This window comes from Chelonoidis abingdonii, chromosome 7 (genome assembly GCF_003597395.2).
Source record: "Chelonoidis abingdonii isolate Lonesome George chromosome 7, CheloAbing_2.0, whole genome shotgun sequence".
Lineage (NCBI taxonomy): Eukaryota > Metazoa > Chordata > Testudines > Testudinidae > Chelonoidis > Chelonoidis abingdonii.
Window position 1 is genome coordinate 102,277,914 of NC_133775.1, and position 71,014 is coordinate 102,348,927.

Sequence of the window (71,014 nt, forward strand, 5' to 3'; positions counted from 1 at the left end):
ACAAAAGGCTCTCCCCTGAGCTGAGAGCAGGAGATAATAACACAAGAATTTGGCAGGCATCCTCTCTAGGAGACTATGTATCAGTCATGTTACTGACACACCAAGCCCGCAGTGAATGGATCTCTAGACCTGAGAGCTTTCTGGGCTACCCAAGGCAATGGTGCGCCTTGCTGAAACAGAGAAGTGCAGTAACTTTTAAATCTAATCAACTACCTATTTCCTGCGATGCTCTAGTCCTTACATATCACATTGCTACCTTGGTTTGAGAGCCAAATGCGTTTTATTAAAACGCAACATAGCAAGTAATGGAAAATGGCATAGAAAGGAAAAATCTTTGTGGTTAATTTCCCCCTGCTCTGTATTGTCCTTGTCATTCAAGCCTTCACTTTAATAAGTTAGTAGATGAGATGGAGCTTCTCTTGCCAGCATTGCCACTTACTGTGTAACCTTGGACGTGTCACCTAAAAGTAAACTACAAAGGAAAAAGAAATAAAAAATGTGTTTTGCATTTTGCTTAGGCTTTAGGATGTGCCAAGAGGTTTGTTTTTTCCTTCCCAAAAGAAAACACCCAACATGTTTCTGCTCATGTTTTACAATAGAAAGCTCAGAGGAAGTGGAGATTCAAGGGCTTGGAATTTCCAGAAAACACTCGATTCCTGGGAATGGCCATGGAAAACTGCAGTTTATCCTCCAGAGTGAGATGACTTATCTTAACCTGACTGCTCTGGTTAAGCAAGTTCAATAAAACCTCCTGTGTCTGCCTCTAGATAGGATCAACTGTTCAAATGTAAGACTGAAAAGTAATTTGGTTGCTTACTCTGCTCCTGTCATATCAGTCAGTTTAATCAGTTCATTAACAATGTGATGACTTGCTTAGGCCTCTAGTCCCTAGACGGTGTGCAAGATTAGTAACTACTTTATTGGGGGGATGAAGGTGCTACTAAATGGTCCTAAGAATTATATTTCTCCTTTAGTCTTGGGCGAGAAATATGGATTAGCAAATACTCATCTAAGTCTCTCCTTTCCTCACAGATGCTGAAGTAAAATCATAAGCTTTTGAGTAATGACTCCATCTGTGGAACTTAGTTTACTCAGAAGGCTGTGATCTCTGCCTCCTAAACTGGTCGATATAAAAGCAGGAGGGGAAGGGGTTTTGCTTGAAGTTGCTGCCATCTTAGAGGGTATATTCAAGGCTCACTGCAGTTTATGTAGGCTATTCTTAAAGATAAGAAATCACTTATCAGCCAAGATGGACTGATGAGCAGCCATGCACTCCAATTTTGCTGGATCTGCAGTTCCAAGAATAACCTTCATGACACATGGTAGGAAACAGATTGGATTTCTTGCAGGAGGATGATACAGTTTAATTTTTGTTGAAAAATGGTCTAAATGTAAGATGTTAAACTCCTTGTTTTATAGATCTAGGCTTCATGAGCTGTATTCCTGCATCTGGGTAGAGAAATAAATCTAAACAGGCAGTGTAACTATTTTGAGATAGTAAAGATAGATATAAGTACCACCAGACCTACATGGGGTGTGTGCCAGGATTGGTTCCCCTCTCCAATGTCAGGTCATAGTCATGCCTTAGCTTCTTCTCACCTTTGGGTAGCTGGGCTTCAGTGAGTTGGTGCTTACCCTGCCCACCAAACCAATAAGAATCTGGCGCAAATAAAAATCTAAGTCAAAATCCATATGAAACAGCGCAGTCCTTCAAACCTGTCTCTTGCTCGATCACAGCCCTCCTTTGAAGGTCTGCCCACCTTCTCACCTCTTCAGGGTGTAACAATATCTTACCTCCTAAGACTCCAGCTTTTTGTCCACATCCTGCCCCCTGGTTGTAGAGATTTTTGTATCATTAGGTGGCATGGCGGAGAGCTTGGGCCCTTCCATTACTCCAGGATCCTGCTTTGGAACCTGAAAACCATAGTCAGATGTCTGTCCTCAAAACTCCAAACTGCACTGTTTCCCAGGGCCACATGCTAGGACACCTTGCTTTTAAGTCTTCTAGGCCTTCTCCCAATCTTCGCCCTTGGGCCACCTTAGAGTTTTCCAGGTTCTCCCTATTCTGAGTTTCTCACTATTCTGAGCCAGAGGCAGCTCTTTTATATAGCCTGACATTTTCTCCAAGCAGGCCTCACTTCCAGTCTGCAGTCACATGACCTTCCAAAGACTACAATTTCCACAAAAATCAGTCTAGGAGGCTGGTACTTGGAACTTGCATGTGCTGGACCCACCCCTGCCCTTAAAGGGACAGCACAAAATGTGACAGTGAGCCATCCACGAGAAGAAATTGGTAACTGCTTCTTTGTAGGGTTATTATACATATGGACTTTCCCAGACAAAGCCTCTATTTTAGCCTTTAAATAGCACCATCAGCTGCTTCAAACCTTAAAGAGTAGGACTCCTATACAGAGCTGTGTGAATTACTCATTTTTCAGTTTTGTGGCTACACTAAGAAACCAGGAAAAAAAAAAAAAAAAAAAAAAAAAAAAAATCAACCTATACTGGTATTGTCAACTCTCATGATATTTGGTTTTCTTCTTAAAGTCCCAGATTCTGGGTCATGGGATTATGGGAGAAACTTTTTTTTTTTTTTAAATGAAAGCGGAGTTAATTTCTAGCTTCCCATGGTAGAGAAAAGCTTGAAAATGTGACCTCCTATAGACTCAAAAGACATGTAAAAGCACCCAACATTTATAATTTTTTTTAATTAATTATTTTTTTGGGCCTGACCTGTGGTTTTTGAAAGCTTTTAGTTGGCATTACTGGCTTGTGTTAAAAAGTCACACTATTCTAGTATGTCCACAACATATCAAATTTCAGATATATCTGAAAATTAATCTAGCTACTCCAGTTGATAGAAGAAAATACCTAACAGGAGGGCATCTTATCTTGATACAATATTCTGTGAATGTGGACAACTCATTTCTTATTCAATAAAAGCCCCCTCCTGCCATGGGAGCAGTAAAGCAGCATGTGACATTGCTCATCTGACTGGCATGGATCAAGCATAGCAGAATTGCAAAAAAGTTTCATAACTGTTATGTTCAATGCATCCTAGCCAGGCAAACGATGAACTGACTGAGTGCTTGTATAGAAAGCCTAAAGGAAAAGGCGCTACTACAATATCCTAAATCAGGTTCTTTCCTCGAGAAAAGGCAGTAGAAGTGGAGAATCAGCCTGTCACATTTTGACTAGTGTGGTTCATATCTCATTCTTGGGGAAACTTCCCATCTGTAGAATAAATTAAAATTTTACTGTAAAAATCGAGATATGGAAAAAATCAGTACTCAAGGAATACCTTTAACATAACTAAGATAAAGCAATTCAAGAACTCTCTCACTAAGGGTAAGATTAAATTTAAACACTTCTTCCTACTAGAACATGCTGAAACAAAAACTGGAGATAGAGTAAACTATGGATCTCTATCAGAAATACACCTACCTGTGGCTTTTAATTAGAAATCTTGGGATTTTGATTTGTAACTCTCTGCCATTAGCTGCCAGATACTGAAATCTGCCTTGAACTTCTTTCCTCCAAAAACTATCTTGACTAGAAACTCAGACACAAATGAATCATATTTCTTCAAAGTAATTTTGCCACTTGTCATTGCTGATCAAACCACGGTGCTAGAATTGCAGGCATGCATACATGGTTCTTGGAGTGTATCTAGTCACTTAACATTATGTTGAGGTATAAGCAGATGCTGTAAGCAGGGCCTGATTTCACAAAGTACAGGTCAAAAGTGTCTTTTGGAAACAGCCACTTGAGTCACTCATTAGAAACAACTGAATTATTTTGGATGTACAGTGGTGTAAATAAGAACTTGGGTCTCTATGGGTAGGGTAAAACCAAGGCAGAGAGGGAAAAAGTCACTAAAAAGTATGTAGTCATTTATCACCCAGCACAATAAGTTGCAGCATGTGATTCTATATTTATTAATTTAATGGGAATAGATCCTAACACAAGTAATTACAAGTTCAACTTATCCAATGATTACTAGTCAATTTATAGTTGGTTATAACATTTATTTCACATAACGTCATTACAAATTCAAAGGATACACTTAAAATGATACTAATAAGCATCTTATTTGATAGCATTTGACAAAATCTCCATTGGACTTTCATCCTTAAAGTTCTTCCACGGTCATCCGCTGCTGTAGCCTAGGTTTATTGGGATTATGTTCTATCAACCAATCAGCAAACCAAATCTACAGGATGAAAAGATCTTCAATGTCACTTCTATAACTATATAAAGAAAACATTAAAAACCATTTCACTCCCATAAAAACTGACTCATTTTATTAGGGGCACTATTCTGACAGACACTGCTAAATACACCCTTTGTTTGAGACACTATTAAAGTATGCAGAACTGTACATCTCAGTTTACAGTAAACCATAAACTCTAGTTACCAAATTTGCCTTTTTAATCTGTTCATACTACATATTGCTCTTCAGTCTTGAGCTGCTTAAAATGAATTTTAGACTTTCCATGTCAGGGACTCTCTCTATATAAGTGTTTGTACAGGGGCATTTTAGCCCTATCTCAATACAAATAATAAGTATGAGGATTTTATTTTGAAAACAGAATATGCACTCAAACGCTTACAGAAAAGTATTATTAATTGTGTCAGTTCTATCAACACTGCCAGCTACTTCAACACATTGAGCCCTTCCTACAAAGTCAGCGTCACAACTTTCTACACTGCAGTCATGTTTGAGTATCTTACAGTAACCCTCATAGGCAGGAAATGGAGCCCTAGAGAAGTCAACAAATTTGATGTTCTGGTACTTTTTGAAAATGCAGCACATCATGTAAATTTTCTAGCAAACTGTAATGGTATCTAAGCACAAATGTGAGAGGCAGGAATGCTGAGTTCTAATTCCATTTGCTAATGACTGACTCTGGCCTTAGGCAAATTACTTAACCTCTCTGCCTTGATTTCTCCATTTGTTAAAATGGAGTTTATCACACATACTTGCATACTTTATAGGGCTGTTGAACACTAATTAGTGGATATCAAGTGTTAAGTACTAGTAAACTGCTTACAGTACCGTGAAGGGAGAGGAGAACAGATAGAGTAGTAGAAGGGAAATGCAAGCAGGGATTAATGATTTGTCAAGGGTTACAGACAGGTAGACTAAATAAAATAATCCTAGCAGGTTACAGGGAAGATTGAAACTCAAGACGCTAAGGGATTAAGGCACTGAGCAGATCTGAACACTTAACACAAAACAGTTGAATTCATACACAGTGACAAAAAGTGGTGCAGTTGGGAGGCAGAGGTTATAGGTTACTGCATCTTGGAGACATGACTAAAAACAACAACAAGAATAAGTATTTCAGCAGAGGGAGAGTCAAGACAAAAAGAACAGTAATGACAGATGTACAGACAAGATGATGTAGGAATAAAAAGTTAGCATAGTTACGGGGCAAGGAAGACTCCTACATTTTCAACTTGAGAGAAAATTAAAGATTTTATGTCCTGGACCAAAATTCATGCAGTCAAATGGGAATATTTCCATTCACTTCAATGGGCCTTGGATAAGATGCTTATTTAAGGGGACTAATGATGATAGAAGGTCAAGAGGTTTAGTCAGTGACTTGGGCATTTATACTGAATTCATTGCAGCAGTATAGCTGACTGGAAAGGGGTCATAAGAAAACTGTTGGACACCTGTAGATGCTTTCATTGGAGAACTGCTCAGGGGTCAAAGTTTATGTTAACAAGGGTGAACGTGATCACGTGACCAGGAGAGTCCATACCTAAGATAAGCAGTGAATTGGATATTACTAATTGTAGCATGTATAGCAGAAGTTAATACACAAAAATCTCTTTTGAGGGAGCTTGCATATTTTTATTTCTAAAAAGCTGCCAAAGCTTCACCACATATTCTCAGCATTAGCAAACTGTCACAATGCATTTAACCTCATTCATGCCATCTGGTACCTGGTTTCTCCAAGCTAAAACTAGGTAGAGAGGCAGATGATATTTGACATCCGTGTACCTTAGCTGGCCCTTGATTTCTACCAAACAAAGAGACAAAGCAGCTTTCCTCGAAATATTATAAGGAACTATGAACGTCACCATAAAGCAAACATAACACAAGGTAAGAATTTTGTATGACAGAGTACGTACCAATGGATCTGCTGGTTTCTGCTTACAAAGCTCGGTGAGCCCAGCTAGTAGTGTAGGATTGACATAAAGGTTCAGGTAATCCTTAGCAGCTTGTCCAACTGGAATTGGCTCAATAATCACTGTAAAGAATAGCAATGTGAGTTGAATTATTGCAAAGCAATTTGCTTATAATGTTAAAAAATTACTTTCCTTCAAATGTTTATAACCGTGGTTTTATTTTCCTTGTAGTTGATAATACTTAACCCTCTGTATGGCTTCTCTGCAAGACATACACCATGACATAGAGCTACTGCAGTTTGTTGCCCCCAAAGCAATTCTAAGAGGGATGGAGCTCCTTGATATTGAATCTTGGGTGATTCTACACTGGCGGTTGTTGGTCCAGGGGGAAAAAAAAAGCACCCTTTAGTTGACTGGGGGAAGAGTAAGACTAATTGAGGATCTACCCACTTCACTGGATATTTATTGGGCAAAGGAGAGTCCATTGGGGACTACTTCTTCAGTGCCCCATTACTGCTGTGGAGCTGGTTCTTGTCACCCTGAAGGATCTACATCAGATATTGCATTTTTATTGTAAGGCAAGGGACAGGAGGTAGAATGGTTTACATGGGATTCTGAAGAGGGAAAATGCATGATCTCCAGGGGAAAAGAGAGACTAACATTCATACTAAAAGACCTGCAATAGGCTTTGAGACAGGTTTTCAAATGGTTTGAATTCTGTTTAAACATTGTTCCAACTGAAATGGTTTTAAACTCAGGACCACATGCTACTCCTATTTGGTTTTCTGGTGTAGTGGATAGGAAACTCCAAGAATATCTAAATCATAGATTTTCCTTAGAATCACTCCTTTAAGGATTGTGTCATCTTTCCCCTCAACCTATGGAACAAGCAAAGGGCTCTGTCCCTCAAAGCTCACAGGTGCCTTTGTCCATGCCAGTTGGAACTTGGCTCCTGAACTGTACTGCAATGTGACCTTCCACCAGTAGATGAGCATGAATCCCTGTACCCCAATCTCAGAAGAGGGAATTCAACCATATCAGATCAACAGTAACTCCGGGGCAGATTTTCACTCAGAAAGCTACTCTGTTCCCAGTGATACGTGCTGAAACGAAGTAGCTCCACGGTTCCTCCCATTCCCTGAATTGGCCTGCCTCAATTCCAATGCCATACAGGGGCATTTGTAGTATCTGTGAGGCAGAAGGGAAATTAATTCCCAATCACTGTGATTTGGGTGGCTCGTCAAATACATTTTGCTCCACATGGCATAGCAGCTCAGTCATAGTTTAATTAGTCAATGAAAATGGGGCCAAACTGTTCTAAAACATTTCTCAAACCCCCTTTATGAGCCTAGGTTCTATACTGAATGTCTGGCTACAGACAGGTAGGAATAGGGCAGGAGCCATACACTCCTAAAGACGACTTGCTGTTTACCTTCAGGAAACATGAATCGAATTTCTCTTTCTGCTGAGGAAAATCGGATACTGCCATGAACTGCATTCCTCAGATCATCTGTCCCATAGATTGCTCTTAAACTAAAAGCAACAGAGAGAGGTGTTTGGATGGCTCTCTCAAATCCCTTCCAAGTATTTACATTCTCACTCGGATTGCAATAGATACAATAAGTGAGGTCTAATGAACAAAATCTTTCCAGTTAACAAAATATTTTGTTTCTTTTTTGTGCCATAATTTCAAAATGAAAAAGGTTGGCCCAAACCTTTATTAATTTTGTACAGTAAGGGTGAAATCCTCACCCTAGTGATGTGAACTGCAAAGCTCCCCTTGACTTCAATGAGGCCAAGATCTGACCCTAAATCTATTCTTCAGTAAATTACCTGTCAGGGTGTGTTTCTTTAGCTCTTATGCTATTTGAGGGTCCAATCAACTCTTTCCAGTAAGCGATAGCATTATGTCTGGCAAGAACCATAGCAACTAAAGGCCCAGAACTCATATATGCTGTTAAATTAGGAAAAAACATTTTCCCATATTGATCTGCATAAAAGTTGCTGCATTGCTCTGGGCTTAGTTGGAGCTTTCGTTTCTAGAAAACAAAGAAAAGGAAAAAGTAAGTTTCTATTTTAAGCATATACTATATTATTCATGGTTGAACACCAAGATTTACATAAAAATGCTACATTACAGAATTTATATTTTTCAGCACTTGTAATGAATTACAACTCTCCAATGTCCTATGTTAAGCTATTCACCAGCAGCCATTATGTCTTCTTTAAAACATGCTGAAATGTGACAAAATGGTATTGCAGGATCTCATGTTTGTGTCTTAGTAGCTTCTACACAAAATCTCAGCAATGTACACGTAAAACATTTTTTTCTGATCGCCAACCCTGCAAGCTCAACTGGGCTCTGAAAGATCAGTTATATTTGTCTCAAGTAGTAACAAATATTCCGCAAATGGAAGTGTCAATTTCTGTTGATGTACAACTGGGCAAATAATCCACTTCACTCTCTCAGAGCTGTATTGGTTCTGCAGTGCTTACAAGTAGTAAAAACTTACTTTTTGTCAGTAAATTAAGCAGACACAAATCAGAATATACACAAGAGTAGGTCATCTGAGTAAGAAGATGTCATTTTAGTCAATTTTTTAACCATAAACATACTATGCCATTTTTTAAATGGATGTTTGATCTAATGCATTATTCTACTTAGACTGTATACAAGAAACTGGGTTAGATGATCAGTGGCAGATTATTAGTGGGGAATGAGCAAGCATACAACATTCCCTAAAGAAAGCAAGCAAAAGAAATTAAAGGAAAATTTGTGCTCTTTGAGTCCAACCCTCTGACATATGGTGCACCTTCAGTTACTATTGACTTTAATGTTGAGGTCACTGGGCACCTCACAGAAAGCTTTAAGGACCCTACATTACCAGGTCTCAGATTTTATCTTTGTGAAACTTGATGCATTACATGTAAAGCAAATAAAATGTTTGGAGGGCGGAGGGACTTTGATGTACTAAAAGCGATACAAAAAAATGTAATTTGGAAAAAAAAAAAGTAAAGTTTTCTAGTCCTCGCTCCATTAAAGGTTCATATATAATTCCATAGCACAAATATACTATACTTGACACCTACTATTTTAGTAGCTGGAATTTAATAGGTTGAGAAGGAATATTTGAACTTAGCAGAATAAAAGGGTTTACTTGTCTATCAGGCTGTTTCTGAGCAGCTCAACTTGCTCCCCTTAGGTTTCTGAACTGCCACCTCTAAAAAGACAAAATAATTCAACACCAGCTGTATAATGGTGACATCTAGAGGCCAGTTCCTAAAATCCAATGAACAGTAATTACTTTAAGCCAGTGATACCCAACCTTCACAGCCCGAGAGTTACACATATTGATTCAGAGGTCAAGAGACCACAATCTACACTTTGCGGTATATCTTTGCTCCACTATGCTTCTTCTGCAGTGAAAAAGGAGCAAAGGCACCCTACCAGTTTGCTACTGGGAATTCCTGATAGCACAGAGGTGGCTCTGCCAACTCTTTATAACTCCCTCCCCACAGCTCCTGCAACATCCTTTGCTAGACATTTCCATAGGCTCAGCCACAGCCAGTTGATCTTCTATCCAGCTCCCACTGGGCCTCCAACAGCCTGGCAGGGAAGCAGGCAATGGAGGACCCAGAGCTACTCTCTCCTCTCTCCCCTGCAACGCAGCAGGTGGCCGGTGTTTGGCAGTTGTGGCAGTAAAGAGACAAACACTGCTCAGAATGCTCCTGGTTCACATCAGAGCTACTCCTGAGGCTGCAAGGGAAGGTGGTGGCTCTGCTTCCATCCTGAAGTGACAGGGTTAATTCACTTCTGTTCTATAATGAGAGAGTTTAAAAACTGCAGTGACTGGGAAATCCACTGCAAACCAATGAATTGCAATGAACTTAACAAATGCACACAAGAGAAAAGACTTGGTGAGGTTCTGCTGTATTCTTAGAAATGTGATTCAGTTTAAATTGTTGCTTAACACTGCACGTATCTGCACGGGTACAGAGTTTATTGGTAAACCCAATGTTTTCCCTGCAGCCAGCAATGCAGAGTCAATGTTTCTACGGAAGCTGCATTCTGTTCCACCTCTTGCAGCAGCAGCATAATTACCAGCTCATTTGTACTAACAGAATCTTTCCTTCTGCTGATACTATGTTTTATTTACAGTGCTGGCAGTTACAAGAGTCTTGTTCTGACTTGTAAAACAGTGGTGCTGGAACTAGTAGTGCTGGGGGGTACTGCCGCACCCCTGTGCTTGAAGTAGCAATAACAAACACCAAATACATGGCTTCTATAGTTTCCATGATCACCACAAAAATTGTTCCACCATCCCCACTTGTAAACTAAGCCATTTTATATGGAACTCCCAGGTATAATAAATATGGAACCTCGGGATGCTATTGCCTATAGAACCCACTGAGACAATAAATATGGAACAGCAAGATGCTATTTTTGAAATCACTTCTCTTAGGCATGAGGCAGTTCTCCAAAAAGGGCCATATTTTTGGATTTTATCGTACCTCCCTTTGAAAGCTTATTTTATGTATGTTTAGATAAAGCATGATGTTGAGCTGTCACGTGGTGTCATAAGCCTGAAACTATGGTACCCAAAATGAGGAAGTGTCATTTTTTGCACAGTTCTAGAAATACTACAACATGACTATGACTACAGTTTTTACTGTTTAAGTTAATTTCAACACCTTAAACGTGGTGTTTATCAGTTACAGCTGTTTAGCATTTGGCAAAGACAACGAATATCAACATTTTGCAATACACTAACATGAAGTGTCTTCACATTGCATATTCTTAATTGTCAAACTGTTGCAAATGATAATAGTTTTCTATTTTTTCAGTTGAAATTGGCTGACCAGATCAGTCTAACACTGAAGGTTGTTCACCAGTAACAGTAGATTGTGTGCCCATAATTTGTACTGCATAGTGGGTAGATATAAATATATGTGAATTCGTAAAGGAATGCTTCTTCATTTGTAAGCTTCTGTACATATAAACGTAGCATCCAGTCTGCCTCATAGAAGGTTTTAAATTTATAAATTGCCTATGAATGCAGTACTAGCCTTTGAAATATTCTAGAAATTAGCTTTTGAATTCAGTGACACTTATACACAGGTTAGTATTAGCGTTAGACAGGGGTGAAAGTAAAATGGAGCTCTTACTGGTATGGGGAAGGGGCAGTGCCTCAGACAGAAGGGGCAGGGCTTGGGGGAGATCAGCATCCCCCAGCCAGTCCATCTGCGCTCCCTGGCCCACGCCGCCTGGCGCTCCAGCAGCTATGTAGAGGGCCTGGGGCAGTAGCATCAGCCAGAGCCCCATGCCCTTTTAAATTGCAGCCCCAGGGCAGCTATTTCTTTTGCCACCCCCAGTCCCAAGTGGTGGCCACTTTAACTTCACTGCCTCTTTTGTGCCCCCCAATCGGCGGCCCTGCTGGATCATCACTGCCCCTTTTTCACCCCTCCCCATTGGCGACCCTGCTAGTAGGGACCCTGCAGGGCCGCTGATGCAGGGTGCAAAAAGGGCAGCGACATTAAAGCCAGCGGTACGGGCCGGTACTGACGGCTACCTTTTACCAGTACCACCTTACTTTCACCCCGGTGTTAGAGATGACAATACACAACTTATCATGAATATGCAAAAGCTACGAGAGAAAGACGTGGCCTAACAAGTAGTGAATACAAAGTTCACAAACAAATCCTTGCTTCTGTACTGAAGAGGGATGAGGAACATGTGAGAGATCTCACCAACCACGTCATCAACAATATGACAAAAACTCATTTGATCCTGAATCACATTCAGAGAGGCTTATCAATATATCTACTAGGTTGCATGTAACAGATGTACAAGATTCTCTACTGAAAATAGCGGATGTTGGTGAAGAACAAATGGAGAGATTTGAGAGAGGTGTACTTGATTCTGATACACATAGCCTCTTCAGTCCAGTCAAGAAACCTGGCATCAAAACATTAGCTGAAATGCATAGGTGCTGATTCAGTAAGTGCTCTGGTGCTGGAGCACCCATGGGGAAAAATTAGTGGGTGCTCTGCACCCACCAGCAGCCAAGCTCCTACACCCATGCCCCAGCTCCTCCTCCACCTCCTCCCAAGTGCGCAGCATCCCCGCTCCTCTGCCCACCTCCCAGCACTTCCTGCCTCGCCGCCGCCAAACAGCTGTTTGGAGGCATGCTTGGAGGGAAGGGGAGGAGCAGGAATGTGAAGTGCTTAGGGGAGGAGGCAGGGAAGAGACAGGGCCAGGGAGGGGATTTGGGGAAGGAGTCAGAATAGGGGCAGAGACCGGGTGGAGTAGGGGCAGGAGAGGGCTGGGCAGGGATGGAGTCAGAGTGGGGCCAGGGTCGAGCACCCACCGGCGGGAGCAGAAGTCAGCGCCTATGCTGAAATGGCCTAGACCAAATGTAACTCTGACAAAGGGGGGAGGGAGGGAGAGAGAGAGAGAGAGAGAATCATAGCAGCTATCAGTCCAGAAATTATTTTCTGCACAGCCTTGCCCTTAGCAAGATGCAGAGATGATGTTTCAATGGCAAGCATTCTTAGTCACCTAATAGGACCAAAGTCTCTGTCCTTCTTCCATGCTCATGGAACTCTAAGAAGAGCAGACAAAGCTTAATTAGGGCATCATCTGGAAACTCAAGTTGAAGAAATCCACGAGTGAAGAGCATGCAACAAAGAAATCCATGTACATCAGAGATGACATGGTTTTCATACAAATTATGGCTGGAGACAAATTCCACATATTTAATGAATTGGCTGCTGAGTACCTGAGGCAGGTCCTAACAGGATTTGACAAAACTGATTCTGTAACTGAAGTCTTGACAGATATGACAACTGTAACTCTGTGAAAACTTCATAAAGAGAGAGCCAGGACAGGATCTAAGACTGGATGCAAGAAATACCAGGTGATTGATGGATGTTCTGTGCTTCCATGAAAAAGGTTTCTACATGTAGCATATAAACAGTCACTTGTAAAATTCCTCTGTGAACATTTCGTTCAAAATGCACCTGAGTGTGGGAGCACCTCCAACAAAAACACTCCTTGCTGGAGGCTTTTCCAATGGCGAAGTAGCAAAGTCCACCATCAGCAGACATGGTGAAGAAGCTCAAGATTTGTACAGTACTGAAGAGCAAGTGGATACAAGGATACTTCTGCATGATGTATGTGCCAACATGGCTTTTGGCTTTCTTGGAGTCAGAGAACTCATAATAATTAGATCACCTGATACAGATATTTTGGCCCTTGCTGGAACACAAAGATAACATGAAGATTGAAACTGGCACCATTACCAGCATACTGACAAGCACTGCTTCATACCTGTGCATGCAATTTGTGACTCACTCACTCCTGATTTCTGCAACAAACTTCTTGCTGTACACACATTAGCCGGATGACTCTGTCATCCCTATTTGGTATTGGGGAAAAAATACGTATTTAATACTGTCAAAACAAAGGGATCTTACTGCTTCAGAGATCTTGTCAAACTGGGAGAAACCGATGGACAGCAAGTTGGTAGCAGTGCTGTATGACCAGAGCAAGAAAGGAAAGGAGACCCCCAGAGACATGAGCTGTTTGTACCTCAATCTAGCTATCAAAAAGGAAAAGTCACTGGCCAACTCCCACCAGGTAAGGACAGTTTGAAGAACATGTCAAAAGAGCAGCTTGGCAAACACAGATTTAGATGTTGTCACACATAGGTAAACAAGATATTGGATCACCATTGCAATATGGATGGAAATAGGTGGATGATGAACTGCTTCTTCAAGGGCCCAATGGCATCCGAGCTTATACGAGATCTTATCTGTGTCTGTAAAACAAGGGATCGCTGCACAATCATTGACGTCTGTACTCAGACTCAAGGTCAGAAGGGTCCACTATGGTCATCTAGTCTGACCTCCTGCACAATGCAAGCCACAGAATTTCACCCACCCACTCCTGTAACACATCCCTAACCTATGTCTGAGTTATTGAAGTCCTCAAATCGTGGTTTAAAGACCTCAAGGAGCAGAACAATCTTCCCAGCATAGAAAGGTGTACTTACTGATATAACGAAGACTGTGATAATTCACACCCTCTCGACAGAGATCACAATGACGAACAAGATGGATGATAATGATGTTGACTCGAAATGTCACCAGTGCTGTTACATTTCAATCATACCTGTACAAATGTATTAGATTTTGTTGTACCCTTTGATTGTTGTCATGATGCACTGAGGTCAAATAAATCCAAATTTATTTCTTGAAATAATAAATAGATTCGTTAAACTAACAAATGAATGCAAATATTTCACAGTGGCCATTTTAAAATGATGATGTTAGTGTTATTGTTTATCCCCATTTCTATGGTAATGGTACCAGGTGACAGCAACACACCATATCTCATCTTAAAGTAGACATAAGCTTTCAAATGATGCATGATATGTATGTGTGTAGAAAGGGTACATTAAGTCAACCAAATTGGTGGTGTTTGCATCTTGCTTATCAGACCATAAACAAACTTCAAATCAAAACCAAGAGTGCGCAGAACCTTGTTTTACATACAGCATATTACCTGAACAATGGTGAATCCTGATCTGAGAATTATATCTTCTATTTCTTCTTCTTTGTCAATTACATCTGGTTTGATGAGGGCTAGGGTTCTTTCTACATAAATCTGAGGCTCAGGCATTAACGCTTGCATCTTTGCTTCAAGATTAAAATTCCAGTGCTTCTCCCTTACTGAAAAGATAGTGTTTTATTATACTTACATTATATTATTGTTAGCTGAACATGCAATTACATATCGGAATCTTTTGTTATATTACCTTTCTAAAATTTGACAGATTACTCATACATAGGAGATAGAAGAGGAATCCCCCACACCCACAGATACTGGGCCACTGCCTGGAAGACCTTTCTGTCAAAGATGGCCTATGAGGAAGACAAAGTCTGATACAGGTGTTAGCTGATGCCCATGTATCTGCTCTGCATATCTTGGCAGTGGAAGCACTTGCTGCTTTCGCCCATGAAGTTGCTATAGATCAGTGGTTCTCAACTTCTTTATCATTGTGGGCCATGTATGCAGCCCACAATGTGTTATCTGGGCCACAGGGGCTGGGCGGCAGGGCAGCAGCAGCCCGGACACTGACCCAGGACTCTGTGTGGGGCCAGCTGGCTGCCCACCCAGAATCCCATCATGTGGGGCTGGCCAGCTGTCCTGGAGCCGGGCAACAGTCCCAGACTCCAGAGCTTGTGGGGCTGCTCCAGACACCCAACCCTGCGGGACCAGGCAGCTGCCCCAGACCCCTGACCCCACGGAGCCGGGAAGCTAGGTAGCCTGGAACCCACTGCACTGGGCAGTCGGGAACCCGCACCCCACACGGGCCAGCTCTTTAGCCCAGAGCTGAGCTGGGCCAAAGATATCTGCTAATTGGGCCGCACGCAGCCCGCAGGTGCAGAATCACTGCTATAGATCTTGTGGAGCATGCTTTGACTCCTTCTGAGACTTCAGTAAGAGCATTCTTTGATTCCTGCAGCTTGCAGACCCTAAGGTAAGCTTGTTAATATGGTATCTGCATCAGGTTTTTCCTATTCCTCCCTGATTGCATCCTCAAAAGAGAAATACAGGAAAATTGCTGCCTCAGGTTAAGATTTTGAGGAAAGGTATTTGCTTTGAGGCTTATCCTCAGGAATCTGCTCAAGATGGATCTGGACTGTGACCACAGCCTTTTTGCACATGACCTCAAACTTCACAGGGGGTAAAAAAAATGTTGCATTTTTTACAAGTCCTACTCAGATTCAAAGCCTGAAAATCTCTCCTTCCTTGGTAGAGGAGTCCAAGTCAAAGGACGGCACCTTCTGGATTTTTTGTATTTTCTTTCCCTTTTTAGTTTTAGGGCTTTTTTTGACTTTTTGGTCTACTTTAAGAGGATTACTGCCTGGCTGTAATCAGGACACAATCTTTTGCAGCTTGTCTTGTGCACAACCCGGAGCTCTCTAGAAACTTCTCCCTCTGAGTCCTTCCCTTCAGTGTCCCACTCCCCCAAGCAAGGACTGGGTCTCATTATCAGAGTTCCCTGGCTCTAATAGTGAGGGAAGGGGCTGGTTATAAGCCCTGCTTCTCTTCCTAAGGAGCTTAAGACCCATTTCAAGACTTGTGGAAGAGGACCAGTAGCCCTGCAAGGGTCTTAACTATGTGGTCCTGTGTGACCCCCAAGACTTACCTCCTCCTCTGCCTCATGTGGCTAAGTCCTCCTCCTCAGAGCCTCTCCCTGTTCTCTCTGTGGCTTTTGCAGTGAAGTCATGGCTATTTGGGGGGAGTAGGGCCCCAACACACCTGTCTAACTCAGAGTCCTGTGTCCTAGCAGTCGAAACTGGACATATACCCTCTGCCAAGCCTGGGAAAGCTCCCTCACATATTGAGCACCTTTCTGCTTTGCCTGGTACTTGCACAGCTGCTGTGCCATCCTAAAAGGGGGGCAGAGGAGGTCAGCAGGGAAGCACTACTCTAGGGGCTGCCCACAGCTAATAACCGGAGCTATACCAATCTCCTAGAGCTGGAAGGGACCTTGAAAGATCATTGAGTCCAGCCCCCTGCCTTCACTAGCAGGACCAAGTACTGATTTTGCCCCAGATCCCTAGGTGGCTCCCTTAAGGATTAAACTCACAACCCTGGGTTTAGCAGACCAATGCTCAAACCACTGAGCTATCCCTCCCCCCACAGCTGTGGCCTTGATGCTGCACAAACCCTAAACCATGCAGAAGGTTTGGAACAAAGAAGAAAAAGCCTCACTATTGGCTGAAAATGGTTAAAAAAATTAAGACCAAAAAAAGATTACAAGAAAATAAACTGCCCCTTGACTTCTGTGCCTCTGGGTAAGCGGGAGAAGGAGAGGCCAGCAAACACTGTCACAGGTTTGAATTGCCTTCAGAAACTGCAGCATGGTGGGGAACACCCAGACTAGCAAAATTGTGGGAGATGCAGGGCTGCAGAAGGTGCTCAATCCTGCAACCTGTAGCCACTCACACTGGTTCACTGAAGCCAAAAGCAGTAAACCACTGTTCACTTGAATGAAGCCTGGGACCCTTTTACTCTGACCCTGATGAACTAAACTTCAAAGTCTTGTACAGTACTATGCTCTTATGTTTAAATTAAGTGCTCAAGACAAGGTTATAATTTCCTAATCAAGCTATGTCAGGTCATTAACGAGCTCATCAAATAAAAATATATACAAGCAGTTGTGCTAGGGTCCAATCCAAAACACCTGAAGTACTTGTCCTGGCTGACGTGTCAAACCACCCGCGAGAAATGGGAGGCTTATTCCCTGACAATGGATTTTAACTGGCGAAAACTTCATTCACGTGAGACACCACAGCGGTATCCGTGCAGAAAAGAGCTGGTTCTTATTTTAAACGGTTTGTTCTTTAACGCCGGGATGTCACTGGAAGAGAAGCAAAATGAGGGGCCTGATCGTGCCGCGTCTAGCGCTCCATTTGCAGTCAGTAGGAATGTGTGTGCGCAAGACACCTCGGCTTGGCCCCCCACCCTCCACCAGCATGACACGGTAGCAACACGAGGCTCGCGCTCACTCATCCAGCCTCGCAACAGGGAGGGCTGCGCTGGGGAGCGCTGCAGGACCTGCCCCCTGAGACGGACCCACCTCACCCCGCTCGCCTGCGGCGCTGACTCTGCCCCCCGGTGCCCCCGGGGAAGGGCAGGGGATTGCTGCCTGGCCCCCGCAGCCAGCCCTGCGCCCAGCGAGCCCCTCTGCCCGCACGGAAGCCCGCAGACCCTCAGCGCCCACGGGGAGCCCGGGCCACTACCCCAACCTGCCCTCGGCCCCCACAGACCTTCTGCCCAGCGGCTCCTGCCGGGCCTACGGTTGCTAAGAGACCAGAGGCAGCAGCCGAAGGAACCGCCCCCTACGGGGTCCGACGAGGTCCGTGCCAAGCGCGCGCTCGCTGCCTTAGAGCCCTGCGCTGGGCTTGGCCGGCGTGTGGGGGAACGGCGGCGCCCGCTGCTCCAGACACATCCTCGCGCTGGTGGTTCCCATAGCAACGCGTAAGGGCTGGTGGAGAGCGACTCCCTAGGGCCTGCCCCTCACTCCGCTTCTGCATTGCTCATCCTGCCTGCTCCTTTTTCTGGGGCAGGCCTCCCAACCGCCCCGTGTGGACGTACAGAACCTGGATTTGGGACAAACGCTGCCGCCTATTACGAAAAGCCTCGGGGGAGCTGCCAGAGTTCTGCTTGTTGCACCCTGGATGCAATGCTTAATTTATGCCAGGGCTGCGCCCCAGCACTTCTAGGCTTGTCAGTTGATAGCCCTGGCCGTTGATAGCCCCAGCACCTCTGGGCATGCTGCATCAGTTATGAATGTAAAAAAATTGGTTGAGCCCCGGCATCTCTTTCATTACAAATTAACCATTGCCTGGATGCCAAGTACTGAGCAGCTGGCCATGGTGAGGCAGATGGAGACACTCTGGTGATAGAGTTTTTGTGGTGTTGAGGCAGTTTAGGTCTCTGGTGACAAAGGGTTTTGGTGTGTTATGTGAAACTTAAGTCTCAATCTCACCAATTTGAAATCTGGCTCATTTGAATTCTGCACTTGAGTCATACATACTATGAATTTATACAGTACCTCTGAGCTGGACGAAGCCCAAAATGCTTTACTGTACTAACCATAAACCTGGTCCTCAAATTGCAACTGAATGCTAAAATCAATGAGAATTCTGCATGTGGATCACCTGCTAGTTCATAACCTAAATATTTACAGCAGCCCTGCAATGTAGCCACTTCTGGGAGAGAATGGTAGTCAGGCGACACACAACACAGAGGAGGGTACAGAAGGGAAATCTTTGCCCAGTCTGTGGAATCCTATCCAGTGCACTTTTTGTAAGAGAAGAGGGTTTGCCACGCTTCTAACATCCTTCACCATAATCTCCACTCCCCGCCTTCCCTGGTACACTCTGTGTACAATAGGATGGGTACAATGAGAAAAAAAGTCATACACTGGCAGGGAGATAAAACTAGAAGACACACTGTCTCTTCCATCTCTGATTTATAGGATATGGAAAACAAATGGTTCACTCGTTTAGTCTAAAAAACAGCAAATGAGACGGTAAGCAGTGGAGTGAGCTAAAATACTAGTCTTCAATTTATAGAAAAATGAATTCAATCTTGTTTTATCACAGGAAAATAAATTTCTGGTCCTTTGTGCATATTTGTCCATATAAGGCACTAGTTAATCTAGTGAGATATTCAGTATCCTCTAGAAATACCTAGAGACTGGATTATCAGAGGTGAAGCAGGACAGGACAAAACTGAAATGGATAGGTGAGACACTATGCATACAGCTGTTTTCTCTTTAGAGACTGTACCAGACAAAGAATGTAAGCGGTTAGAAGAGAAAATGGGGGGGGGTGTTGGTTTTAAGTGGCCACAAGATGTCACTATTGAGCCGCAGAAACCTGTCTCACTGTGTAGCTTGAAAAATATCCTAACGTGGCAGTTAAGGTGTCTAACATTTCCGCTAAAATGTAGAATTCATTTCTACTACAAGAATTTGTTTCTCATTTTTGAGATGTTCTGCTTCACCCCTGATAATCCAATCTCTGGGCATTTCTAGAGGATACTGAATGTCTCACCGTACTAACTAGTGCCATATCATATGGACAAATGACTTTTCAGAACCAGTTTCTTGAAACTGATCTCAGAAACCCATTCCAGACACAAATGTTATAAGAGCCAGATTCTAATACCTTTTCTCCAATTTAACAGCACCTTACTCAGTAAGACTACTTGAAGTGGGGTAACGCGATTTACTAGTGCGTATCAAAATCTAGCCCTTAAAGGACAAGAAAGGCAAAGAAACCTTTCCACCAGTTTTAGTTTCTACCCTGAACTATTCAACTAAAAATACTTGACTTCTCTTATTTTTGTAGAATGCACAATAAATTTTGCATTTCTATACCTAGTTAACAACAAATACTATGGAGCTGGTGCACTTGCAGCATACAGTTCTGTGCTACACTGAATGTTTTGGGGCTGTATAAAATTGAGTTTAACATTAAAATAAGTACAGATTATAATATTCACCTTCATATTTAATTCAATATGATGATATATTTTCAGAAAATTACTGGAATCCACTACAAAATTTCTAATCAACCTGTGAGGGGGTGGAACTCACCACTACGGCACCTCCTGCTGACTGTCCCAGGGATTAGCTTGGTTAGCCAGTGCACCCTCTTCTGGTGGTGTCTCACTGCTGTCATGTCTGCTCCAGGACCCTCATCACTCCCAGGGCCATGGCATCATTTTCATGACACAGCTCTCCAGCTGTGCCGCACTCTGTGCTCTGCCCTTCCAAGGGAATGTACTGCATTCCAATAGTCCAGCCACTTCCTCAGTGACAAGGATGGGGAGGGGACCCAGGCCCACCCACTGCTCTGGGTACTGGCCCAGGGATCCTGAAGATGACAGCCATGTATTGCATCTCCTCCAACTGCTCAGTCTATTGCCCTGGGCCACTTCCCTACAGTCCTAACACCTTCTTCATCCTTGCTTCAGTTCCTCAGCATGCCAGTCTTAGCAGCCAACCAGGAGCTTGCTCTCACTCCCCTAATCCTACCCAGCCCTGCTCTGTTTAGGATGCTAGCTTTCTTCCACCTGCAAGGCAGCCAGACCCCTATCCTCAAGCTCTAGAGAGCCCTACAACTAAACCTGCTTGGCCCTGCAGCTCTTATGTGGGCCTGCCTGGCCCTCATTGGCTGCTCCTTGCAGCCCCTCTCCTATTGGCTGTTTTCTGTGCAGCCTCTCTAGGGCTCCATTAACCCCTTACAAGCCAGTGTTGGGCAGACAGCCCATCACACTCCTGCACCAGAATGCTGCAGAAATGAGGGGGCTTGGCTGCAGAGTACTTGTGAGTCCTGGCTCAAGAATCAGAGCCTTAGTTATAGATATACATTACGTTTCTGTTCAAGATTTATTTTAAAAGACTAAAAGGCTAAATATTTGAGACTCCCTGAGCTTCCACAGCAAGTAGCCACTTTCCCAAAAATATCCCTCTACACAGAGAAAAGGCTGAATTTAATTACCTGCTTTCTCAGTTTGGGAGGAGGGAAAAACCAGGCATAAGTCAGCGCAGGAACCCCTTAAAAGCCATATTCAACCTGTGAAATCTGTAATGTGATCTATATCTATAGTAGGCCAATATATGCATGACTGGATGCCTAAGGCCAGATTTTGCAGTCTTGTGAACAGCCCCATTAAAGCCAGTGAGACGTGTCACAGGAGTGCATGTTTATTATTGTAAAGATTACACAACTGGACCTCGATTTTGCATATGTAATTACTATGATTGCATTGGGTTCTTGTATGCACATAACAAGAATTAGCTATTTTCATATGCAAATGCACAAACTGTAAGTGCAATTGTATTTAAAAGTTAGGCACACATTTTGTGAATCGAAAGCTTTCAAAAATCTGTCCCTGTATCTATGTCCTCCTATTAAATGGATTTCCATTTGAGAGGGTTCCAGTTCTGTTCTTCCCAATAACAGAGCCGTAACTAGGGATTTTTGTGCCTGAGGCAAGGGACAGGGGTGGCACATCCAGCCTTTCGGCAGCAGGTCCTTCCCTCCGAGAGGGACTGAGGGACCCGCCGCCGAAGAGCCGGACGTGCCACCCCTCTCTCTTGCTGACAACTGGTGGCAATTCGGTGGCAGGTTCCTCAGTTCCTCTCGGAGGGAAGGACTTGCCGCCGAAATGCTGCTGAAGGAGAGACTTTCTGTGCCCCTCACCTTCCGTGCCTGAGGCAACTGCCTCACTCACCTCACCCTCATTATGGCACTGCCCAATAATCTCTTTTTCTTCTTACGATCTGTATTCCCGTGATGGCATTTATGCTATTCCTCCTGCTTGCAGCTTCCAGAAGCATTTCTGGAGATGTCTGTTTTTAGTTTCCAAGAGAATCCTGCATTGACCAATGAGATGGCAATTGCATCCAAAGGTTCAGCCAGTTAACTTGGACTTTCTCATGCTGCACTTCACATGTTGTCTTCATAGCCTTAGCTTACTTACCAAAGGAGAGGAATAAATATTTCTCAGTTAAGACGCATGAAACTTTTTATAGTATTAGACTCTGATGGAATCCTGCTGCTTTAAAACTTCTGACCCTACAACTTACTGCATTAATAACATTATTAAATTATCATTATGACATTTGAAAAACCACTCAAGATCTGATCCAACTCCCACTAATTTCAAAAGACTTTCGATCTGGCTCTTTGTTATGAATGAATAACAATAAACATGAGAGACAAAGTGGCTGAGGTAATATCTTTTATTGGACCAACTTCTGCTAGTGAAAGAGACAAACTTTTGAGCTACACAGAGGTCTTCTTCAGGTCTTGGGACCAACACTGCTATAGGAACACTGCAATAAACATCACAATTACAGCATAATGAATGTCACTTACAGTTGTGAATACATCTCTGTGCATAGCTTTGCTGCTGTACTTTATCTGTTAAGAGGTTTAAGAAGCCTTAGTTCTCCTTACTTATTTTTAGCCAGCTTGAAATATAAAAAAAACAAAACTAAAGGGTTCTGGTTGCAGGTATGTTTGCATTCTGGTAACAAAAATACAAATATAACTTTTAACCACCAATATTGTTTCAAAGCTTTGTATTCTCTGTACTGTCATAAAAATATGGAGAAATTAATTGAGTGTAGTTTTATAGACTAGTATAACAACAAATACTATTCTATATGCTAGAATAATAGGTTAAAGAAAGACTAAGGGAATGACGCTAGCTAGTACCATGAATAAAAAAATGTCAGGCTATTCATATTTGCACACAATCTGACATTAGCTACTTTTTGATGTTATACACTGTAACAATTTCTGTGTGTTAGTAATAACTCATTGGCTATATATTGACCAAAACTAAAGCTTTCTGAGGACAAATCTGAGGAACTGTCCCAGATTGAGCTATCATTAGAGGTGGTTTTGGAACAAACTGATAAACTAAACAGTAATAAGTCACCAGCACTAGATGGTATTCACCCAAGAGTTCTGAAGGAACTCAAATGTGAAACTGCAGAACTATTAACTGTAGCCTGTAACCTATCATTTAAATCAGTTTCTGTATCAAATGACTGGAAGATAGCTAATGTGACACCAATTTTTAAAAAGGGCTCCAGAAGTGACCCCAGCAATTACAGGTTGGTAAGCTTGACTTCAGTACTGGGCAAACTGGTTAAAACTATAGTAAAGAACAAAATTGTCAGATACATAGGTGAACATAATTTGTTGGGGAAGAATGAACATGGTTTTTGTAAAGGGAAATCATGCCTCACCAAGCTACTAGAATTCTTTGATGGAGTCAACAAGCATGTGGACAAGGGGGATCCAGTGGATATAGTGTACTTATATTTCAGAAAACCTTTGACAAGGTCCCTCGGCAAAGGCTCTTAAGCAAAGTAAGCAGTCATGGAATAAGAGGAAAGGTCCTCTCATGGATTGATAACTGGTTAAAAGATAGGAAACAAAGGGTAGGAATAAATGGTCTGTTTTCAGACGGAGTGAGGTAAATAGTGGTGTCCTCGGGGTCTGTACTGGACCCAGTTCTATTCAACATATTCATAAATAATCTAGAAAAAGAGGTAAACAGTGAGGTGGCAAAATTTGCAGATGATACAAAACTAGGTGCCTGGGCAACAAAATGGCAGCTGAAATTCAATGTTGATAAATGCAAAGTAATGCTCATTGGAAAACAATGCCAACTATACAAAAAAAAATGTTGGGATCTAAACTAGCTGTTACCACTGAAGAAAGATCTTGGAGTCATTGTGGATAGTTCTCTGAAAACATCCGCTCAATGTGCAGCAGCAGTCAAAAAAGTGAACAATGTTGGGCATCATTAAGGGATAGATAAGAAGACAGAAAATATTATATCGCTTCTATATAAATCCATGGTACGCCCATATCTTGAATACTGCATGTGGATGTGGTCACCTCATCTCAAAAAGATATATTGGAATTGGAAAAGAGTCAGAAAGGGCAACAAAAATGCTTAGCGTAGGAATGCTGTATTGATTTGAGAGAGAATTAAAAGCAGGGACTTTTCATCTGTGAAAGAACAAGCTACGGGAATAGATAGGGTCTATAAAATCGATTGGGTGGAGAAAGTAAGTTAAGACAGTGTTTACTCCTTTTAGACACAACCTAGTGGGTCACCAAATGAAAATAATAGGCAGCAGTTAAACAACAAAGGAGTATTACTTCACACAACACACAGTGTTCAACTGTGGAACTCTTGGCCAGAGAGATTCTACAGCGTATTACGGATTAAGAACAGGTAAGTTCATGTAATCGGTCCGTCAATGCTTAAAGGATGCAGATGGTCCCTAGCCTCTGTTGCAGAACGAATGGCGACGGAATATCACTATATACCTTTACTGTTCCTCTGAGCACTGGCATATGCACTGTTGACAGGTACGGCATAGATGATCTTTGGTCTACCAGTATTTCATTTCTTATTTGATCTTGTTTCTACACTTTTTTAAATTTCTGAGCCCATTACAGACCATCAGCATATATACCGGAAGAAGAGTTCGAAATTCTGTTAAAGTCCTTTATGCTATGTTAAATACATAAATTAAAACTGAATCAAAGATTAAAAAAAGTGCAAGGCAAATAATATTTTCAAGTAAATGCACCAGCAAATATTCAAGTTGTAGCAGTTTTAAAGATATTATATGTTGCCTGTATAAACAGATAGTTAGTTATGTCTTTTACGTAAAGGGTTAAAAGCTCAGTAACTGGAATGACACCCTGAAGAGATCAATAGAGGACAAGATACTTTCAACTCTTTTCAGGGAGTCTTTGTTTGTGTTGTGTTTTTTGTTCTTGTTCTCTCTTGGGCAAGGGCCGATGTGCAATCATCTTTCTCCAATCTTCTGAAACATCTCTCAGTGTCAAAATATAATACTAGATAAAGGCAGATTATCTTTATGTTTGTTTGTATTTATTTTAATAGTGTATTTGCGGAAGATTTTTACTCGGTTTGCGTAACTTACAGTTAGTAGGGGATGGATCCTCTAGTCTATATAAGCTGAAGACCCTTATAAACATTTTCCATCTTGTTTTACAGAGATAATTTTTCTTTTTTCTTTAATTAAAACTTTTTTTAGATCTATTGATTTTTTCCTTGTGAAACCCAGGCATTGGGTACGAACTCACACGATTCGGTGGGAAAGGAGGGAGAAAGTTCATTCTCTCTGTTTTTTGATCCAAGGAGTTTATCAGGCTCCTCGGTCCCCGGGAAGGTTTTTGGGGGACAGGAAGTGTACCAAAACACTATATTTTTGGTTGGTGGCAGTGCTATCAGATCTAAGCTAGGAATTAAGCTTAAAAGGGTACATGCAGGTCCCCACTTTCTGGACGCTAAAGTTCAAAGTGGGAATAATACCTTGACAGTGCCCAACCATCTTTAGAAATTGCATGCATGGAACCTTGATGTGGATCCATTTTTGCCTTTAGAAATCTATTTCTAAATATTTCTGGCATCACTAATACATTTTTTTCAAATAAGAAAAATATTAGATAACGTGAGGATTTCCAGGCTTTTGTAGAAGTCATATTCTCAGTGCTCCTTTACAATTGTTTTTTTTTTTTTCCTGCAGCTGAAGTCTGTGTATTATATAAGGTCCAATTTTGCTATCCTTACTCACCTAGAGTAATACCTTTGTCCACAAACACTGAAGGCATTACTTATAAGAATGGCAGAATTAGGCCCAGGATCAAGAGGCCATACACAGGAAAAACTCACATGGATTTCAATGATATATCATCCTCATCAAAATCATAATTATTGCAGGATCAGGCACACTGTGTGTGAAACCAGGATGTTATTTTTCCACAGCAGTAGGCATGTTATGTATGGAATAACACACAAGAGGGTGTGTGGTTACTGGGAAATAACCACACCCTTTAAATACAGAGTGAAGCACAAGACCAGAAATTCTAGTTACTCTAACACCCCAGAAGGATTGTCCAAAACAACACTTAGAGCCTTAGCTGTGACTGTGGAGTGTGCAGCAGGCAGTGCAGTGGAATACACGCAGGTATACAAAAGTGATTTTTCAGTCCCCATAATCCTAAAAGCCACACTGCCAATGGTATCCAGGGATTGTCAGGATACAGCTTTGCTGTTGGATTTGGGGAGTTTGGTGTATCAGAGGGAACTGTACAGTTAGAAATGATGTTTGGGACTGGCAGTTGAAATGGGGCAATTAGGAATGACAGCTGGAACTGGACAGTTGGGGGTAGGCAGCTGGAATTCTCTAGACAGGTGCGAGAGTTGGAATTAGCCAGCTAGAAATGATGGCTGGAATGGGGCAGTTGGACTAAAGCAGACTTTCCATTTGTAGAAGATAAGGAAAGGGCATTCGAGTCAATGAGTCAACATTAATCAAAAGCAGGATAATGTGTGGGAGAAGAGCAGTATGAGGGACATGAAGGTGAGGCAAAGAAAAGAAAACTGATAGAACATAACAAAAAATCAAGAGAACCAGGGAAAAAGTGAGAGGAAAGAAAGGAAAGGAGAGGGAGAAATTCACCTGAAAAGAGAAATAAGTCTGTAAGTCCTGGTTAATAAGGGTGTGTGAATCTAACAGCTTGTCTACATGGGGACACTCAGCAAAATTAATCTGAATTAATTAATAATGTGGATTTAAAGTGGCTTAGTTAAACCACATTAAAATCACAGTAGACACTCTTGCTCAGAATTAAAATGGTCTTAATTCAGTTTAGTTTAATTCACTTCCTAAATTAATTAAGATGAATGGAATTAAACTCAGTTTAAATAGGGGCTTGGCTATATGGGGACAAAGAAAAATTAATCTGAATTAACTAAAGGTGTGAACTTAAAGTGGATTAGTTAAACTATATTAAACTTCTGTGTGAGGCTGACATAAAGAATTAAAGTGGCCTTATTTCAGTTTAATTTTAATTTACTCCTTGGGCTGGACATTCATTTTGGGTGGTCACTGAATTTTAAATTGTTTTAATAATTTTGTATTTGTAATCAACAAGAATGTGAAAATAAACAATAGGTTTACAAACACAGACAATATGGCTGAGAATTTAACCACACAAAAATGAAAAAAAAAAAAATTAAGTTACAATTTCACCAGCAGTTGTTACTCAAACATTGCACACTTTCATGGAATCAAAACATAAAACTCATCTTGGGCCTTTAAAATTCTGTTCATGGGAAGCATCACAGGCACCAAGACAACAGGGGCTGGGAAGTGCACTCAAAATGGTGAATTCTTTATTATGTTGAGAGGCACCAGATTTTTCAAGTAAACTTGTAACTATGTAAGTTTGCTTATTTATTTAGAAATGCTCAGTTAGGTCTTTGCCCAATGACATCTTTTTACTGACTTCAAAGGGAACTGGATTAGGCCCTTATTCTAAAAATAGCATGTTATGGGATTGTGGTCATCCTGAGTACAACATTATTCTGCAATCCTTATTCTTTGCTTGTTACAAAGACGTGCGGGAAAATGCATTTTTCTGTTATGATCTTAATTTGAAAATGGATGAGGGGGCCAAAAATGTTTTAAAATGATTTGTGTAAGGATGGCCTGGATCTTAGATTTGGTTGTCTAGCAAGAAAATACACCATCATATTTTTATTTTTTGTTAACCACAATCAGCCACCTGTGTTCTTCCTGAATTGCAGTAGAGAGTGCAATTACTTAAGTGGAGCCAGAAGAGAAATTTACCAGAGTTAGTGGGCAGACAGGTAAATAATCATTTTGCTTTGCCAATTAGTAACATTTATAGAGAAATTTAGGTGGCAATTGTCACTTTCATCTAAAAATTGTCACTAAAATCAAATCAGGGCTTGAACAGAAAAAGTGAAAAAGGATGGTACCCTCTGAAGCTCTGCCCAAAAGCCAAGCTCCACCGTCATGAGATGCCAAAATGGGATACCAAGGACAACAGACTGTGCAGATGTTGAAAATATGATCACATGGGCTCTCCTGGACTTCTCAGGCTTGTTTTTTTGTCAGTGAGATTCAGCTGTGCTCTTGGGAGAGCCAGATTAAGGCATGAGCTCTAGCTTCCCACGGTCACATGATAACATCAGAATCTAAGGTTCTGTTTAGAAAAAAACATTTCTGGTCCTCCTGATTGCAAAACCTGAAGGGCAAGAAGCATAAATAATCGGGTTTAAACAGAAATAAGAATGTCCACAGAGCATTTTGCACCAGTTTAACTAAATCAATGCATGTCAACTTACACACTAAAGCCATGTCTACAGTAAGAGTGCTTTACCAGTACAGGCACTATACTGGAAAAGGGCTCCTAGTGTGAATGCAGCTTATATTGACAAAACTGCACTTTTACTGGTACACCTCTACCCTGATATAACGGTGTCCTCGGGAGCCAAAAAATCTTACCATATTATAGGTGAAATCGCATTATATCAAACTTGCTTTGATCCGCCAGAGTGAGCAGCCCCACCCCACTGGAGCACTGCTTACCGCGTTATATCGGAGGTGTATAGTTTTTACCTTGGAAGCAAAACCAGCTGTATCACTAAAAGCACAGTTTTGTGAGTATAACTGCATCTACACTAAGGGCTTTTGCTAGCACAGTTATGTCAGTATTCACATACCTGACCTACAAAGCTATGATGGCAGAAGTCTGAGATGTAGATATAGCCTGAATCAATGGGACTACTCAGATACACTTACTTATGTAAATTGGTGCAAGTCTGGGCCTAAGTAATTAAAAGTCACATGCCTCAAAGGGTTTTGGTTGTATCAGACTGTACGGAATAACCCTTCCATAGTGGTATTATTCATAGTATGTCAATGCTAACGAGCAATGAAAGATTATTACATTGTAATGTGAGATCACATTAACTACATTCAGGATTGTATGTCCTACAAGCTGCAGCCATTGCAGAATGTGGGGCAGACTTTTGACTAGCCTGAAAAACTGAGGATGGATGACAACCCTAGCAGGTTTCATACAAGACCAAGTCAGACTTTATAGTTTAAAATACAGGCTGCTTGGGAACTATGAAATTTACAAATTAACCCCCCACCTCCCCAAAAAACTTAGTAAGAACCTAATTTTCTTTCTAAAAATAAACAACATGCTGAAGACAATATATGTTTTCTTAAGTGATGAGAAACTTTAACAGTAATTATAACACCGCTACAGATCTCTCCTTTTTTGGCTCTGTTTTTCTTCAAAATTATAGAGAGGCATCTATGCTTATTTACCCAGATAATATGAAGGCCTACCTGCCAGAGCACTGGACTGGGACTCAGAAAGGGTGGGTTCTAGTCCCAGCTCTGCCACTGGCCTAGAGCAAGAGGTAACCTTAGATAAGTCACTTTGCCTCAGGCCAGGTCTACACCTAAAATTTAGGCATAACTACAGCCCTCAGGGGTGTGGACATTTTTCACTCAGTGCAGAGTAGTTAGGTTGACTTAACCCCTAGTGTAGACACAGCTAGCTACTCCCTCTTGAAGAGGTGGATTATATCTACACCAGCGGAAAGCCCCCTTCTGCTGATGTAGGCAGCATCTACGCTACAGCAGCACAGATAGAGCACTAGCTGTACAGACATAGCCGGGACGAGGGGAAGCAGCCCCGCTGCGCGTCCAGGTACCAAGCCCTCCCTTCCCTGCATGGCCTGTCTGCCTGACCCAGGCTCGGCCCCGCTCTCTGCTCTGCTCGCTCCCAAACTCCCCAGTACTGCCAGCCCCACTCCGGGTCTGGAGGGAGCCAATGAGAGAGGCAAATCCACCTGAGTGGCAGGTGAGGGCAGCCAATGAGCAGGCGCCTTGTTGCCGGGTGGCGCGCGCTCTCGCTCTATAAAGACGGCCACGCGCGGAAGGCTGCGGCGCGTGCTGGAGAGTGCGTGTCTCTCGCGGGGGAGGGGGTGACGGCGACGGCGGGGCCAGTCGAAGAGGAGCCGAGCGCCGCGCAAAGGGATCCCAGATCGAGCTCACGCGGGGATTTTAATCCGATTCCGGCCGGCCCGGATTTTATCGAGAGCGGGTTTTAAGGTGAGTCTCGGCCGGCGGGCGGGCCTGGACAGAGCCGCGGAGCGCTGCCGGGGGGGCGGACGGCAGAACCGCGGCCTTTCTGACCGTGCGCTACGCTTGTGTCGCAGGCGGTTCTGTCTCCAGCCTCGGGAGAGGGGCAGGATGTCCGAAGTGGAGCAGCAGGTGGCGGATCCCGCCGACGCCACCCAGAACGGGCACGAAGCGGCCGAAGGCGCCGGGGAGCAGCAGGCCGAGAGCGGCGGCGCGGCGGCGCCGGTGGCCACCAGCCAGAACGGAGCCGAAGGCGACCAGATCAATGCCAGCAAGAACGAGGAGGATGCGGGGTAGGTGCCGCTCCCTCGCCGCGGGCCCCTCTGGCGGTGGCTGGGCGGAGGCGCGGGCCCCCGTCTCCGCCGCCATGTGCCGCGCTGTCGCGGCTCAGTAGGCCGCGCACCCCTGCCTTTCGCGGTCACGGAAATGGCGGGGGGAGGGTAGGAGGCCAGGCCGCTTGCGGTAGGGCCGCAGAACGGCCCCGCCGTAGAGGGCAGGCTCGGCACAGCCCGGCGGCCAATGAGCAGGCCAGTCACCGCAGCCGCAGAGGCCTTTCCTTTGTTCTGGGGCTGCCTTTTGTTGGCGCCATGTGGAGGCTGGGGGAGGGGCGGCGATCTAGCCTGCTGGTTCCTCGCGCTCTGAAATGGCAGAGTTCGCCTCGCTCCCTCTGGCTGCGGCGCCCGCGTTTTCAGAGCGGGGAAGCTTGGTGGGGCCTCGCTTTTCCCGTTGTACGGGCTGGAGAACTTCCTCCCTGCGGAACGGGGGCTGGGCCTCGGCCTCCTCCACTATTGAGTCCAGTCCCACTACCGGCCGGTTTTGAGTGACGTGTCCGAAGATACCTTCTTCCTGAAAATGGTTGGAGGAGTCTAGGAAAGTATCTGGCGGAGAGATGGCATCATCGACTAGAAAGGGGGCACTTACAACACTATGCTCTGCATTACTTACCACAGTATAGTCCTTGGTGCATTGTCTGCTAACCGTGGGCTTGTCTACATTCCAAACGCTTCAGTGGCGTAGTGGCACTGCCCATGCTGGGTGTTAGGTTGGCTTAACTATGCAGTTCAGGTGTGAGTTTTTCATTCCCTTGTGATGCAGTTAAGCTGTCTTAATTTTCTATTGTACATAAGGCCTTAATCTCTTGTCTCTTTGGGAGAGAGACTGAGTGTAGCTTTTCCAGTGCTGGCTCTCATCCAATTCTCTATTGAGAATTACTACTGTTACCACCCCTGTATTGGTATCTACTGGTGCACAATTATGCCTGATTTGAAAAATACACATGTGGTGTATTTTGGAAAGCTGTGGATTAAGCCACTCTTTTCCATTCAAGTTTAATGTCTTTGGTTTGAAGCCTTGTGATTAAGGTCCAAATACACTCACAGGAGTCACTAATCTTTGGATGCTTCACAATGGCATGGTTCTGCTCCTTATGACAGTTTGCCTGTCCAGCAGGCCTAAGGAGTGTGGGAGCTAGGCTACTGGATAATTTACTGTGCAAATCAATGTGTAGGGCAGAATTTCTGAAGTTCAGTGCACACATGGTTGCAGCAGAGTAGGAGATGTGATCATGCTACTTTACCTGCTTCTTCAGGGGTGGTGAATTTTTTTCCATGCAGGGTCCAGAATTTGGCCCAAAATCTGGGGGGAGAACTGTCTGAGATTCTTATATTGTACATGATTTGAAAGCATTACAGGATACTGTAATACTAAACTGTCAATTCACAATCCAATCCAATCTCTAAAGTGTAACTACAGAATTGTCTTGCCATTAAAGCAAAAGTGCCACTGTAGATTATTCAAGCCTATTGTCAGTGCAACAAAAATTCTACTTGCTTAAGGTGAGTGAGCATTTTGGTGAGGATAAAATCAGATTTACATGATTTTCACACCTCATGGTAATGGGTGTGTACCTAGTTTGGTAATTCTGAAAACCATTTTGCAAGGGTGAGGTTGGTGTGGCTGTCAGGATGAAGGGTTCAAAAACACATTCTGACTTTCCAGTTGGACTAATGACATGTATACTCTTTAAAGCAGGTGCAGACTAGAAACTCTCCACCAGGAAAAAGTAAATCAGGAAATGGACCTCTTACCTGATAATAACATGTCTTTTTATATAAAAAGACAGATGGAGTAACACGTTTTAAGGCTTTTCCCTTTTGCAGACAGCTGGGAAACACTTGCATTATCAAATAGATTGAACTGGAAGCAAAAAGTAACATCATATAACTCCAGTTACTTCAGTCACTTAGAAGTAGCTAAACTGTGGAACTAAGCAGTTTGGCTGCCTTTACGCAGCGTCAGGGCTCTGACACCAGCTCTAAAGATGTGAGAAGCTTTAAGGTTATTAAAGTTTATAAATGTTACCTTGGAAATACCCTGATCTTAAGTATAGCCATCTTCCTGGGTTTTGCTGGAGTTCCTGTTGGATCTTGGGTTGTTTTCTGAGCTCTAATCTGAATAGATGAGCTGAGGGAGCTGAATGTCCTTAAGTTCTGAATGTCTTGCTTTAAATCTTCCTCGTTGGTGGCTCAGTTTTCACATCCTACCCTTGATGTCAATTTTATGAATACTCAATTTTGTAAACTATAGTCTTGAATTTACTATGCAAGAGAGGGTAGGGAAACGCCTTTATGGCTCCCTTTTCATAAACTTCTTTTAAACAAAGCTTTCAGGGTTCTGTCTATAGAATTGTTGTTGGTCCCTGCCTCTGATACCATTTTGTAACCATTTGTCTTAACCATGTTGAAGAACTGGGCCAAAATCCTTGAATATAAAAGCACATGCTTCAGATTTATGGATGTTAACTTTTATCCCAAAAACTAAATTGAGAATATTAAGTACTCCAAATTTATTTTTTATAAGCTAGAAAGTTTAAGCAGTCAGTGAAGTGCTGTTAAGAGAATATGGAGGCTTAAAGAGGATGAAACTTTGTTTCTGACAGTAACTGAGTAATGTCTCTGTGCTCATCTTGCACCAAGAACTCTCAGGAAACACTACATAAATCCTTTTAATTTGGATAAAGGTCTTTAAAATGAAATACAAAAGATTGCCAAGTCCTTTAATAGCAACACATTTGAAATAGCATATTAACAGGCCATTGAATGCACTTCTTGTCTTTGGCCTTCCTCCTCACAGTGCACAGGAGGCATATAGATATTAATGTACATCATGCTGTCTACTGCTGTAACAATTCCTACCTTAATTTTACCCTTATGAAATTTCAGGAAAATGTTTGTTGGTGGTCTCAGCTGGGATACAAGCAAAAAAGACTTGAAAGACTACTTCACTAAATTTGGTGAAGTGGCTGACTGTACAATAAAGATGGACCCGAACACAGGAAGATCAAGAGGTTTTGGATTTATTTTGTTCAAAGAAGCTGGAAGTGTTGACAAGGTGAGTAAGATTATACCTCTGATGTTACTATTTTTCTAGTGAAAATCTCCTTTTACAGGAATTAATCTTGCCATACCAAATTATTTGCAGGTATTGGAACAGAAAGAACACAGATTAGATGGGCGACTTATTGACCCAAAAAAGGCCATGGCAATGAGAAAAGATCCAGTGAAGAAAATTTTTGTTGGTGGACTTAACCCTGAAGCCACAGAAGAGAAAATCCGAGAATACTTCGGAGAGTTTGGAGAGGTGTGTAACTTTAATCCTGGTACGCCTGAAATACAGCAGAATATGCTGTAATATTTTTTGTAAACTAAACAGGTTGGATCTTCAAGGCATTTTGGAATATAAGTTATGTAAACTTGAACTATTCAAAACACTAAGCATTTGTTGTAGAAGTACCTTAAAAATAAGGGTTTGACTTGCAAAAAGTCATGCACATAAAGAGATGACCATCACTACAGCTCCAGGCAGAAATTGCCAGATGTGCACTTGACATTTTTGTGGTCTAAGTATTTGTTCTGTAATTTAGGAACACTTGTCACCATATTTAAATCCTATTTCAGAAGGGCTAGAGCTCTAAGCTTGTATGAATTGGCTTAAAGGACACTTATACTATTCTGTTAGCATAATCATGGTATTTTTCTGTAACATATTCAGGCATGAAATACAGAATGGTAACAATACAGTGGAAAAGTAAATGTCCTGAAGTTGTAATATAATTTCAGATTGAAGCAATTGAACTTCCAATGGATCCAAAGACCAACAAAAGGAGAGGCTTTGTGTTCATCACTTTCAAGGAAGAAGATCCAGTCAAGAAGATCTTGGAGAAAAAATTCCATAATGTTAGCGGAAGCAAGGTAGGAAATGATTCAAGTTGAAGCAATTATTTCCCCAGTTTCAAAGGTTGGTATCTAGTTTAAACTGAATCTCATGCTTTCTGAAATAATTGTTGTAGTGACTCATTTCTGGTCTTTAGGTACACAGATGCAGTAAGGACAATTTGTATTTCATTAATTAAGTTGGATTACTGCTTGAAGGACTCTGGCATACTCTTCTAGGATTTCTCAAAGAATAGACTCTTTCTGCTGATACTGCAGCAAGTTTTGTAAAGGACAGTGTTAACCTCAAAACGAGTTCAGCTGCTATACTTGTGCAAATCCCCATCTGGTTTTAAATAACTTTAATGTTTTAAGGCAGGTGACTTTACTGTAAGACCTATACAAATTAGCTGAAGTGTTAAATGCAAAAACTCAAAACAGAGGACAAAAAGTTTAAACTTAAAATCACTACAACAGCTATTAAATCTAACATGATCAGTTTGACTGCTCTTTTAATAACACTCCCTGGTGACCTTACAGCAATAAACAAGCAGAATATCCACAAGCAGTGTTCATTTAAAATATCAAATCTGCAAAAGCATACCACTTAAACATCTGGTATCTGTTTGGATCCTCTTGACCAGTGGCTCTCAAGGAGGAAGTAAGCAATTTTTCAGTAATAGTGTGTGGGGGTTTTTTGTAAGCAAGTCTTTTTTTTTTTTTTAGTGGGTGAAACTTGAGGTACTCAAGACAAAGCAGATTAAAAGGGGTACAGTAGTCTGGAAAGTTTGAGAGCCACTGTAGTAGACCAGTAAAGTCACAGCTCACCTACTTTACATTTTCAGTTACAAAGGCACTGTTGTACTTGAACACATTGCTCTACTTGCTTTTTTTCAGTGTGAGATCAAGGTAGCGCAGCCGAAGGAAGTATACCAACAGCAACAATTCAGTAGTGGTGGAGGAAGAAGCAGCTATGGAGGAAGAGGCAGAGGTGGAAGAGGTGGTAAGTGTTGCACACGCTACTTAAGTATGGACGCATTCAGAACCAAGGTGCTTGTACTAAAATGGGATTTTGTGGATGGTTTTCCCTTCTGTAGCTCAAAGTCAAATTTGGAATCAAAGTTATGGCAATTACTGGACCCAGGGTTATGGGAATCAAGGATACGGCTATCAGCAAGGTTATGGTGGCTATGGAGGCTATGATTATTCAGGATGTGGGTATTATGAATATGGACCAGGCTATAATTACAGTAAGTAAAGAGAAATGTATTGGGTATGAGCACCATAAGTAATAGCAGTTTAATGCATTTGATCTCTTGTTCATAGGTCAAGGCAGTGCAAATTATGGGAAAAGTCCAAGACGTGGTGGTCATCAGAATAATTACAAGCCATATTGATCAAATTTATTCAGGTATGCAGTGGCATGGTCTCTTTTAGAAAATGACTGCATAGGTTTTGTACTCAATGCTGTAGATGGATATTACAATTATGTACCAAATTTAACTTTACAATAAATTTCTATGGCCTGTTAAATGTGCATCTTACTCAAGAGCTCCCTGGAAATGTCTTACATGTTTAATATTTACAGAACTAGTTGTCTAGACAGTGTGGTGTGTAAACTTCAGTCTTGCTGAAGATATTAATTAATGATTTTATTAATAGGTTAAACTGATTTTTGAGGGTCTGCTTAAAGCTGCAGCTCTGCAACTAGGGACTGCCTCTTGGAGTTTACTATGGACTCTGCATTACTCCCGTTGTACAGAATGAGATGTATCTTAGGGAACCAGTGTCACTTTCCACCTTTTTATTTTGTATTGTTTTTGTGTCATACATTTCCTGTAATGGAAGTGTTAATTTTACTGTACTTTTTGGTACCTTTTTGGAATCTAATGTATTGTAAGGTATTTTACATGTGTTCTGATTCACCATAACATGGATATTGAAGCTATCCTAGCTTTTGAAATAAAAAGGTGTAATCTAGTGTCTTGTGACGTTCTTCAGCTGTATTTTTACAGCTCTAATGTACTGCTTCCAGAACTGAAGTAAAAATTAGTTGATAGCAATCTCATCAGTTAAAGGCTGGACTCTAAGTCCAGACTGGTCAGTGGTGTGCTCGCACTTGAAAACAAGTATCTGTTCCTAATTCAATTCTGATATTACAGAACAGAAAATTCAGTAGAAGTCCCTCACTGAAATTGAGCTGTCCAGGAGTGGTGGTGGCAGCTTTGGAATATCGTCTTCCAGCAACTGTAATGATCCTTTAAAGTTAACTACTAGTAGGCAGTTAGACTTTGCCTCTGGTTTCTAGGCCAGTGGTTCTCAACCTATTTACCATTCTATGGGGGGGGTGCATCCAATACTACCTGTATGGCCCTGAGGATGTCACACAGGCTGCAGGTTGAGAACCATTGATGTAGGCAGAGACTGAAAATGGAGGTTTGCTGGTAGCTTCATTGAAGGATCAGAACTGTGGGGTGGAGGGGAGACTACGTTGAGGAAGAATCTTTTTTTTTTTTTTTTCTCTCTCCTGCTTCTAACATGCATTGTTAAATGGTGTCTTAAATAATGGCTAAATTTCCTGCTCATTTGTGTACAGGTGTCATGTCGAACTTCTGACTTAATCTTTTTTTCCCCCCCTCCAGCCTTCCAGGAAAAGTGAGTTAGAACTTGAATTTTTAATATAAAGACAAACAAACAAGTTTTCTGGCTTTATATAAATTAAAGCAGAAAGGGAACAAAACCTGTGAAGATCAAACTGGCATATTTAAAATGCCAGGCCAAAACTGTAGGCTACACTGTTTCTCCAGGGGTACTAATATCAATTCTTCAAACTTTTTGTCCTACATTGTACCAATTCACTGCAGTATAGCTGAATAACTAACTTTATTCTAGGTTTACTGACTGCTCCAAATACCAGCTCAGAGTACTCTAATAGCACCCACTGTTGCACTTTCTTGATGGAAGCTGGAGGAACCATTTCAAAGTGACTGCCACACATCTAGCATAGGTGTCTGCTGCAGTGAAAGCAGCAGAGAATCCTGTGGCACCTTATAGACTAACAGACATTCTGGAGGATGAGCTCATGCTCCAAAATGTCTGTAAGGTGCCACAGGATTCTCTGCTGCTTTTACAGATCCAGACTAACATAGCTACCCTTCTGATACTTACTGCAGTGAAATAGCAAAGCTAAGTTTTAAGCAGTTATGTAAACATGGTTGAAACTTAAGTTAAAAATCCTTTTCAGAACTAAACAGAACAACTGAAAACCAAGACTACAAGATGACTGTACACACTTAACTGACTCTTTAATAGTTCATTCTCTGTTGCATGTTTAACTTCTGCAGCATTTCCTTTCCCACCTTAAAATAATTGCCTTCTGTACTAGGGAATACAAACTAAACTCCATTTGGAGTAAGTGTACCTAAAAAGGGCAATGGTGTTAGCTTCCACCATGCCCACCAGCATTACTCTAGCTACTGTAGAAGCATTTGTTAAATTGTCAGAACTAGCAGCAGAGGTAGTTTTAGCACTCATTTACTATCCAAATTAAGGCTTAAATTTAGTTTTCTGTAAGCTTTTTTTTTTCTTTTGGTAGAATGTAATTAGATATCTAGTTTTAAAGGGCATGATGAGCATAACTTAATGAAAAATAATTCCAAGTACTGAAGTTGCTTCCTTTTTTTTTTTCTGGCTTTACAGCTGCATTTTTCCCAAATAGCTCCCTCCAGCAGCCAGAGAGGGGTTGTTCTCCTATTTGCAAGTGCCAGAAGCATTCAAAGTTGAAACAGGGCCTGTGCAGCTGTACGCAACCTCCCCACCTCTCCTCTTAACCTCCACCACTGCCTAACCACCTGCTTCTGCAGCAGCAAAACACCCCTTTGCTGCTCCTACCTGTTCCTTAGCAGGTTAATTTTCTTCTTTTGTGGGCAGAGAAAGCTATTCTTCCTCTTTCCTCTGCATAATAAACAGTGGGATAGCATCAGCTAGCTTGAACCAGCAATCCACTGCTTAGTTCCAGACTCTTCCACCACAAGTTTTGCTAGGGCTGAGGAGAGCTGACTCAGCTGTTAAGATCTGCTCTCTAAATCTTTGCCTGAGACAGCAGTACTATCGCACCCTTGTAAGTATGTGATCAATGACCAACAGGCTCCACCTTGATAAGGGTCAGCGCATAAGGAGGCACAGCTGTAGATGTAAGTTGTAAGAGCCAAACAAACTGCCATTCTAGATGGATTCTGCAATACTGTCTCTTACAAAAGATCCACCTAATGGAGATAAAAGGGACTCAAGATTTCAGTGGCCATCTTTAGCTTATCCTGCTCTTTGGAAGAGTCAGTAGCCTATTATGAAGGACAGACCATCCCAGTAGCCTTAGTAGCAGATCACAGTAGCTGTAATGAGACTGTATACAAGGGTTATGACATCTACAGGGGTCTACTATCCCTAGACCAATTCCTCAGCCAGAACTTTATGTTCATGTTGGTAAACTGCATAAGAGACCACAGACACAGATGCTGATTTTCCTGATTGCATGCATAGAAATTATCCCCTGGACAAGGTCCCATATACATTACCGTCACTACTTCCTAATAAAAGCATAGTCCCATTTGTAAGCAGAATTAGATGCTAGTTCTGAACCATCTGTTGAACACTCAGCTAACACATTATCCAAAGAGTCTCCCTGTATGCATTCTAGACTCTCAGGTACTTGTGCCTAGATGGAATAGGAAGTACAGGACAGCATCAACCAGTAGAGCTCAAATGTGTAAACTAGTGCTGTGAAGATTCCAGAACTACATCAAGGGTTTCTGATCCACTTCGACAAGACTCCCATTCACTAGGAGGAATGTAGAGTAACTACTTTCAGTATCGAGGGAGAGGAACAGGCAAAAAGGATCCTCTCTGCTAGAGGAACAATACATGTAAAAGGAGAGCTGAACCAAGACAGACTTGGCTGAGAATGGTGCCTGATTCAAGAAGTCCATTCTGATTTTGCACGAGTTCAGCTTTCTGGTGATCCACCTGTTCACCAATCACAACAACAAACATTTGAAATCTACCAGTGGAATCCCCTTTTGCACAGATGGCCCCAGGGCCTGTACATGCATTTCTGCCCTTTCTAGTTCTAGAAGAGAGACAAAGACAAGCAGCAAAGCTGATTGATAATGCTAGGTCTTCACTGGCCATGTAGACCATGGTTCTCCAGTCTAATAGAACTGAACTTGGAGGCACTGTTGCAGCTACCTGTGAGATGAGACATCCTTTGCCAAGGCCTGTTCCTCCATCCACACCCAAATCATCTACAACTGATTAGCCTGCCTATTGAGATGGGAAGTATGAGGTGCAGTAGAGCTATCTTCTCCTGAAAGTGGAGTTGTCCTCTTTACTAGGTAAGCTTAAATACTAAAAGGCCTACTCCTCCATGTGGACTAGGTTTAGCTCATGGTGCCAAGAACAGTACAACTATCAACCATTCTGGACATTATTTAGAAAGATGTAGATAAGAGACTTTAGCCCAGCACCGCAACATGTCAGGTGTCTGTTTATAAGAAACATCCTATTTGCAGGATTCCCTGGTTCCTTAACAGAACCCTTGGTTATCCAGATTGCTCAGAGGAGTCCAAGGGGTTCAGCCAGTCTTTGGGGAAGCCTACCAAAGGCATTAAAAGCCCATACCACACAACCTGTTGGGCCACTGACCTGTATCTCCATTTTGCGTAGCCATGAAAACTGTTTTTCTAGTTACCATGCTGTCTGCTAGGTGAGTTTGTGAAGTGGCACTCTTATACCATATAAGAACTCTATTGTAACATGACAATGTGCTACTAAGAATCCCAGGATCATCATTCCATGGCTCACAAGGAAATTCTACTTCCTTCATTCTGTCCAAAGCCACAGCACCCAACAGAAAAAACTGTAGCATGCTTCAGAGGGTTAAAGAGCACTAAAGATTTATATCAGGTGTACTGAACTGACAAGAAGATTGGCTTTATCTGCTAAGGTGTCAGTGCTCTAGATGGCATAAAGGCTCACTCCACACAATCTATGGTGACTTTGTGGATGAAAAGAGCTTGTGCTTCCACAATAGAGAGATGCAAGGCAGCAACATGATCATCTGTTTAACGCCTTTATTAGACTCTGTAGAAAGTGGGTTTTCAGTTCCCTGGAGCAGCTTCCATGGTGTAGTATAGTAGCATTGCCATTTTGTGCAATTAACTGTGACAGTTAACCCCTCTCTTTTTTTCATCCCTCCCTATTTCAGTTCACTGCTCACTACTTCTCATAAGCAATGGAAATGTGGGAAATACTAAACTGCCGCACTGTAAATCTCTTACCTGATGATATCCTTTCTGCTAGCAGCATCTCCCCTAATTCTGCTCTCCCTGGATGGCTGCAAGGCCAGGGAACAGTGTTTATTTCACTTCAGTACTTCTGGTTGTAGACCACCGCCTACTGTTGGCAGTACACTTACTTACTAATCATATTCTTAAAGTTTTTACATACCAGTAGAATGAACTACCTGGCAGCAGGCTGGAAAAGGGGGCACAGCTAGCACAGGTGTGGTATAGCTTTGGAATCTGCAATCAGGAGGGAAATAACCTCTGCCTATCAAAGAGTAGGAGATGCAGCTAAGAAATTTACCTCTCTCTCAGATCTTATTCTTGGAGAGTACTTAAAGCTCTAGACCAGCAGTCCCCAAGGTGGTGCCTGTTGGCGCTATGGCACCCAAGAGGGGCATCTAAATGCACCTGCGTCCTGGCGGGCGGTCAGGCGTCTGCCAAAATTCGGTGGCATTTTGGCAGTGACGCCTCTCGATGATGCCGCTGACAAGCGGCGTCATCAAGAGGCGTCACTGCCAAAATGCCGCCGAATTTCGGCAAATACTAGACGGCTGCCACAGTCCTTTGTCTGGCACCCACCAGACGAAAAGCTTGGGGACCGCTGCTCTAGACTGTATAAAACTTCCTGTATCTTACTGTTGTACTAGCCCACTGCCATCAGGAAACATCCTGTGAGTCTGACTTTCTTTGAAAGTTGCTATAGAAGTGCTCCAGGTAGATCAGCAACAAACTACAGCATTTAGCCCACATGATCACTACCTTTTCATTTACCTCAAGGTATGGGAGCATGCAAAATAAAATGGAACACAAGTAATCCTATGTGCCACAGGGAGGTGGGGGGAAGCAAGCTGAACGCTGCAAATTTAAATAATTACATAACTATGGGGGTTAGGGGAGTGGGAAATAAATAAGCAGATATTTTAACTAGTTCTAGAAACAGTTCAGCAGAGAAGACTTGTACACTTCACTAGGGATAATGGTGCATTAGCCAGCAAGTGCATGTAGAGCAGCTTGTGGGCTAAGGAGCAGACTCTCACGCAGACTTGTGGAGTTGGATCCTAGGTGCATAGTGATTAGAGCCTAAAGCAAAAATTGAGGGTGCTTATACTCCAAAGCAGAGTTTACCATTCCTTTTTTGTTATAGTTGAGATGTTCCATTGCTGTTGAAGAGAACCTCAAGTTAGCCAGTGAGAGCATGCAACATGTACAATGGTATCTTACGTTATGCTTCATTGCCCATACATACTCTGGGGTCCATCAAGGACACAGAATGCCATTTGTGGGCAGTTTAGGTTGGACCTCCTCTTTCCTCACTAAACATGTCCTCAGAAGGCAATTCATAGGGAACTTTGGTACAGAGTTTGGGACTGAGAGTCATCTGTTTGAAACCTATAGCTGAAAACCAGTCTAGATGTTTGGACCTTATATTGGCACAAAATAAGTAAGGGAGTGTACCGGGTGAGACACTGAAGTATGGCAAAATAAGGACAGATACCTAAGATTATTGGGTTCTGCATGCTCTCTCATTGCATTCTATGGGATGGCAGAATGTTTGGCCTAGCTTAGATGGTTATAGTCACTACAATAGCTCAAACCAGAAAAATGAAAATGCCGCAAAGTGTGGTACGTAAGAGCTAGACTAGGAAAATAACTCCTGGGTAGTCATTGTTTTCTGAAACTGGCTGCTAATTAAGAGAATCGCACACCACCCTTGCTTACAGCTGAAGCAAACTATTTGATATCATAATGCCTGTGTATTTTCTCTAAAACTTTTCACCGCTAAAGAAGTGTTTGTTACTACACATTGCAGATTCAAACATAATTGTTTAGCTTAAATGTGCACTAGTTATGGGGATTTAATGATCCTTTGTAGTAGATTCTGTCAAATTACTGTCTGGAACCTATAGATGAAAGATAAGACCTAGAATATGTATCAGGTTTCATATTTTTCTTTACATGAAGGAAATTAAGCAGGTCAATGCCTCTCCTTCTACATTGTATTTAAAGCAAAGTTGCAGACTCTTTGGCATGTACTGCAGCAACTGTTCCTTCTATAGTGACATAGGAAATAAGCAACTTAAAAGGAGAGCTACCTTCATAAAGCCTTTGTACTCAGTTACATTGCATAAAGCTGACATCCAGCCTCTGCAGCAGTCTGTCTCTAATCTTAATAACAATTAAATTAGGCCCTAAGATTTCTCTACCCACTGTTTAATTTCACAAAGCTAGACTAAATACTAGTTAAGGTATGCTGCTTATATGCTAAATCAAAAGCAACTCTTTCACGCTTGAATAAAACAGGTAATGTGGCCATGACCTGCTGTAGCTGATAGTACAGCCCTTGCTTGAACTAAAGTTGACTTCTGGTGCAATGCAGAAGCATCTCAGGGTTTCTCCTTAGTTCACCACATTGTTTTTTTGCTTCTGGTCTTATTGCCACTCCCTTGACTGCCAAAATTCCAAATGACATCAACAGAAATAGGGTAGGGCTCTCTCACTTACTGGACTCTCACACAGTATTTGGTTTTTCTTTGATTACTCAAGAAGAATACAGTGGATTCCAGAATGGATCAAATTGTGCTTGCCTTACTCAAGGGTTCAGTAGAGCAGTCAGATAAGCAGCAACCAACACAATGAAATACATTGAAAATCAGCTACCCTCTCTATCATCATAAACAGACAGCACAATAGGTGATATTCTTTTAATAGCAGCAAGTTCTAAAGGATCCAGCTGCTATTGGAGTCATCAAATTTTGAAGTGCTTCAAGAATAAAGATTTAATTATACCAAAAAACAGGCATTTCACTTGAGGGAAAATAGATTGTTGTGGGGGCTGAGAAGCTGAAGTGATCCTATATAAATCAAAATAGTGATTAGAATATCAGAAGGGTCATCTATTTTGCAAAAATACAACAGAAACATTTGATTGGTTAGCTCTTTACACCAAATGCATGTCATTACTAGTTTTTAGTGATTCTGATTAAACAAACTTGAAAAGATAAAATGCTTACCTGGCCAGACAGAGCTGAAGTCTAAAGTTAATGGTGGTTTCCTCCTGGCTCACATGTCTTTTCTCTTTCCATGTCTGAAATGCAAGCAAATTCATAACAATGTTCAGACATTAATGACCCCACTGAGCTAACTCTGCAAACGTAAAAAAAGAAAGGGAATAGTTTAGAGATGCAAAGTATTATATAAATATTGAACTTATTCTCAATATGTGCCTGGTCAGCAGATAACTATAATGAACCTGTGCAAGAGACCACTTTACTAGGTACTCCTCTGTTCTAAGAGACCCCCACACAGTTATCCCCCATTAAGTACAGTTGTGCTCACCTCTTAGAGGGCTTCACTGGACAGGTTAAGGCCAAAATTTTCTAAAATGGCCTTCAATTTTGGGTGCTTTACTATAGGTAACTATGGCCTAGCTTTCACAGGTGCAAAGCAATTTTGAGAATTAAGCCTAACTGCCTCAAATTCATCACCTAAAGTTAGAAAACCATCTTGAAAAAGTTGCCGTAAATGGCTTCCCCTTGGTCACATTACAGTAGTGTCAGAGCCAAGATTATTAGAACAGGAGAGTTCTTGCTCAGTCCGCTAACCAGAACAACTGAAAATTAATCTGTCAGTCTTACCTGTTAATATTTCATCCATTTTGTCCACAACTAATTTGGCATTGTCCATAGTAAAGCACAGTGGAGGCTTGAACTTAAGCACGTTTCTTCCTGGACCATCTGTACTTAACAGAATATATTCTCTCTTTAATCTAGAGAGGGAAGAAGATTTGTCTAAAAATCTAAATACTTCTAATAATTTGACCTAAAATGCAATCCATTTATTTTTCTTAATCTTGAAAATATTATTACTGCAGTGTCAGCATGATGGAGACTTCAGAAAAATTCTCTGTCCTCCAAGTGTTGTGGTCCAAATCACCACACATTGTGTCAAGTTGTAGATCATCATCTAATATTCAGGATATTTAATTAGCTTAGATGAGAGGGGATTCCTTGATGTTTTAACAGAAATTCACATTAAGGACAGCATGCAAAACACAATCCAAATTACATTCTCTGATGTATACAATGACATTTTATATACACTGTGTCAGCACAGTGTAATTTGAAATTGTTGAAATCCTGAACGCTTCTTTTTATAGTTTAAAGAAACACCAGCCCACTGGCATACACTAAAGCCAAGATTTCAAAAAACAGGCATTATTGGAGCCTCAGTACTTTTTGAAGAATTGGGTGTCTTTATTTAAAAGTTTGGTTACTACATAAGTCTTATTCTACCTATGAACTTTACGCAAACTTCCCAATGACATCAGTGAGTCTTCAAGAATAGGACATCACTTTGAGCCGTATTTGGAGATTGACAAGTTCAGAGTTAAAACGCATTTTATCATCTTAGTGTCAGCATATTTTAGTCCCCGGTGGCTATGCACATAGTTATACATATGCTGTATAAATGTTGAATGGTTAGTACTTGCCTCTCACAACATTGTTTCATTAAGTGCTACAACATTGTTAAATCACATGGATTAATGTATAACCACATATGTATGTACTTTAAAAAAATACCTTGTTATTAAATACTCAGCTTCTTTAGTAGCTGGGGTCCTTGTCTCTTGATCTTTTATCAAATCTACTCCAATAAATAATCCAACACCCCTTTAAAAGAAAAATAGGTATTCAGTCTAAAATCAGCTAGAAGGAATTAGGAATAATTTACAAAGAGGAGGAGCAGCGACTGTCCTATGAGCATATACTCTTGTTTAATTTCATATTTCACTAATTCTATTACTAATGTGATTCATTTGTTAAAGGGATAGAAAAAGGGTACTACTTGTTGTCTTAATAAAGAAGAGGTGCTGTCAATGTAATAATACAGCAAGACAAGATTTTAATTTTTTCCCCGCTCACTCTAATTCCCCGATTGAGTTCAAGTTCTGTGTCTCAATTTAGTGATGGCAGAATCAATGCAAGTTTCCATATTTGTGTTTAACTTGGATCTGGCAGTGCCATCATAAGGGTGTCAGTGTCTAGGCCAGTTCAAATCTAGACATTTTAGTCAAGTGAAAGTCAGTCAATCTTTGTAGTAGCTTGTATGGGGATGGGGGAGGGAAAGAGATACACAAAAAGCATTTGTGATGCTGAATTTGTGAAGAATGCAGATGATGCTAAACATTGCCTCTTAACACAAGATTTAAAGAGCTTGCCACAGCCTTTGCTGCTCTGATTTGATAAATGCTGACCTAAATCAACTATCTGAAAATGTGAATTGGTTGTTGATACCTGACATCACCAATGATAGGATGCTTGACCTTCTGCTTATTCAGTAATTCCATCAAAAAGTTGCCTACTTGTGTGGCATGTGCTTGAAGATGTTCCTTCTCAATCACATCTAAAACTGCTAAACCTATTGCACATGAAACAGGATTTCCTCCAAACTAAGCTCAAAGAAAAAAAAAAAAAAAAGACAGTGTCAGGCACCTAGGGAGAAAAAAAAAATTAAAGGACAGTTTTTACGTATCAATAAATATTTCAACATTAACAGCTGAAAACCTTCCTCCATTGTTTGTGGACTATAGCTACTCAATGTTGCTTTCAGTTAACGTGTTACCTGTATCCTACAGGACTGTGACACTTAAACAGTGATGTCCTCTTTTACATTTAGTTGGTCATGTAACCAGAAATGATGATTTGGTTAACTCTTTACTTACTGTATTAAAATACTCCACTCCAGTGTCTGCAAATGCTTGTGCAATTTCTTTAGTTGTTGCTACACAGGCGATTGGGTGCCCATTTCCCATTGGTTTGCCCATAGTGACAATATCAGGTACGAAATCCTCTCCCTGAAGCTGGAATGCCCAAAAACATTTGCCAACCCTGCCAAAGCCAACCTGAATTTCATCAGCAACAAAAACTCCTCCTGCCTTGTGTATGTGTCTGTAACATAACAGGGACATATTAGACTTTTGGCACTCAACTTCCATCTCTAAAATTTGTAGCATAAAATTGTGATACATCAGTTGATACATGAATTATACTGCACATTTAAGCAGAAAATATTTTAACCAGTTAAGAAATAAAAATCCAATATGCTTGTTCTACATTACATAAAAATAGCAATAACGTTGCTGCCCTGAAGAGGTTACAATTCAATAGGACAAAAGCATTTTGTGCTTTTTATATCAAAAAGCATACTAAATCTAAGCTGTTTGCATGTTGTGATAAAGACGGTGATGTTTAATCTCAGTTTAGATAAATTAGAACACACAACATGTATAAAGGGTTCTGAAGGGATCTACTTACTCTGCTATCATCTGGAAATAACCTTCTGGTGGAATGATCTGACCACCAACACTTGGCAAAGATTCAATGAAAAATGCAGCAATCTGGAAGAGTAACATGCAATATTTGAACTAAATAGTAAAGATTACTGCGGTAACATAGGCAAGTTGCAAACTCTACATAGCTGGATGAATAGTTTTTAAACTATTACTTTGTTATATATAGTCAAATCTTCAGAAATTATATGTGATGGATGTAATACAAAAGTATAATTGTCATTTATGCAATCTACGTGCTTCTTAATTCCCTGACATGGATGGTCCTGAAATGTCTATTACTGCTGATAAACTCTACTACTCATTCCCACTGCTAGTCAGCAAATAGATTAGGAAAGATCTTTTTCACCTTTCTGCCCTTTTTTTGTGCTTGCTCAATTATTTTTTTCACTTCGTTGGCATAGGCTAGGACTGAATCTTTATGGTCTTCTCTGTATATTCCACGGTATGTGTCTGGGAGAGGAGCCTGAACAAAGGAACAATGCCGTATGATTAGTATGCCACAGATGAAGTGGATAATAAATTAACTGAAATAGTCAAGGTATATAGGCTGCAATATGTACATACCACGTGGACCCATTCCTTTTGTCCTTCTAGATTTCTGAATTTATATGGACTTATGTCAATCAAGGATGTCAGATGTCCATGGTAAGCACTTAAAACAAAAACAATGTAGCAGCAAACAGTCATTTCCATATTATCACAGTTCTCTAGAATTCCAGCTGACCAAGATAGAGTCACATGGCCCAAAATACCTGCACAGGAATTTATCAACCATGTCGACTGTATCTGGGATTTTGGCTCCTACTTTTCACCCGTTTACTTGGTAGAAGAAATTGAGATCAATCCCCCACTTCTCTGGCTTTTTAATGACTTGTTTCTACTATCACAGCAGTGTGCATCAGGAGTATTACCTGCTGGCGGTGATCAGGAATCAAATCAGAATTAAGCTCCAAAACTCCAGATACTGAATATTTGCTGTTTCTTTTGTCTGCTTTGCTAGTCACTGTGTTTTAAAAGGACTATTTTTTGTTATACACCTCTACCCTGATATAACGGGAGGCAAAAAAATCATACTGTGTTATAGGTGACACTTGCTTTGATCCGCTGGAGTGTGCAGCCCCACCTCCCTGGAGCACTGCTTTACCGTGTTATATCGGGTCACGTTATATCGGGGTAGAGGTGTAGTCACTAGTTCCATTCACACCTCTACAGGGCAAAATTGTGTCAAATTTGCAGATGGGGTAGTTTGAATAAAACTGCCCTTTCTTTAGAAATGGCAATTAAAATTACTAAACAGAAATAAAATACAGTAGATATTATTAAACATTGTTTGATATACTTACTGGTCCAGAACAATAACATCCTTGTGTTTTGTATATTGTCGTGCCAATCTCAAGGCAAGATCATTGGCTTCTGATCTGCAATTGAAAATTCAAAAGCTATTTCACTGTACATACATGGACAGGATTTGAAATCTTGTCCTTCCTTGCTGTGCCATTTTGCATCCACAAATGACATCAGTTGTACAGGCAAATAATCACAGGTGCAAAACTGCAGGCCACTGGGCTGGAATACGACCAGGATTATGATACTACATTGCACTTACTAGATATAGGCGTGAAAGGATTTGAGTGTTTATGGGTAAAATGTTCACTGTATACACACAACCAGATAGAAAAATATTTCCATCTAGGATAATCAAAATAAGAAAAATGCTGCTTGAGAACTTAAGAGTTTGAATCAAGGATATTACTTTGTATATTCTGATGTGATACAATTTGTGCTTTAGCATTTTTTTAATATGTCATTAAATAATTGTCTTCTCCTCCCCATTTTGCGTAACTGAAAATTTAAATAAAAATTGAATTCTGCCAAGCCTAGTTCTATAGCACTTTTTCAGCAGAAGATCTGAAAGCATTTTACAACAATGGGTAAGTAACATAATATAAATTACCACAGAAACAGGCCAAAACAATCCTAGCCGTGACTAGTTTGAAAGAAAAATTATCATCTCTGAAAACAGAAATTAATACCCTTATACAGAAATCTGACTACCGGAAAAGAATGATTTTTTAGGGTAGGAATTACAGAGAGGCCAAGGAAGGATAATAGCAGCTAAAATGCTTCTTTGACGGTAGGATGCTGTTCCAGGAAGATGATCTGCTGGGAAAAGATGGGGGAGAGCATCTGCATACAGTGACTTACCAACCTAGTGTGGAGAGCTTTAAACTAGGTTCAAAGAGGGCAGGTGACAAAAGTTAGCATAAAAAAGCCAACTTGAACAGAGGGCTACGTGTTGGGGTGATATGGAAAATTAAAATGTGGTCATAGGAGCAAAAAGAGGCAAATCAGTGGGAGAGTCTGCTTAACAACTTTGATGCCTATACACAAATGCAAGGCATATGGGAATAAATGGGAAAGACTGGAAGTATTAGTACATAAGCTAAAATATGACTTAACTGGCATCAGGGAGATTTGGTAGTATAAGTCTGATGACTGGAATATAGGAGTATAGCTTATTTAGGAAGGAGAAGCAAGATAAAAAGGGAGGAGGTGTTGCATTACATCACAAGAATATATACATCTGTTCTGGTTCAGAAGGAGCTGAAAGACAAACCAGTTGAAGGTCTCTGATATAAGGGGGGAAAAATAGGGATGATGTCATGGTAGGGGGTCTACTATAGACCATATCAGGAAGAGGAGGTAGAACAAATGAGAAATATCTGAAAACCAAGACCTGGTAAGCATGGGGGACTTTAACTACCCAGAATCTGCTGGAAACATAATATGACAAAAGACAAAATTTTCAGAACGTTCTTGGAATGTATTTGGGGACAGTTTTTTGTTTAGAAAGTAGAAGTAACCAGGGCGATGGCCAATTTAGACTTGATTCTGACCAACGATAATTATGGTGACAGTGACCATGAAATCTAAAGGGAGAGAGAGAGTGAGCAGCAGAAGGAGGACAATGGACTTCCAAAAAGCAGGCTTTAACAGACTCAGAGAACTGGTAGGTAAAGTCTTGTAAAGAAGAAAATCAAGGGAAAAGGGGGTTCACGAGATCTGGCAGTTTCTCGAGACAATATTAAAGACAGAGCTGCAAACTTTCCCAGTATGGCTGCATCAAGAGCTCTTCAATAATCTGAAAAATCAAAAAGAAATCCTACAGAAAGTGGAAACATGGACAATTGCTAAGGAACAAGACGAACAGCACAAGCACATGGGAAAGGAATCAGAAAGGCTAAGGCACAAAATGAGTTACACCTAACAAGACATAAAATGTAGTAAGAAGTTCTTTAAATATATTAGGAGCAAAGAGAAAGATGAAGTAAAGTGTAGATCTTCTACTTAGCAGGGAAGGAGAGCTAATAACTAATGACATCACGAAGGTGGAGGTATTTAATACCTATTTGGCTTCAGTCTTCACTAAAAAAGGATATGACCAGATACTCACCACAATTCATATTAACAACCGGGGGAAAGAGTACAAACCAAATAGGGAAAGAACAGATTAAAGAATATTTAGATAAGTTAGATATAGTCAGGTTGTCAAGGCCTGATGAAATTAACAATCCTAGGATTTTTAAGGAACTAGCTGAAGCAATCTTGGAACCCTTAGCAATTACCTTTCAGAACTTCTGGAGGATATGTGGAGCCCCAAAGGACTGGAAAAGGGCAAACATAGTACCTATCTTTAAAAAGGGGAACAAAGAGGACCCAGGAAATTATAGTCTGGTTAGTCTAACTTCTACACATGGAAAGATACTAGAATAAATCTGTATGCATCCAGAGGATAAGAAGATTTGTCAAGAATAAATCGTGCCTAACCAACCTAATTTCCTCCTTTGACTGGGTTACTGGCCTAGTGAATGAGGGGAGCAGTAAAAGTGATCTAGCTTGATTTTAGTAATGCTTTTGATACAGTCTCATATGACATTCTCCTAAGTTAAACAAGGGAAATGTAGTCTATATGAAATTAATACAAGGTGGGTGCATAACTGGTTGAAAGACCATACTCAAAAGAGTAGTTATCAATGGTTCATTATCAAACTGGGAGGATGTATCTAGTGGGTGCTGCAAAGATCAGTCCTGGGTCTGTTACTATTCAATATTTTCATTAATGACTTAATAATGGAGTTGGAGAGAATGCTTATAAAAATTGGAGATGACACCAAGCTGGAAGGGGGTTACAAGTACTTTTGAGGACAGGATTAAAATTCAAAGTGAACTCGACAAATTGGACAACGGGTCTGAATTCAACAAGATGAAATTAAATAAAGACAACTGCAAAGTACTTCACTTAGGAAGGAAAAATCAAATGCACAACCACAAAATGGGGAATAACTGATTAGGTGGTAGTAGTGTGGAAAAAGATCGGGGGGTTATAGTGGATAACAAATTGATTATGAGTCAACAATGTGATGCAGTTGTAAAAAAAGTGTATTATGGGGTTTATTAATGGGAGTGTTGTATGTAAGATGGGGAGGTAGTTGTCTCACTTTACTCAGCATTGAGGCCTCAGCTGGACTACTGTGTTCAGTTAAAAGCGCCATACTTTAAAGATGTGGACAAACTGGAGAGAGTCCCGAGGAGAGCAACAAACATTATAAAAGATTTAGAAAATCTTAGCTCTGAGGAAAGGTTTAAAAAAATGGGCCTTTTTGTCTTGAGTAAAGATGACTGAGGGGGAAGATTTTCAAATATGTGAAGGGCTGTTATAAAGAGGACCGGGATCAATTATTCTCCATATCCATTTAAGGTAGGACAAGTAGTTATGGGCTTAAGCTGCAGCAAGGAAGATTTTGGTTAAATATAAGGAAAAACTTCATAACTATCAGGATAGTTAAGTTCAGAAATATGCTTCCAGAGAGGCTGTGGAATCCCCATCACTGGACATTTTTAAGAACAGGTTGGACAAACGCCAGCCAGGGATGTCTAGGTTTACTTGGTTCTGCCTCAATGCTGGGGGCTGAACTTGATGACCTCTCAAGGTCCTTTCCAGCCTTTCCTTTCTATAATTCTACGATAAATCAGTTTAGACAAGAAGCTATAGAAGCTACCACTATGAAGATTAAATTTACACTGACTGCTTTTATTGCAGTATAGATAGTACTGCCTTTAAAGATTTACAATTATTTGAAAAAAATTGCCTGATAGAGCAGAGCCATAGAAATAGAATAAAATGCTCTTCAAAACCAGAATACTTTTAACAGTATCAAAAGTGTATTTTACTTCATATCCTAATGTATAGTATAGTTTCTTGGCAAAAGTAGTTAGCTGAAATTGTATGTGTTAGTTGACACAAACATTATGGAATTTAGTCTTGTTCTGTAATGCAAGACTGAGATAATATAGTATACATTTCTGTTTAGTGCATGGGGAACATTAATAGAAACATTTAAATGCATCATTGAATGTAAGAACACATTTTCAAATTTCAGCATCCAGTGCTTGAATATCCCCATACCTCAAAAATAATTTAAAATAAGATTGGCAAGTCCCACGTAAGCCAGAGCAACCACAGACAGAGCAAGAAAAGGAAAAAACCCTTAGTATGACAGAATGTGAACACAGCTAAATAATATAAACTGTTTGTGTTTTCTTCTATAAGCTGCCTTTTTAAAGCTTTTCAAAACCATTGTGTCTGTGTTTTTCTAATAATTTGGTAATTTAAACCTTTAGAGCAGCAAAAAAATCCAGCAGCTTTCTCAAGAAGTCTGAAATTATCTCATCTGCAAAACCAGACTATAGGTGTAGATCATGCATTCCTACAAGATCCTGCATCTAACTATTTACAATGAAGTGTATAGTCACTATACCTATATTTCAGCTATAGCTAAGAGTTTATCACTGGTAATACCTCATACTTACCCTGAATTCAAAAAATAGAATGTGCACAGCTTCTCAGGCAGTGTTTTAGAAAGTCTCTTTGCATAATCAACCAAATTGTCATGGAGATAGCGAGAATTTGTATTTAGCAACTGATTCTGTTCATGCGCTGCTTTTACTACATCAGGATGGCAGTGCCCAACTGAAAAAAAAGGGGAGTTTTAATGTTCTCTCCATTCATACAAGTTCTTTCCCTATGACATTTGTTGCTGACAAATAAATAAATACACACTGACTTGCTCCCATATTTCTTATGGTGCAGAAGTTGACATTGTTCCCTGTATTGCAACAGTAGTGTATCAGCAGTATTGTCAGTGGGCAAAGACACAGTCGGGTACGCTTGGAGAGTCTACATTAGGATGCATCATCTGGTTCACAAGTTGTTGTGGTTGTATTTGTTAAAAAATTGCTTAGTTCATATTCTTAATCAGATTTCTGGAATCCTATGAATCAGCTTGTTAAATCAGGGGTAGTATCTGCCCTCTAAATCCTTCAAATGCATAGCTCTGCATAGGACTATAAGCCTTGGCCACTTTGATAGATTCCAAATACATGCAAGAGGAAACATATGGTTTTTCCACTGAAACAGCAGTCAAGGAGTAAGCAAAGAAACAGTCTTAGGGGAGAATATACACAAAAAAACCTGCCTTATGGGAAAACATACACAAATGAAACAGACCCTACAAAGTCATTTATTACTTACAGCTAAACAGTTGATCTACATTTGGCTTCCTAAGCAGAAATCTTGTGAATTTCAGTTTACTGCATTTTCACAAAGACTGGGCAGAAAGCAATTGGGGAAAATTTCATGTATATACACCCAGAAATGAAGGTGTGTCAATAGTACTGCCCAAATTACAGACCCAAGAAATGTTTTCCATCCTTTTCCAATCAAATGACATAAAAATTGGGCTTCTGCAATGCAATGTAGTATTGCCATAAGAAAAAAAATGCTGTTTTTATTCTGTTTGGTTGAGTTTTCCCAGAATATTGTTGCCTTCATTTAGAACAATCTGATAATGAATAATGTTATTTTAAACTCACCATGAGACACATTGTTGATACAGTCAAGGTATTCTCTTCCATGTTCATCATATATATACTGGCCTTTTGCCCTAACAATCTTCACTGGCTCTTCAGGAAAAAAGAGCTTGCAGGAAGAGCTGTACCAAACATCAAAATCACAAAACTTCTTGAACTACAGGATCCTGATAAAACATCTAAAAGTCACATAGAATTAACTATTGCCAATCTTTTTGTAATTTTAACCAAAGGCAAAATGGAAGCAATATTTTCTCAAAATAAACTAAACAGGAACTGCCTGCACTCTACTTCAGTCCCCTCAAACAAAGGTTGGAGAAGAAAGACAAGCATTGTACCATGCTCTAACAGTCAGCCAACTTAGGTTTTGGTGGTCCAGCAGGGAAAACCAACATCAGAATCATGAGCCTTTCACTGAGAATGTCTGACCACCAAACTCCAGTGTTTAAATATAGGGACTTATATCTAGTGTCTCCTCTGATATGAAATAATGTGGCCCCCTCTTTACATTATTATTACGTTAAAATTTTACAGAGAGCTATATGTCTCCATTCCCTTTGTCTCTTTCAAGTGGCACAGACATTAAATTCTGTTAAGATTTCCTCCCAAATCCGATCTTCTCAACTTTTCGTATTTTTTTCCACCTTCCCTGTATTCTCTATATGGCTCTGATCCTGCAAATTGGAACCTGGAGGGACCTGTGCCAACATGCAACCTCAGTGACTTTTGTAAGTCTCTGCATGATTGCTGCAGTCTGCCCACATGGTTTTCTTTGCAAGACTGGGGCCTAACTGATCAGTGTTCTTTTATAGTGAGGTGCCCAAACAAGTGAAGCTCCTAAGTGCCTGCTTGAAGGAGCAGGAGAGATAATTCTTGATGAAAATACATAGTTTCAGGTCGTTACTAAAAGAACATCAACTTGAAATGTAGTCAGTAAAATAGAATATGTTGTAGGTAAGGCTAAGCTTTTGTCCTGGTTATTTTTAATAAAAGACATGGACAGGTCATGGGCAATAAGCAAAAATTCACGGAAGCCGTGACCTTTTGCTGCTGCAGCTCCATGGTTTCTCCCACCACCGTGGTGGCTGGTAGCTGTGGGGTTCTCCCTCCGCTCACGGTAACTGGGAGCTGCAAGGTGACCATATTTCCCAAAGAGAAAATGAGACACCCCGCCTTCATGCATTCCCCTCCTCCCATGCAAGGCTGTTGCCCATCGCTGGAACCCTGAGGAGGGTCTCCTCACGATTCTGTTGCCTGTTGCTGGAAATTTGCAGGGGGCCCCCTGTTGCCACAACTTTGCCAGGGCCCTACTGGCTGTCGGCTCCAGCGTCTTGCAGCCCCTGGGGCTGAAGCAGAGAATGTTACAGAGGTCTCTGGAAGTGATGGATTCTGTGACTTCCATGATCTCCGTGACATAAATGTAGCCTTAGTTATAGTACCTGTACCATATATTTCTATTGTCAAAATCTGACACTAAAAATGCATGCACACAAAATGCTGTCAAATATCATGAAAAATAGAGAAAAAAATGTTTTTCTCTACTGTAACTCAGTGACAGCAATCTTACTGGTAACAACAGTATAACAATTGTAAGTAAAAACACTCTGATTTTTCAGTTTACAGTGTTCCTTTAGCAGATGAGAAGATAACACTTATTAAGAAATCTGGGTTCCAATATCGATGATTGTGACACATCAATTATGAGATGATTAAATTCTGAAAGGTTGTTCCTCATGTTGTGTGTATGACTGAACCCGTAACACATTTCTTCTGAAACCAGAGCTCACTTTCCACTCATACCTATCCTTCTTGTCATAAAACTTTTACAGATTAAGAAAAGCCAATTGAGAGAAGTCTGTCCTTAGTCTGGTCTTTAACACACAACTTAATTTCAAAGGTAAACAGTCACATAATCAGATTCCTTGCTATTGTCTTTGTTGCATTCAACAGCTCTGTGGGGTTTTGTGATCTTTTTGAAGTGCAAAGAAATGTTCAATAGTTCATTTTCTTCCGTTGCCAATTACTGAACTCTGCTGAGGAAGTCTAGTACAATAAAGGTACTTCTGTTTTGTAAATGTCTCAACTACACTTCTGGTTTTGGGCTGCAGTATTATAAAATGAAGCGGAATCTGTGAAATTAAATGTATGAGACACATTTTGCAATATAAACAAAAGTAGCCTCACAACACATAAGAACAGCCATACTGGGTCAGACCAAAGGTCCATCTAGCCCAGTATCCTGTCTTCCAACAGTGGTCAATGCCAGGTGCCCCCAAAGGAATGAACAGAACAGGTAATCAAGTGATCCACCCCATTACCCATTCCCAGCTTCTGGGGAACAGACTAGGGACACACCATCCCTATCCATCCTGGCTAATAGCCACTGATGGACCTACCTTCCATGAATTTATCTAGTTATTTTTGAATTGTTGTAGTCTTGGCCTTGACAACTGTGATGTTACACTCCATATTCTAAGGTTGACTGTGCGTTGTGTGGAAAAATACTTCTTGTGTTATGAGGAATAAATAACACTTTCTTATTTACTTTCTCCACACCAGTCATGATTCTATAAACCTCTATCTAAGAGCCTGATCATCTCAGCTCCACCAGCATAAATCCATATAAAGCACATTAACAGCAGTGGTGTTATTCCTAAATTATTTGAGTGTTAATCCAAAATAACCATTTTGGATTTACAGCAATGTAACCGAGGCTACCTCTTCACTTATAGAAGTGTGTAGACTATAGACACAGCACACTCAGCTAGCCCAGGTATAAACAGCAGTATAGACTGTGAGACATGGCTTAGGCAGGGGTTCTGGAACAATTTTTATAGTGGGGGATGCTGATGATGAAACCACATATCTGGTGTTTGTTAATGCTATTTCAAGCCAGGTGGTGCAGCAGCAACCCCAGTTCCAGCAGTACTGGGCTTTGGTGGGTTGAGTGCCCTACACACCTGAACCCACAGATCATATGCTACATAGCTCTTTATATACCCAAGAAGTGCTGCTCCTGTTTAAACTGCTATTTTAGCAATGTGGTGTCCCACTGCTTCCTGCTGCTAGAGCCTTTCCCTGCAGGGGTGTAGCTACACACCAGTGACAAGTGTGGATGCAGTCTGCCTTTCACTGCACCATGTAGTTACACGTGTAATGCCTCTACGCTACACCCCACCCCGAGTGTGGACACAACCTGAGATCATTATCAAGACAGTGCAAGTGATTAAACTGCAGTACAGTAACACGTTTTAATGCAGAAATTGAAAGGGGGGGGAATTCTGAAACCCCCCAAATCGTCAGATCAGTGAATTGGGAGGGGGGAACCTAAATATTTTGGGAGACAAAACACTGAAAATTTGGGCTGAGGATTATTATTTCTATTACGTATAAAGGCGTTAAAAAAGAAAAGATCCCCGAAGAGCTCTGCGTACAGTCCCCGCTACTAGGAGGTGCAGCGGAGTTAGCGTCTGCGGTTCGGTTTCAAACCAAGGCAAACACTGAGGGAGTCACCTCAGGAAATGGGCCGCCTGCCCTGAACCCGCGCAGCAGCCGACGCTCTTCAGGAGCGGGCAAGGGGCACCGCGGCGCGTCCCTTACAGTCTCGCGGCCCGTGGGCTCAGCTGGTAACCCGGCTCCTCACGGGCCGCAGCAGCCCGAGCCGCACCCGAGTGAAAGAAGTGACCCGTTTGTGCTCCGGCGGGGCCGCGCAGTACCTGAGCCCGTCCCGCCGCCGCACCTACCCGATGAGCTGCCTCCGCAGGGCCAGCGTCTCCGGCCGGGCCTTCATGGCCATTCTCGCGGGGCGGGAGCGAGCGGTGGCCCGCCCAGCAACCCCGCCCCGTCGAGCTGCCTTCTCTCCGGGCGGGCTCAGCTCCAGCCCCGTCCCGCCCACGGGAAGCGCCGCGCTCCCGAGGGAACCCGCTGGCGCAGCGGGCCCGGGCCCACCCTCGTTCGGGGAGCGCCGGCCCAGTGCGCTTCCCGCCAACTCGCCCAGTCTCCCGCTGCTGAGAGCCGGCGCCGCAGCTGGAAGGCCAGAAGAGCACGGGTAGGGCGCGGAGCGCTGGCTGGAGAAGGGGGGATTAGACTGGCACTCTCAGGAGCATTTCTGCCTTATGCCCCCACGGGCTCCCCCTAGACCAGTTCTCTGCCGGCCTCCCTTTCGATGCCACGGAGAGGGGATGATGGGCACGCTGGAGGCAGGTCACTTAGCCAGTCTGTCTCTGTCTTACCCCAGCGTCCTCACTTCCAAGGGGCAGAAAACCCATCCACCGGCCTAGTGCTGACAGTAATAAAAAACAGCCAGATGGGAACCCTTGCACTAAACAGTTAAACCTTGTATACAGGAGCAAATGACACTGTTCCAGCCTACAGTATGAATGGAAGCTCATGGTGTTAAACTGGTGCAAACCCCCTTGGGAACACTGTAAAGAGTGGCTTATTCTGCTTTAGGTTAGGTCAATTGGGAACAAGTGTAAGCTAACCTGTAAGTCACTCAAGCAGAAAGATGTGTCTTTACACAGTTTGCTCTAGTTTAACTATATTCGTTAAAAAACCTATTTATGTTAAACTGATGCAGGTTTCTTGTGTAGACAAGGCCTTAGTTAAGGTATATAAAGTGATCTGAACAATGAGAGTAAATGCTGCAAATTACTCATTCAGAACTTGGCATTTGGCACAGGCTGTTTTAGTGATTGCATTGTGTCAGCAGGAGCATCACTGCATTCATGTACTGTCTGATCCCATTAAAAAACACCTTGACAAATACACTGTCTTCAATAGAAAAGAATTCACCAGAGAAGAGCAACAAAAATCATAAAAGGTCTAGAAAACATGACCTATGAGGGAAGATTGAAAAAATTGGCTTTATTTAGTTTGGAAAAGAGGGGATATGACAACAGTTTTCAAGTACATAAAAGGTTGTTACAAGGAGGAGAGAGAAGAATTGTTCTTTGTAACCTCTGAGGATAGGACAAACTATGGGCTTAAACTGCAGAAAGGGAGGTTTAGGTTAGACATCAGGAAAAACTTAACTGTCAGGGTGGGTAAGCACTGGAATAAATTGCCTACGGAGGTGGTGGAATCTCCATCATGGGAGATTTTTAAGAGCAGGTTAGACAAATGCCTGTCAGGAATGGTTGAGATAATCCTTAGTCCTGCCATGAGTGCAGGGGACTGGACTAGATGACCTCTCAAGGTCTTTTCCAGTCCTATGATTCTGTGATCACTTTCAGACTGCTTGTCTGGATTCCAATTTTCTGTGGAGATTATACCAGTGAAGTAGGTGACTCTTGAGAATTCAGATGGCATTAATAAAAATAATTTTATGTCACTGGCCTGGGCCCTTCCAAATCCTCGTTATCTGTGTTGTAAGGTTCTCTCTTTCAAATATTTATATTTTAAGGCAGGTGTTTCTATATCTAAAAATTAATTGTAGTGTATGTTTTTGTGGGCTACCTTTGAGAACATTGTCCAACATCACACAATATTTACCCCATAGTCTTAAGTAAAGAAAAGTTTGTATTCCCATATTTCTGTGTTTGCTCAGTGAAGGAGTAGCGGAGCTGACAATGCTGGAGAAAAATGGTTTACTCTCAAACTGGTAAAGAGGGAACATGAACAACAGGGGAAATACTATCATTAGTTCAGATTGGTCACATTTACTTATTTGCACAGATTTATTTACACTGAGGGCTGTGGATTGGAAGAACTGTTGAAAGCCTGAGGGGAATTCTCCCACCCATTGCATAAAAAGTTTGCCTTGTTTTAATAAATGTTATAAAACAATGCCTGCAACCACTAATATTCTGGAGTAAGCAGTCTGCAGAGATTGCAAGCCTGAGCCCTTTGTGAACTGTTTGAAACGGTTTGATACATTGTTACTGATTAGAAAATAGGGTCATAAATAAATTGCATCTTTACTTGCAGCTGTGGACAGATTTACTTGATAAATACAAGAGGAATTTAATTTCTGTGTAAATGTGAATGATTTGGAAACAATGACCTATCATGGACTCAAAACTATGTTGATTTTAAAGTCAAATTCATTTGTTTCATATTAGTGACTTGTTTAATAACTAAACATACATTAAAGGGGAAATTAATAAGGTTAATTTTTATTTGAATTCTTGCCTCATTAAAAACATTTAATAGTTATTTAAAACAACATTTAGAATTTAGAAAGTTTCTTAGTTACAGATGTTGCAGTTTGATACATATTCACACCATCATAAAAACAACTTCTAAAAGGAGGCAGTTTTTTAAAAAAAGAGTCCAAATATTAACTTATTACAGATTAAAACACAATGAAGCAATGCTTTTGAGGATTTCAAAATAATGGACTGTTCACTGCAGTTATAAAATAGAAATAAAATGATGCAGTCACTAGTTAATACCATTTTAACATAACAAACAATGGATAAGAAACACTATTAATGCCTTTTTAAAAACTAACACTTGTTCCCCAAAATTATGACTAAATATAACATTTCTCTTGGCATGTACATTATAACAGTGTATAAAAGGGTTTAAAAATAAGACTTGCTAAATACCTCTTTTGTATAAAGGTACCTATTTTTGTTTTAGAAAAGCAATACATTTTACTGAAATTTAGGAAAGCATTGTATAAGATACTATGTAAATACATTCAAACAGAACTGTTACTCACAAGAGGCCTAACATGCAAACAAACACTTACTCGTGTGGGTAGATGAACAGATGCAACTGAAGTGAATGTGATTACCCACATGAATAAGGAACGCATGCATAGCAGTTTATAGGATCAGGCCCTACTGACATAATGAAACCCAGGTGAGCTAATACACTTATTTATATTCTTCTAAATACTGTATACATAGGTCAGATTTTCATTTACTACAAAATACTAACAGTTGTAGCTTCTTGAACTGCAGATAATTGCACTTAGATTATAAAATGAGTGCAGTTTAAAAAGACTTGTATATCCACCCAAAATAATTCTGTATGGAGCAATAGATAGCAGGTGGTTTTGTTTGCACTTTGGTTATTTGGATTGTAAACTGTGATTGTAGCCTTAACTTCCTGCTTGTTGGAATTTCCAGCTGTATGTTTTATCATACTGAATATATCTTTTTTCCTGTGAGATGCAGAAAGTAAAGCATCAAAGGTAAATGCAGAGGAAACAAACAGTGCAAGATAAAAATTATTGTATTCTGAGAATTTCTACAATATTGCACTCTACCACATTGACATTACCAACCAGAATGCACCCAGTAAGAGACTGATCCAGCTTTTGTTTTAGCCACTGGGCCTAATGCTGAAACTCAATGAGTAATTGGGTGCTAAGCACTTTGCAAAATCAGGTCCTAACTATATTTATGTTTAACTGTTAAACAAATCTGAAAATACAAACTCAATTTCACACACTCAAATAAAATAAATTGCAAAACCTAGGGTCTATTCATAACACGTTTTGAAGATGTGTACAAATCAGTGTTTATCATCAGAAAAAGCAGCAGGGCAGGTTTTAATGAGTTACAGATTATGTATTTTAAATATATGCATGAGATTCCTTCATTTTTACTTCCCTCTTTTTAATAAGTCTTTGTTGTATAATGGAACCTCACAAAAATAATTAGCTGACTGTTCACATTACATGAAACTCAGCAACAATGAGGCAGCCTCTACCAACCAGCCTGTAGTACACAGGAATTCATTGGTTTTACAGCAGATGAAAGAAGAATTGTAAACTGCCAATATACTGTTCCCTACAGTCAGTGGTTTTGATAACTGCCAGTTCTAACATAAGAATGACTATACTGGGTCAGACCAAAGGTCCATCCAGCCCAGTATGCTGTCTGCCAACAGTGGCCAATGCCAGGTGCCCCAGAGGGAGTGAACCTAATAGGTAATCAAGTGATCTCTCTCCTGCCAGCCAGCCCCACCCTCTGACAAACAGAGGCTAGGGACACCCTTCCTTACCCATCCTGGCTAATAACCATTAATAGACTAAACCTCCATGAATTTATCTAGTTCTCTTTTAAACCACGTTATATAGTCCTAGCCTTCACATTTCTAATGCATTGAAAGCTGATGCCTCAATATCTTTTTCTGGCTCCCTTTAAATTCTCTAGAATACTATATAGTCTCTGGAGTATATTCTCATGTACCCTGTCCAGTTCAGTTTTAAAATATTGAAATGACAGGTTTTCACCACTTACTGTAGGCTCATATTCCACAAAATAATACTAGAACATTTTTGCTCATGATGATTAAATGAAATACAAATGCATGCAAGAGTCACACAATTAAAATTATATATTAAATCATGAACCAACTATAAGCAAGAGAGACTGAGTGCAAATTAAGAAGAGTAATTGTACTCAGGGGTTTACTTTGATGTTCAGTAGACCACCAACGGAAGTAGATGAAACTACTAGTCACCAAAGTGTTTAAAACTGGGTTAGATTCATATATGGGATTTACAACAATCTTGGGTACAGCTGCTAAAGACTAGTTGATCCTCTTAACAAAATGCAGTGGGAATGGACTAAAGCAGGGGTCAGCAACCTTTCAGAAGTGTTGTGCCGGGTCTTCATTTATACACACTAATTTAAGGCTTCGCGTGCCAGTAATACATTTTAACGTTTTTTAGAAGGTCTCTCTGTCTATATATTATTTAACCAAACTACTGTTATATGTAAAGTAAACAAGGCTGTCAAAATGTTTCAGAAGCTTTATTTAAAGTTAAATTAAAATGCAGATCTTATCAGTTTAGTGTGATCCTTGCCCTGGCTTTTCCTTGCTGAGTTTTCCAATGTCTGGCACGTATTTGGATACTTTAAGCTGCACATAGACTTCTGAGTGATCAGTTACTAACCATCTGGAACCCCAGATCAGCAGCTGAGGTGAGTGGAGCTCGCGGCTGGTAGGGCTGAGCAGGGCAGGAAGCCTGGACCCTGTGGGGCAGGGGGCCTGCGCTGGAACTCCAACTGGAAGCAAGGTGAGTGGGATTGCGACGGGGACCCCGGCTGCCAAGGGGCCAGCAGCCAGAAACCCAGAGCAGTGACTGAGCAGCTCAGCCCGCCCCTGCTCTGGAGTTTTGGCTGCCGGCTCCTGCCAGCTGGGGTCTCAGCCCGCTGTCAGCCTAGGGTTCCTTCACCCAGGCCAGCAGCGGGCGCTGAATGGGACCTGTGGTGGGACCCCGGCTGGCAGGAGCAGTGGCGGAAACCCCAGAGCGGCAGTGGGCTGAGCGGCTCAGCCCGCCACCACGTGCCATCAAAAATCGGCTTGCCTGCCACCTTTGGCACGTGTGCTGTAGGTTGCCAACCCCTGGACTAAAGTGATCAGTTGTTCTTCCTTCCTAATCTTCTGTGTTCCTAGAATAGTTATTCTTAGCAGTGAAACAGTTAATCTCTGCATCAAGGTGGTCTTGTAGGGCTGCCAAGGTCAGTAACACCCAAGGCAATATGCCACATCTCTGCCAGCTGTGCAAATTAAAGTGACTTGGGTAGCTTGAAATCTGTGAAACTATTTCATTAAATACTTCAAAAAAAATTCTTGCTAACAGATAGGAAGCCCAGTTCTATCTATTAAGTGCACCAGCAAATATTTATTTATAAATCAGTTTTTATCACTGTCTGGTAAAAAATACTTATGAAGTAAAAACAATCACATGCATAAAATGAGGGAAAGCAATACTGAGGTTACAGTGCATCCTAATTGAAACAAGTACATTAAAAAAAAAAGATGGCCAAATTCTACTCTTAGCTACACTGGTGTAAATTCTGTTGAGTAGAATTGGGCCAAGAATATATAATACTTGTCTAAGGATAATTTTTTTAAGAGCAGCTTTTATTGTTTACATTTTAGAGTCAGATTTTTAATTCTCTATTTGTACATTTGGCTCATTGTTCAGATAAATCTGTTGACAATATGGAAAATATTTAAGAGTTTTCTCTCCTCTCAGAGAAGTTTGTTTGGTAATCTCAGGCAATTTTTTGTGTGTGTGTCTATCTAAGAAGCACATGAATTCATTACTAGGATAACAAATAAGAACAAATGAGAAGCTTATGGTGTTTCCCATTATGGTGACATGTCAGAAAATGTACAAACTAAAAAAAATTGAAAATATGAAACAGTTTTTAAATAAATATTCTGTTGTTTTACAGAGATATTTCAACTATAAAAATACAAGAGAGAATTATCCATACTTCTCCCCCAAATTAACATGAGAAAATCAGATTCCCCTTTCCCTGACATAAAGCTACTTATTTTGCTAGAAAACATATCCTCTAGGGGGCAGCATTAAACAACCATTCAGTTGCCATGTCCTCTACCAAAACATGGGTACTACCTCTAGTTTTGTTTATTGAATAGCTCGAGTTTTGTTTATTGAATTTTCCTGCCAAAAGGATGCATAATTATACATTATGAAAGGTTATTTATGGCAGAGACTGGCTGTTTGTCATGGCAATAAATCTGGAAGTGTCATGGCATAACAATACTTCAAGTTGTTTACCATAGGAAATGATGAGAATATTTAAATGAATACCATTTATTTTATTGTGAATTGCATAACACAATTTAGTGGTGTTTAGCTAATAGTTGAAAACTCAAACTCCACTACATAGTATGTAGAGAACACCAAAGTCTTGATCCTGCAGTTGGATTCTTGTGGGTGGAAGAGTCTGCCTGCACAGGTCTGACTACAGAATTAGGGACAAAATTTGTAAAAAATCATGAAGGACCCTTGCTCCATTGTGGACTGATGCCAGTTTTACACTATCTAGGAGTTTGACACTGTGACTAAATAAAACAAAAACACAAACAAACAAGAAAAACAAACAAACAAAAAAAAAACAACCCTAAGAACAGGGTTTCTGTCATAGAAGTCTTGGCCATAACAAACATACAACCTTTTTATAGTAGATAACCGTGGTAATGTATCTGACAGGCTTAAAAATATGGAATATACTTAATAGATATTTTTGACATGAGTAGATTCCATCCTTTCCAGTTTTAGCATTAACAAGAATGACCAGTTCAGAAAGCACATACCAATGATTTGTTTAGTTAAAGACCATCAGACACCAAACATATCAAAGTATAAAACTGAAAAGCTAACTAAGAAACATTTTATCCTTTGGTTTTCTAGAAAACACGAGAAATATTTCAGCTTTAGCATTAGGAGAAAACATTCATAGACAGACATTTTAAATATACAGGAGAAATAAGTTCATCATCATTATATATACAGAAAATGTAAGCAATCTGTGAAAGAAAAAGTATGTGGCAACATCTTGATTTCTTAATCTAACTACCAAAAATAACTATCAAGGCTTGGAAAGAAATATTTTCAGTTTGGAGTCAGTTTGGGTTTTCACCCACTCTCTTTCCTAACTAGGAGAAACATTCCTCGATTAACCTCCAAGTATGTAATTGCATCAACTGCAAACTACAGTCCCCCCCACATGGGCAGGCTTACATCATCAGATTGTTTAAAATGCTGGAAGTGAATCTACCTCAGGGTCCCAATGTCTATATGCTGGTGGCACTTAACTGAAGCTTGCAATGACAGGAAATATCTGGAAAGTAGTCAAGGCCAGAGGATATCTTCCCACTGGGAATTATAGGAAGACCTCCCACTATTGCTATAGCATTGCTGCAATCACAGTGTTGCTTGCACTGATTGTGCTACATGAATGCTAGACCAGCAATGGAAGATTTCCCTAAAATTCTGCATAGGCTAGTCTAGACAGGGCAACTGTACTATAACTGTTACCAAGACTCGGGTATTTAACATGACTGAAATGACAGGGTGCAGCATATGGCCAGGACTGCCCTGAACAACAGTGAATGAAATAAACCACTCTAGCTTTAGGGCTTGTTTACATTGCCTTGGCAAAATGCACTAGAGGAGCGTGATTTGTAAAGCACTCTAGTATGCTATACTCTTAATGCCCCATGTAGATCCTGTTGGCATGCTCTAAAAGATATCAAAGCTCATGTTAACATAGTCCTGTTTGACTATGTTAACACGAACTAAGGAATTGGGTGCATACTGCCCTTTGTGCCTTTCAGAATCTCCCTTTAAAAGTGATAGCTCACCTCATGAATTAGAAATAATTAAAATGCATTTTTATTGCTGGTTAAAATTATATAATTCCTGTTTCTTGACCTATTAGTTTATCTGAGTTTTAATCAATAGAATTATAGAGAAAAGTAAAAAAGTACAACATACACCTTTATAGTCTTTAACCAAAAAAGACAAGTAATACAAAATCAAAGTGGCTGACAAATATAAGAAATAAAGTTAACTTTTCCCGTGAATCTTTTATGTAGTCCACATCTTCTATCATGATGAGCTGTATGTCCATTTCAAACATTAATCAGTGTACAGGAAATGCACTCTGTTGTCTAGGAGGCTTTCCTAAATAAATCCAGTAGAAATAATGCACCAAGGCATGGATGATAATTCATAGGCATCATTCTGAAACTTTCTATCATCTGTTTGGAGACAGTAATGGAGAGCAGCATACAGTACTGAGCACATTACCCTTGTTCATATTATTAGAGCTGGAATTAACTCCGCACTAGGTTATCTTGTACAGGCAAAGCTCAGTAATTCTTGCCTTTATCCCAGTATCCTCGCTTCATCACAAGCCTGCATGTGCCCAGTAGACTCAATGGAATAATGTTCTAAACACAAGGCTTGGATCAACACAATAAGCACCACAGGCACAAAATTTTGATGTTTCCTCTCTCTTTATCCTTTAGTTACATTATGCTACTAAAGAAGTGTATTGGGAGGAGCACAGAGATCAAAAGATTACAATTTTTTTTGCCACGCAACTTTTTCCTTTTAGAGACAACTCTCCTCAGCCAGTTCTAGAGCTCCATCCAAGATGGGAATGCTGTCCATTCCCCGTGGGTGGTGCACTGCTACTCCACTCTGTATGGTTAGGCATGCAGTTGCAGCTCCTATCCAAGATCAGTGTACTTGATGGCTGTGTAATCACTCTAGGTTTCTCCAATCTGCCTGGCTACCTTACTACTCCCTACTAGTACATCACCTACAAAATCAGCATGTCCTAAAAGCCTCGGGTTTGAGCTTTTGGTTAATTAGGCTTTACCTGATATAGGAAGTAGGCTCCGATAACCTGTTTACCGGTACATCCAAGTTTTGTCTAGACACTTTTCAATGTCATTGGTGTCTACTGTTAAGCCCTCTCCCCATCCCATAAAGAGAAACCATTAGGCTTTCTGGGTGTTCATTTCTTCAAGAATGGAATGGAACTGGTCAAGGTAACTTGCACAATGGAATTACTGTGTCACTGTAATCTCAGTTCACCCAGTATTTTTGAGTGGATATGTGGTATAGACTGAGCCTGAGTTCAAACTCATTTACAGCAAAGAAAAAGAAAGACAGGGAGAAGGAGGTGGAGGAGAAGTACGAGTATTCAGATCAAATTGTATAATGTTCACAAAACAAGCCCCACCAACCAAGGGAATCGAATACCATATTTCATACTGTGACCTCTTCCAAGTTTTGCGATCCCCCCAGTGTAAGTGCTCTCTTGCATTAGAAAAGACTTTAGCAGAGTTCTCACTATGCACCGAGCCTAAGATAGCAATTTTTTTAAAAAGTGTGTTTGGCAGATGATGTTTCTCAGGTTCTCTAGATTCTGCAGTAAGCAAGACGGAATCCCCAGCAAGACACTTGCAACTCTTCAGCCACACACTCCAGAAGGTTAAAAGTACGTTTCTTCCCGAGATACAAGTTTTGTCATTAGTAGTTGAAGCATGCACAGATGGCCGAGTTCATCATGTTGAGCCAAAAGTTTACCATTTCCATCAGGGTGGAGCATGTAGCAGGGAATGGGGTTGGCTTTGTTTTCTCTGCCAACTGAAAGTCCTTTCACTTGGCCGGATGACAAATGAGTTTCTTTCATTTCTAGGGCTGCAGTCTTCTTTTCTTTTTTGCTTTCAGCCATGTTTTTTCACCCTTTTAGTGAGTGTGCAACAGAAATGCAGAGTTGAAAGCCAAATTTAGAAGAGGGATCTTTCTCCTCAGTGCTCTAAGGCACACTAGGCAACAAATTGTCTCAGTACTGTTAGTCCACACAGTAGCATTAGCAGCAAATACGATTATTCCCATCCACTGCAGCTTGTTTGTATATAAACTCCCAATGTTTCCATGCATGTCCTATGGGCATGGGAAACTTTATAACATTTTAAAAGTCCATAAATGACAGCATCCAGTAAAAAAAAAGTTCAATATATTACTGTTGATATTTTTTTACAAAAATTAAAAGATCAAAATATGTCACATTATTTACATACTTTATGCTTCATGGTTAGAGATCACTGGAAAAAAACACACAGACAATGTTTTAATCACAAAGATAGGAATGTTTCTTTACACTCATGCACTGCAAAGTAGTTAATTATTGTTAATGCTGTAAGAATTGGCCCCTTTTGACTTTTTAATATTAAACAACTAAATGAATCAACATAGAATTAAATACTGTTTCTTTAAGGCCCCGCCCACATTCCAAGTTTGTAACCAGCTAGTAATTTGGTCGACTCTGAACTTGATTTATATCCCCATACCACATGGTTAAAATCTGATTAGTAACTGGTCAGCTACCAATGTCTCAGCATTGCCAGAGTGTTAGTCTGGCATATGCCTGTAACTAGTTTACAGTACTGTCCTTTAGTGATATGGAGAAAATGCCCTAACCATACGCAGGCAATAGGTTTGGGCAGTCCTCCTTCCTAGCTGTTTGTGCACTAGATATCCCACAATGCACTGCCCTGTGTGCTGCTGCTCTTCTGTGTGCATGTCATTTAGATGCTTTATCCCCACTACTGAGGCACTATGGAAGAGCTGCCCAGATTTTCCTAGAATGCACTGATACAAACACTTTCAGGCAGTGTGGTAGGTGTGGACACACTATTGTGATGGCAGAAATACTCCTGTATCGGGGTGCTGGAACTAGAGGTGTTGGGGGGGCAGCAGCACCCCATGGCTTGAAGTTGTAATAACCAAATATACGACTTCTGTTTTCAGCACCACCACTATAAAAATTGTTCCAGCATCCCTGTCTTGTATGGAACCAAATGATTTGTAACTTGATTAAAGAGACCAAAACTCTATCTGGTTTCAAAATCATGGCTAAAAGCTAGAGTATGGGCAGACCTTAACAGAGAACTGTAAAGCTAGAATGGAAATTAAGTTAAACCCAGATTTCTGAGCTAACCATCTTCACTAATCAGGTGGCAGAAGACATTCAGCACAGGAACAAGCTTCCACCTTTCCTGATTCAATAAAGCTATCCCGGACAGTAATTTCACAAGCACTATGGCATCCTTGAAAGCCATGGTATCTGTGCTGTCATAAAATGATACACTCTCAAAAATTGCTATATTCTCAAATACTTTATGGTTGGTTGATGTCATCAAGAGGATTTTATATTGGGAAAAGGTAATTGCAATACATTTATTTGAAACTTATTGCTGAGGAAGCATTCGGCACAATCCCCATTCTGAATTGCCTGGTTAGACTGGGGAATATTTATCTAAAAAATCTGGGCTTAACTTAGTTTTCATTTGAGCACAATAACTTCAACATCTAATTTTTTTTCATATTATATTTCCTAAATGGACTATATATACACATGCTATACACATACGCCTACACTCTCTGGGCAAGATTAGCTGTTTGGCATGTGCAAATATTTGTCGGTGTAATTTAGGCCACTTGGATGCATAAACATCTAAGTGTGCCTACAAACCAGGTTCTAAGAGCTCTAAGTGACCCAGGGCTCAAACCTGCAAATTTTTGCACACTGAGTAGCTTTCATTACATGAACGATCCCATTCCCCTAAATGTGAGCTACCCATATTAATCAAGTTACTAAACTGACTGACTATGCACATGACTGGGTCCCTAAACTGGAATTGCAAAAATAGAGCCTTGGTAAAGCCAGGCCTGAAAAAAACTGGCTCTTTATGGATAAGGTTTATGAGTAAGGTATTCAGCAATTGTCAGCTATGGAGTTTCTTGCACTTCCTCTGTAGCATCTGGTTCTACTATTGTAAGAGACAGGGATACGTAAGTTCTGCTCTGATCTGGTACGGCCATTTCTACGTAAGGTACATTCTCCTTTGGACAGTTTAAGTGAAGCTCAGAAATACAAACAAAAGCTCAAAATGCAACCAAATTCAAACCACTGCCAAAGCAAGGAGCTTCACTCTACCTTGTGCCAACATCCCGGTACTGGCAGTCCATCTGGTCCCTGAAAAAATTAATTCACAGGTGTCATTTCTGTTGGAAGTTACCTAAGTGTCATGCTGAAAAAAACGCATGCCATTCATCATAATGGTGTAAGATTCAGCAGAAGAGCCGACAAAGACTGACTCTAATTACCATGCAAAAATGTATGTTTGTATATAAACAAAAATACATATGCAAGAGAAATAATTAGTGTATCAGAAGTAATAAAAAAACTTGGAATCATAGTGAATTCATTTCACAATGTGATTTAAAAGGCTGTGGGGTTTATGCTGTCAGAAGCATGTATGGAGGGAATTCTGCAGGAACACACAGCTTTTGGTGGTTTTCTTGTTTAATTTTTTTTTTTAAAATGATATCTCAGTTTCTTTAGTCTGATCCTGCAAGACTTAATCCTTTGAGAAGTCCAGAGTCATTCCAATGATTTCAATAAGATTTCACTTAGATTGTAAATGGGCCCATCCTTTTGTTCTGTTTTTGTACACCACCCAACACAGTAGAGTCCTGGTCCATGACCAGGGCTTCTAGGCATTACAGTAATGCAAATAATAATGACTCATGGAGTAACAGACTACTCAGTTGGACCACAGGTATAAAGATTGAGCCTTTTATGCTTAGTTACAGACACACAGAGG

General features: G+C 40.9%; 4 protein-coding genes across 7 annotated transcripts in view; 1 reads left to right on the plus strand and 3 right to left on the minus strand.

Annotated features, from left to right (window-relative positions):
• Positions 1–3,970: 3,970 nt before the first annotated feature.
• NME5 (NME/NM23 family member 5) lies at positions 3,971–22,200 on the minus strand. Of its 3 annotated transcripts, none has more exons than XM_032777931.2 (6): positions 21,968–22,200; positions 14,708–14,874; positions 7,975–8,180; positions 7,574–7,674; positions 6,145–6,263; positions 3,971–4,213 (listed from the first exon to the last, which is right to left on the minus strand). In XM_032777931.2, exons 2-6 carry the CDS (start codon positions 14,834–14,836, stop codon positions 4,133–4,135), a joined length of 636 nt encoding a protein of 211 aa, XP_032633822.1. In that variant the 5' UTR covers positions 14,837–14,874; positions 21,968–22,200; the 3' UTR covers positions 3,971–4,132. The 3 variants fall into 3 exon arrangements, with proteins under 3 accessions (XP_032633822.1, XP_074924397.1, XP_032633824.1); XM_075068296.1 differs by lacking the exon at positions 21,968–22,200 and adding an exon at positions 17,725–17,759 and having other exon boundaries at positions 14,708–14,870; XM_032777933.2 differs by lacking the exon at positions 21,968–22,200 and adding an exon at positions 16,359–16,451.
• Positions 22,201–30,027: 7,827 nt separating this feature from the next.
• On the plus strand, positions 30,028–36,461 carry HNRNPAB (heterogeneous nuclear ribonucleoprotein A/B). Of its 2 annotated transcripts, XM_032777926.2 has the most exons (8): positions 30,039–30,239; positions 30,347–30,562; positions 33,491–33,659; positions 33,750–33,908; positions 34,388–34,519; positions 35,378–35,483; positions 35,578–35,730; positions 35,807–36,013. In XM_032777926.2, exons 2-8 carry the CDS (start codon positions 30,381–30,383, stop codon positions 35,875–35,877), a joined length of 972 nt encoding a protein of 323 aa, XP_032633817.1. In that variant the 5' UTR covers positions 30,039–30,239; positions 30,347–30,380; the 3' UTR covers positions 35,878–36,013. The 2 variants fall into 2 exon arrangements, with proteins under 2 accessions (XP_032633819.1, XP_032633817.1); XM_032777928.2 differs by lacking the exon at positions 35,578–35,730 and having other exon boundaries at positions 30,028–30,239; positions 35,807–36,461.
• PHYKPL (5-phosphohydroxy-L-lysine phospho-lyase) lies at positions 33,609–57,947 on the minus strand. The gene is made up of 13 exons (XM_032777924.2): positions 57,847–57,947; positions 54,107–54,225; positions 53,045–53,204; positions 48,517–48,591; positions 47,738–47,825; positions 47,520–47,636; positions 47,136–47,218; positions 46,544–46,769; positions 46,116–46,270; positions 45,402–45,491; positions 44,457–44,587; positions 43,833–43,906; positions 33,609–33,933 (listed from the first exon to the last, which is right to left on the minus strand). The coding sequence occupies exons 1-12, from the start codon at positions 57,897–57,899 to the stop codon at positions 43,860–43,862; spliced, it is 1,344 nt and encodes a 447-aa protein (XP_032633815.1). The 5' UTR covers positions 57,900–57,947; the 3' UTR covers positions 33,609–33,933; positions 43,833–43,859.
• Positions 57,948–60,371: 2,424 nt separating this feature from the next.
• Positions 60,372–71,014, minus strand: part of COL23A1 (collagen type XXIII alpha 1 chain) — a 340,946-nt gene continuing 330,303 nt past the window's right edge. The window contains exons 28-29 of the mRNA XM_075068309.1: positions 70,345–70,383; positions 60,372–68,449 (exon numbers count right to left, since the gene is read on the minus strand). Of these exons, the coding sequence (XP_074924410.1) occupies positions 68,447–68,449; positions 70,345–70,383 (42 nt within the window). The 3' untranslated portion in view covers positions 60,372–68,446. The remainder of the gene's footprint in view (positions 68,450–70,344; positions 70,384–71,014) is intronic.

What these genes read in the sequence shown, in the direction of transcription:
- HNRNPAB (XM_032777926.2), top strand. Translation starts at nt 30,381, where the DNA reads ATGTCCGAAGTGGAGCAGCAGGTGGCGGATCCCGCCGACGCCACCCAG. An exon ending in ACTTCGGAGAGTTTGGAGAG is followed by an intron (nt 33,909 to 34,387) that starts GTGTGTAACTTT and finishes ATATAATTTCAG; the next exon opens with ATTGAAGCAATTGAACTTCC. An exon ending in TGGACCAGGCTATAATTACA is followed by an intron (nt 35,731 to 35,806) that starts GTAAGTAAAGAG and finishes TCTTGTTCATAG; the next exon opens with GTCAAGGCAGTGCAAATTAT.
- PHYKPL (XM_032777924.2), bottom strand. Translation starts at nt 57,899, where the DNA reads ATGGCCATGAAGGCCCGGCCGGAGACGCTGGCCCTGCGGAGGCAGCTC. An exon ending in GCTGAGTATTTAATAACAAG is followed by an intron (nt 44,588 to 45,401) that starts GTATTTTTTTAA and finishes TTCCCTCTCTAG; the next exon opens with ATTAAAGAGAGAATATATTC. An exon ending in AATGGATGAAATATTAACAG is followed by an intron (nt 43,907 to 44,456) that starts GTAAGACTGACA and finishes CTTGCATTTCAG; the next exon opens with ACATGGAAAGAGAAAAGACA.
- NME5 (XM_032777931.2), bottom strand. Translation starts at nt 14,836, where the DNA reads ATGCAAGCGTTAATGCCTGAGCCTCAGATTTATGTAGAAAGAACCCTA. An exon ending in CAGGATTCACCATTGTTCAG is followed by an intron (nt 8,181 to 14,707) that starts GTAATATGCTGT and finishes TTTGTTTTCTAG; the next exon opens with AAACGAAAGCTCCAACTAAG. An exon ending in AAAGAAACACACCCTGACAG is followed by an intron (nt 7,675 to 7,974) that starts GTAATTTACTGA and finishes TGTTGCTTTTAG; the next exon opens with TTTAAGAGCAATCTATGGGA.